General features: G+C 38.6%; 1 protein-coding gene across 1 annotated transcript; it reads left to right on the top strand.

Moving 5' to 3' along the window:
* The first annotated feature begins 16714 nt into the window (after positions 1-16714).
* On the top strand, positions 16715-39531 carry LOC131060988 (uncharacterized). The gene is made up of 3 exons (XM_057994523.2): positions 16715-17192; positions 31874-32352; positions 39337-39531. Exons 1-3 carry the CDS (start codon positions 16928-16930, stop codon positions 39514-39516), a joined length of 924 nt encoding a protein of 307 aa, XP_057850506.1. The 5' UTR covers positions 16715-16927; the 3' UTR covers positions 39517-39531.
* The last annotated feature ends 32558 nt before the right edge of the window (positions 39532-72089 follow it).

Genomic DNA, 72089 nt, shown 5'->3' with positions numbered 1-72089 from the left:
GGAGTTATCATTGGATTCCTCTGTCCGGATAGGGAGACACGAGGGTTGGTTGTGGGATGGGGGAGGATGAGCTACTATCCTTGAGAGAGATCTGCCAAGGACAAGCAGATGAGATTCAGGATCTACAACGGGATACGACTAGGCTCAAGAGACAGCTGAGGGACATTGAGCGAGAGAGGGATCAGGCTATTCAACACTATACGGAGGTTGAGACAACACTAAGGGTAGGGAGACAGGCAGCAGGGGACACAGGGGCTAGATATGCCTATGTTCTGCAGGCAGGGGAGGAGATAGCTTACTAGCGAGACCTGTACTATGGAGTGGTGCCACCAGATCAACGGGCTAGGAGCTTCCAGAGACCATCGCGGATGACAATGACCACTGGAGGGAGAGACAGGAGACATGCATCTAGCAGTGGAGTTATGGGTCCTCCAACACCACCAGATAGAGGGGGCAGGAGAGATGATCCTAGAACGGGTCCTTCCAGGGCTCAGACTCCGTCGAGGCCAGCTGGCTTCGAGGGAGGGAGTTAATCATAGCCTTAGAGGGCTCCCTGTGTATCAGTTTTTGTACCCTTTTTTTATGATGATGTAGACACCTTCGGGTGATTGTAGCCATATGATTTTGACATCATTGTATCATGACACTTATGATTTTGATATATATATATATATATATATATATATATATATCTGAGATGATTCATCCTTGCGGTAGCTATATGCATGTGTACCTATGTGATGTTTATGATATGAATGCAAATATATATATGATGAAATGCAGATGAATATGATAATGCAAATAACTATTTACATGATGAGAATGTAACATGTGCTAACATGTGTTGTGTGCAGGACGTGATGCAATTGTGATATCTATATGTATGTATGAAATGCTAACATGTGATAATGCAGGTGCAGACTACATGAAATGGAAACATTTTTGGCGTGTCATTATACTCAGTCATGTGATAGCGAGCTATACGGACTCAAGAAGGACGATGGAAGTCAATCAAGAAAGGGGGATGAAAGATATCTGATATGGAAGTGAAAGAACTTCTTGTGCTATTATCATCATTGAGCTTTATTATGGCAAGTAGGTTATGACAATCCAGATAAATGTTCGACCCGGAAAGTCATTGTACCCGTTTGCATGGAGATTAGACAGTTGCAAACAAAGAATGCCCCAATTCATACTAGACTCACAGTGTCCTCATAGCCTTGGACAAGTCATAGCATTACTAAGAGACAATCCACAGACAACAAATAAAAATAGGTGACGATACCCCATCCTCACCTTTCTAGTCAAAGACATCCTGGAGATAAAATCTCTAGTCAGAGACATCCCAAAAAAGCTAAAATACATGTCACCAAAAGATAAAATCAAAAGAAAACCAAGACTCAACACCAACATCCACTGTAGTCCTCAAGTTTAGTGTCTCTTGTCACTTCTATAAGTCTTATTTGATTGTGGTCACAATGTTTACTTTCACAAAAGGATAGATAGCACTGAACCATAATGTTGTCTGAAAATGTTGAAAGATTTGATTTGTTGAAGCCCATTGCTGTTGTGTCTCATCTGAAACTAAGTGAATCCATGAAATTGATACTTTATTATGGAGAAGACAAAACTTTATTGCGGATTGGCGATGCAAGTGTTGCTTTATTGTGGATATGTGCGCGGATAGACTGAAGAAAACTAGAAGAAACTGTACTCCTCGGAACGTGTGATGCTCTCAGTTCCACACCCATCACTAGACGTAGGATTTGCCTTAGCCACAAATAGGAACTGATTTATTATGGATGGAAAGGGGTGAAAAGGGGGGATTATTATGAATGGCTAACCAATCTTGGGTAGATCAATAACAAGCCATGATGGGAATGTGTAAAGTTTATTATGGATGAAGAGGTTGTGAGTGTGTGCAAGGTGAAAGGATGAAATCGAATCCTGAAGGAGGGAGGAGCAATGTCTCTACACATGGCGCCGGTAACCCGGTTTTCACCATGGTACTTGCCCAGGGCGCCACCGAAGTGGTTTTCACTATTGGATGAAATGTTTTTCTATTTTCCAATATTTTTTTTGATTTAAAAAAAAATAAAATTGTGTCACAAGGCGCCTGTTTGCCAGGTTTTCACCAAGTAATGATTTTTTATTTTTTATGATTTTTTTTTGTATTTTTGAATTTTTTGAAATTTTGATTTTTTTGTATTTTTTGAATTAGGATATTCTGAAGAGATATGTGTAAAACCTGCAAAGGTGCATGCTGTTGATTAGATCCTCCAAAGGTTCTCCATCTAGTGTCAAAAGCTGATATGCACATGATCCATAGACTACTGTGATGACATAAAGACCAAGCCAATTTGGTTTGAACTTGCCCTTCTTCTCTCTGTCTTTCTAATTTTTAGGATTATCCTCGAGAACTAATTCACCCACCTCAAATGTACGAGGCTTCACTTTATGATTGTAGTTGTGTCATTCCTTGACTGAATGATGTGTATCTTGAGTGACTGTCTTCCTTGATGAAGGAACTGAGATAGAATTACTAGTGTGTGGACTACACAATCACATATGCATGTCACCTACAGAAGTTTGGGCATCCCTGACAACAAAGTCTCGTGAGGAAGCTCCATTAAAGGTCCATGATGTATCATCAGAAGGGAAAGAATGTGCAAAACAAGTGGATGAGTGATGAAGGATTGTGATTGGGAAAAGAAGTGAAAGTAGGATAGCATGATGGAGACTTAGGATCAACAAGTATGCTTTTTGACTTAAAATTGAATAAATTTTGCCCCCAATTATTTTGATATAAGGGGAGATCAACTCTTGTTCTTTTTTATTCATAGGATTTTTATCCTTGACTTTTATTTTTGTAGAGTCCAATAGATTTTGATTTTGATTTGGACTAAAGGCCTTTTCTTTATTTTTGGATTTTAGATTTTTCTTTTCAAAGCTTAACTTTTTATCCCCAATGAGTAAGGGCTTTTGTGATTCTTGTTGATCCAAGTCTATGAGAGGACTGGAAATGGAATGAGTGGATGAAATGGTAAAGCTATGCAAGTTCTCAAGAGGGTTGGTGATACGCTCAATAGATTCTTCGTTGGAACCACTCTTAGGACTATTGATATCAAGAGTTGCTTGCACCACTAGAGGAGATTTGCATTCAGACTTAGTAGCCACAACACTAGGTGGTTCACACCCGATTCCTTGGCATTGAAAATTGCTTGTAGATTGTTCTTGTTGATTGAATACCTTAGGAGATAGTGTGAGTTGATCAACATGAAAGATATACTCACCACATCCTAGGTCTTTAACCTTGAATTTTTCTTTGAGCTCTGTTTGTTTTGATGTAGAAGCTTTCAATGATTCTGGATCAACATATGTTGACGAAGGAACAACCTCTCGATTGACTAGGATTGTTATTTCTGATCTAGGTCGCAAATTGTTGCAATATATGAACAGATTTGGATCACCTTTGATGGTCACTTCAACTTCATTGTGTGGAAACTTGATACATCGATGATATGTTGATGAAACAACTCTCATTTCATGAATCCATGGACGTCCCAAAAGTATGTTGTATGTGAGATCTAGATCAAGGACTTGACAAACCACATCCTTCGTAATTGGCCCAACTCTGAGAGGTAAGCTGACTGTGCCCTTGGATGAGTGCTCTTCATCATCATATGCTTTAATGGTAATAGCATGTGTAGAATTCACAGCATTTTCAGAATATCCCAATTTTTTAATAGTGCTTAATGTACAAATGTTCAGGCCTGCTCCTCCATCTATCAGGACTCATTTTATTTGATGTTTGTGTAGGAAGGCTTCAATTTGTAAAGGTGCATTGTGTGGTTGGCTCACGGAGGCATCGTCAACTTCTATTAATGTAAGAGAATGTGGAATGGAAAGGTATCCCACCATGGCTTGAAAGTGGTCCACGTTCAAATCAGTGGGTACAGAAGTTTCTCTCAAAGTTTTATCAAGGATGGCTTTATGTGCAGGGGATATGCATAAAAGCTTAAGGACAAAGATGAGCGCGGGTGTCTTCCCTAATTGTTCTACTAGATCATACTCAGGTTCGGCTGATGAGGAAGCGGTGTTTTTAGCTGGAGCACCTTGCAAAGTGACCTTTCCTCGATGAGTTGTAACATTACATTCAGAGCTAGGTTTGGAAGAAGATCCGATTCCTTTTAGGACAACTTTAGGTCTTTGGGTAGAATTTTCAGGTGTTTTGTCCTTGATGATAATGATAGAGACATGATTATCTATCGAAATGTGATTAACAGTTGAATCATAGTTATAGGATGCTTTGGTATAGTTGGTCTGCTCATCTATGGCTTTGGTTTTTCCCTTGTCATGTTTAGAGAATGGTTCCTTAAACATCTCATTTTCTTGATTGGATGAATGTCCTTCAATCTCAATGTCACCTCTATCAATAAGATCTTGTATGATGTTCTTCAGCCGATGATAATTTCCTATTTTACGTCTTTTACTCTTGTGAAATTCACAGTACTCATCATCATTCCACCAATTCGGTTTGATCTTTGGTTCGTATGAAGGATTGTCAGGAATTGTTATTATCTTGTTTGCCACTAGATTCTTGAAAGTTGACTCAAGTGGTTCTCCCAATGGGGTATATTTCCTTTGTGGTTTGGAAGTTGTTTGATTATTCACTTGGTTGTTTGTAGAACTTGATCCAAAAAGAATGATTTTGGGTCTCACCGTGTTAGCATCGATAACACCATCATTTACTGTGTTCTTGTTCTTGTTCCAAAATCATGGCTTGTCTTTTCCTTTAAAGTCCTCTTTGTTTTCTTTGAATATCGTAATGACTCCTTGCTCAATTAAGACCTTCTATGTTGCTAAGCCTTTCTCAATGATGTCCTTGAAAGTGAACAAACAAAATTTTCTTAAGTCATAACCAATTTCTCTATGGACATTCTGTGTGAACATCTCTACCATTTGTTTTTGTGGAATTTCACAAGAGCATCTTCTGGCTAAATTCCTCCATCTTTGTAAGAATGATGAAACAAACTCCCCATCCTTTTGCTTGGTGTTTCACAAAGTGGTGACTGATATATCTGTCTCTATGTTGTATGAGAAATGTTGGATAAAAGCCTCTGCTAGATCACCCCGAGACTTAATTCCCAGTGGGAGTTGGGAGAACCATTCCATAGCTTGATCACCTAAGCTTTGCGGAAATAATCTCATCAAATATGTCTCTTCTACTGCTACCTCAATGCAAGCTGTGAAAAACTATCTTATATGTGCCTTAGGATCTCCTTTGCCTTTGTACTTATCGAACTTAGGTGTCACAAAGTGTGTAGGAAATGGAGGCATTGGAATGCTTTTGTCAAATGGATAGGGACATATGTCTCTCATTGTGTAAGCTAACTTTGTTGTATTTATATCCTCCATTTTATTTTGTAAATCCTTTACTTGTTGTTCCAAATTGTTCTTAGGTGGAGACTGACTTCTTGGACCATATCCCATACCTGAGCCACCGGGTGGGGGCGGAGCATACTGCATATATGGATGATATTGATCATACACATGTTCATATGGAGGAGGTCTATAATGATGTTGCTTATATGGACCACTTGGTATAGAGTCATGATGAGGAATGGAATATTTGTTTTGTCCATGTATACCATACTCTACAAGCATGTCATGAGTTTGTTCTAGTGTGTTGCCCCCAAATTTGACATGGGGTTTCCTTGTGTCCAAATTTTGAGCATGCCTTGGGATATCCAATTGCTTTTGTGGTTGATCCTTAGCATTGGTATGTGATTGAGTATATTTTTCTGCAAAAGACTTCCATAAAGGTCTGCGAAGGTGAGCATCATATGCTTGACCATGTGTATGGGGGACCTCAGATTTTTGAAACAAAGATGATGGTGATTCAGGAACAATATGTGGTCCTCTATTGCCTCCACTATTAGGCCTTCTTTGATCCATGTTGAGTTGAGGTTGTTGCAAAGGTTGATTTTCCATTATTTGAGACATGTCAAAATCATGAGGGATCTTAGCTCCACTTTGTGCCATCACTTGTAAGAAATATTGTCTATCTCTCCTCATTATTTCCTCAACCAATCGATTAAAACATGGATCCATAATGGAGTCTTCCACTTTTGCTGAATGTACGAAAAAGTTGTCCATATTGTCATTGTGTGTATCATTGTTGTTTGTAGTGTTCATGTTCTCAACATTTGGAATGTTTCTATAGGCATCCATGTCAGGTAATGTAGTATGATCAAAATTGAAAGACATCATTGTCATACTCATAGCCACTCATGTTTGTGGACTCCTGAGCCTCTTTAGCTTCTCTCCTAGATTTTTGGGAATGGGTTTCAACCATGAACTAGGTATTGATAGGGATGCAGGAGACTAGATGAAAATGGAAAAGTATGGAAGACCAAGAGTTGGATTGAATGTAAATGAATCTGAGGTGTACTTGCAATGTCCAAAGAGTAAGACCAAGTATGTATGTAGTAGAGTAGGTGTGGCTTCCAAAGAGATGATAGTTTCTCTTGATGAGGTAAGTTGACCTTGACTCTAAGTAAGACCAAATGAGACCCAAAGGTGATAGACCTTGATGAGGGACCACTTAGCAAAATGTTGTATGTAGTGTGTTGACAAAATAAGATGAGGACAAGCAAGTGACCTTTTGACTCAAGTTTAGACAAATATGAATGTAATGCAAGATGTAAAGCAATGATGAACTTTGTGAGACCCAGAAATAGGCTGAATGCTAGATGAAAACCCGGAGAAATAACCTAGGAAGCTCAATAATTCCGAAACTGATTGCTCTTGTTTGCTGGACTGTAAATTTTTCCAATTCTAAACACAAACGTGCCTGTATACTTCACAGACGTGGTTAAATGACATAGACGTGTTTCTGTTAGACAGAGACACGTTTCTGAGATTTTGTGAATGCAATTTTCTTTAGGATGACACAAACGTGTTTTTGTACTTCACAGATGCGGTTAAATGACACAGACGTGTTTCTGTTAGACACAGACGCGTTTCCGAAAACTAAGTGCAATTTTTCCAATTTGTAAAGTTGTTTGTTGTGACCAAATCTGAATTTTTTGACTATTTTTTCATGACAAGAGGACACAATGTTGATGAAGACTCAATGTTTGTAAGTGTTTAGACTCCAAATGACTCAAAAGAAAGTGTGTTGTTTGATGTAAAAATGTTTTGCATACACTTGAAGACACAAAAGACACAATGTTTTGATGTTTGATCTTGAATGTTTGATTGTTCAAAATAAGACAAGCACAATTCTTATGGTTGGCCAAGACAATAGTTGTTGATCCCACATGGGGTTTCCCCCGAGGTTACGCTATTCAGAGTGGATACTTAGATGCTTGACCCCACTGGCTCCACCCTCGACACTCACTTCTTTGGGGCAGCCAAGCATGAGTCCCCACAAAAACTCCCAGTGGCAAACTTTGTATCTCTACTAAGAACCATATGTGTGTGGGCCGCTCCAGAGGTCCGACCTCCTGCCCCGAACAACTAGAAGGATTTTGGCTTTCTAAAACAAAAAGGTGCTAGTAAGGGCATCCACTCATGTGGCCATACATGCGACACTTTCAGCTCTGTAAATATAGAAGGCTCCCAGCCGGTAGGGGTTACACCCTACCACTGATCAAATAAATTTGATCAAACGGGTTTATAGGGAGACATAGTGTTGGTATGAATTAATCAACACATGGTATCCATGTCTTTCACCATGGATACAATTATTTATAGTGGTTTAAAAGAGGTGGGTTTTCCTCGCCACCACTTGGGTCGTTCTCTCCTCACTAGTAGTCCTAATGACCACACGGGGAGACAAGCCCTCTAGAGATTAAATAAAAAGAGCCTATTGCTCAAGACACAAAAGACACTGGTTCAATTTTAGTGCACCAATTGAAGTGTTTGCTAGTCTATGAAAACAAGGCACACAATAAATATCAAAAACCCTTGCCAAAATTCTGCATAAAAGTTTTGTTAGTAGTTTTTCAATAAGACCCCTCCTGCAAGCACACAAGTTAGATAAATTTTAGATCCAAAAGACTTTGTGAAATAGGGGGCCTTCAACAATGCGTTTTTTGACAAATTCAAAGATCCAATTTTCCATGAGTTCTTTTGCATCATAAAAAAATAGAGAATCTGTAAAATTTCAAGACATTTTCAAAAATGTAAGAAAATCCAAAAAATTTGCTAATTTGCTTCAAAAATTATTTTTTTATGAAAAATCATAAACAATTCTTATAAAGTACACAATTGATCCAAAAAATCTAAAAATTTTACTGAGCATTTCTGATAGCCTTCCAAACTTGCATAAAAAAATTCGTGCAAAAATTCCAAGCAGTTTGTGCGATATGATCAAAATAATGCAAAACCCTAACTTTTAAAGATCCGATTTTTTAGGAATTAAAATGCTTCAAAATTAAAATCACAAAGAACAGATCCTGTTTATAATTTTGAGATATTTCAAAAAATGTAAGAAAATTTGAAAAATTCGCTCATTTTCTCTCAATTTTTTTTTTTTAATGAAAATGTATAAACAATTCATAGAAAATTCACATATGCTCCAAAAACCAAAAAAATTGAAATTTGTACTAAGCACCTCTCATAATGTTCTTGACCTGAAAAACAAATTTTATGCCAAAATTCAAAGTCATTTGTGACATCTGATCAAAATAATAAAAAACCCTAATTTTTAAAGATCCAATTTTTTAGGAATTATTTTGCATCAAAATTAAAATCACAATGAACTGATCTTGTGTATAATTATGAGAAATTTCCAAAAATGTAAGAAAATCCGAAAAATCCTCTCATTTGCTCTCAAAATTAATTTTTTATGAAAAATGAAAAAAAATTCATAGAAAATTCAAATATGCCCCAAAAAATCTGAATTTTGGATTGCGAGCTCTTAATACTGTCTTCAACCTGCCAACAAATTTTGGTGCAAAAATTTCAATTTGTTTGTGAAATTGAATCAAATCTCTTCAATATCTTAATTTTGTATCCAAAATCCTAGTTGCACAAGGTTATTCTCCAAATTGTTTTACAAAACCGTAATATAGGGTTAGAAAAATCTACAAAAAAACATAGATCTAACAAAAATCCATGTCCCATAGGGCGTGCCAAAATGTTTATGGTGAAAAGTGGATAACAATATTGAAAGACTAAAATGGATTCAACCATGAAACCCTAGCCTAACAATAACAAAGATCCACCATAACATATGAAAATTACCTAAGACAATGCAAATCAAATGAAATCACAAAGATTATACCATCACATGTCCAATAGGGTTTTGAATCTCCATTCTTCCTATCTCCATTGATCTTGCTTGATATATTTGCTCTCATATTTTATGTGTGCACAAGAGCTCAACAAAGAACGGAAATGTGGTTGCAAGTAGGTTTGATCACATATGAAAGTTCGAAAACATAGTTGGGGAGTCAGCTGATTAGTTGAATAGAATGAATCATCTCCTTATATAGAAGACACTGTAAGAAATGGAGGAATAAGATTGAGAGGTGTAAAAGATAAATGGTCGGCTAGGATTAGAGGGTAGGTAAAAGAAATAAGAAAATAATGAGAGGGTAGATAGTGTAGGAATTAAGAGATGAATGACACGTGTCATAGGTGGAAAAGGCTAATGAATTGATTAAATAAATAAAGATTTAATTAATTAATAAAGGAAGTGAGATCAATTAAATAAATAAAATATTTATTTAATTTAGGAAAATGATAATTTAAATAAATAAATGTATTTATTTAAATGAGAAATAAGGCTAGAAGAGGATAAATGAATTAATTAAATAAATAAAGATTCATTCAATTAACAGAAGAATTAAGCTTAAAATAATTAAATAATATTATTTAATTAGACAAGACAATTTTAGGTGTCTACACTTCCTGCTTTATGCGTTAAGTATATTCACAAGTATGCTTCATGATTTAAGTATTCATTGTATGCTTCATAATTCAAGTGTATTCGTTTGTATGCTTCATGGTTTAAGTGCTCATTGTATGCTTCATGCTTCAAGGTGTTCATTTGTATGCCTTATGGCTCATGTGTATTCATTTGTATTCCTCATGTTTCGAGTGTATTATTCATGCTCCATGCACAACATGTTTGCTTAAGTGAATTCATGGACACTCTACGTGTTACAATGAACATCCCATGCTTTATAAGATATATATATTCACATGTATGATCCTTATTCAAATCATGCCTCAAATATATTCATGTATTTATATGTACTTCTTTATTGGTATGATCCAAGATTTACGTTTGATCGATATCTTATGTGTATTCATGTGTCTTGCACACTATATGTGTCAAAGGTATATTTCATACTTTATGTAAATACTTCATCCTTTATGGGGTTGACTCATGTTGTTGTGTTTTCAACATGATTACTTCAAGGATGTATGGTCCTCCCTAATGCATACTCATGTTGCTGTGCAATTATTTGAGTTTTCATGTGTATGCTAGGTATCATGTCACCTTGATTTTTTCAAGATCAACTTGAATGGGAGAGTGGTTGATAATGTAACTAAATTTGCATGGTGCCAAAATTTCATTTGTTGAGGTTGGTTTGCAGCTTGTGTTGGCATAGCTCCCCAACTCACTTAAAATATTGAATCCTTTAATTGGACAACAACATGTATAGTTGACTGTCTGCACTTTTGGAAGCTGAAGGGTCTTATTCAACTTTGTAATGCAATAAACTCTAAAATTGGAGCTTGTGTAAAGTAATGCCTTATTCAATTGGAAGGTCTTATTCAATTCTGTAAACCAATCAACTCTGGTGTTCAAATTTTAGAGTAACATCCCATACAACGACAACACTTCAACATTAGATGAGTTGCCAATTACAATACTACTAGCTCGAGTACTGGAATGGCTTGCAGTGAAATTATATTTTCTGAGTTTGTTTTTCGTTGTATTTCATTATTAATTGGATTGATTACTTGTTATATGTTTGCAGAATGTTGTGCTAACAAATTTGATTGATAAAGAGGGAGAAGTCAGCCCAGTGGAAAGTCAAAGAAATGAGTCTGAAATTGCTAGACTTGAGCAACTCTTGAAAAATAAAACACTCTCGAGGTGGGCAATTATTTTTAATACAATGTTTACTATTTTAAGTTTATTTTATTGTAGTAGATCTTTGTACGGTTCATTCTTTTCCATCTTCCATTATCATGCTTATTTGTCATATTAGTTCTTTTCACTCATTGTTTTTTCTTCTTGCAACTTTTATCAATGTAGTTATAATGGAAAGGAGGCGAATCACTATAATACAATCTTAGTGTCAATTGTATGTCTAAATATGTTTAAATCTAAAATGAAAAATAAACATTCTATCTATGATACACTTCTCTTGTCTATGTTAACTTCATAGTGATTCACAGTGTTACATTTCTATGGAAATTAACATTACACTATAGGATGGATTTCTGGATCCAACTACATAATAACTTTTTCCCAATGTTTTGAGCTTCACTAATACACTCGTCATTAGGTAAGAACTAAGAAGTTATTGTCATTCGTGTTACATGGGATTAGTTCTAAATTTCTAATCATTTTGCAAATGTTGTATTTTTTGCAAGTCTTACGAATGGTATCTGAATGACTAGATATCAACCTTTTTGTTTGCTGCTAATACCTTTACGATTCTCATGTGAGACTAAAACTGATTAAAATTTGGATGAAATCAACTTAGTCTCTTCAACATCCACCTTCACCTTCTTCCAATCTTTAATTCAATCTTCTTTCATGGTATTGGCAATGGTCTGGGAGTCACTTTCTCAAGCAATGTTTTTCCAATCCTTAATCACAATTTGGAGAACTTTGATCAAAACCAGCTGTCAATTAGCTTATTGGTTAAATTTCTAGGTCTGCAGAGATTTAAGATTGTTTGCCCATTTGAATCCTGAAACTCCTCTCCTCTTCCAACTTAAGCCAAGGATTAGTCTTAGCTAATTTATCAATTTTTTTTTTTAATGCCTTAGGAGGGAGGTTGCTGAACTACTTCAGGCTTATTGAGCGTAACAAATGTTGGCTCATCATTGGAGGAGGAATACTACATATATTAACAACTAGGCTTTTTGTTATGTTCCATGGATGTTTTTGAAAATGTTATTGACAAGGACTTGATTTTGTAATAGTCAAGGAGAAGTTCAATCGCTTGATAGGTTTATTACAGTCACGAGTTGTAGATAATTCTCCCGGCATGGAAAACTATGATGTAAAAATGAGAGAAGACCTTAATGGTAGAAATGAACCAAATAGAGTGCAAGTTGCATAGACTCAGAGATGGCAAGATGAGAGGAAGAAGGCAAGGGAAGAGAAAGATGACCTTTCTTGTGGCAATGCCTTGTTTTCTGATGCATTGTCTCCCTTTGTTATCGGAAATGTAAGTCGACACATTTTGCTTGTGTTATATATTGTATAGTTTAATGTGTATTTCATTTTCTTCCAACCCCCATTCAAGAATGATAAATCATCCTATTGAAAGTATTTATTTATTCATTTTTTGGTATATTGGATATAATGGCACATGTTGCAGGTTTGTGATGATGCTCGTTCGACTCTAGTAGATATAGCAAAAGCTTTTATGGGTATGCGGTCTCATAGGACACCACCATCCACTTCACATTTGCAGTATATACCTTTTGGAGATGAGAGTACACCATGTTGGTTATTTAGAGATGCATAAACGCCAGATAGACCCAATGCTTATCAACTTGTACCAAGAACAACAAAAGGTGAGTTGTTTGGGAATGGGCAGGTTGAAGATAGGTTGAAGAGGCTTAATAACCTCTAATACTCGAGGTCTCAAAACCGAGGTCAAGGCCTGAATCATACCCCACATGCTTAAAGGGAACCAACAAGCACCATTGTAATTGGCATGCGTATTCTTTGAAAAAAATAAAATAAATCACCATCAGAATTCCGACATCAACCCAACTTTGCACCAACGGCCAAACTGTCGGACCAACAACATCCTCGTCGGTGCATAGTTCCTGGCAGGCGTCAGAATTTCGATGCCAATTGAAGAAACATCCGACGAGGATGTTGTATGTCCGAGGACACTTTATTTTCGGGCGCTTGTCGTAGTCGTCATCGTTGCAAATTCTTGGTAAGCATCGGAATTCCGACGTCCATTTGTCGACATTCTTTGGCTGGATGAGTGATCATGGCTGCCATCGAAAGAGTTCAGGATGTCGTCGAAATTCTGACGCTTACCCGAATGCCCGACGATGAGTTTTTGATGACTTCATTTGTCGGCAGTCCGGCGAAAAGTAGTTGAAATTCTGATGATAGGCAGTCGAAAATCACCCCAAATGTACTAGTGACTCTTGGTTGTGAGCTGAAGATCTCTTTGATACTACGAGCAAATTCTCTCATTATATTTCAATCCTTAAATTATCTCATTATATTTCAATATTTTTTTTACTACAAATACATAAGAGTTGTGTTATTGGTTGCTATGTTTTTTTCCAAAAGAGTTTCCTAAGGTAAATCTTGTGTTGTGCATTCATTTCTTAGCTGGAATACTTCGATTCTATTTTATCTTGCATACATTCTTTTATTAGATCAAATACGATTTCCTACAATTAATATCAATATTAATTTGTTGAGAGTTTGATACTTGTTCTGAATTTCTTATGAGATATATATATATATATATATGCAGGATTGATATCACATTTGCATAAATGATTTAAAGTGATGGAACAATAAATTTTGTTTAAGATGATGTTGGCCCACTTGTGGTCCGCCCCATTGAAAATTTTTAATTCGGCCCCCTCTAGTTGTGTATCATGTCTCCATAGACTTTTTCCCTTTAAAGTTCTGTGTTAAATTCCAGTTAAGTGAAAAAGAATGTCTTTAAAACTTTCTGAACCATTGAACCCCCTTGAACTAGTTCAATCAGGTTCATCCAGTTCAATCAGGTTCATTCAGTTCAAGCAGGTTCATTCAGTTCAGTCGGGTTCATTCAGTTCAAGCAGGTTCATTCAGTTCAGTCGGGTTCATTCAGTTCAGGCAGGTTCATTCAGTTCAGTCAGGTTCATTCAGTTCAAGCAGGTTCAAAATGGTTCACAATAGTTCAACAGGTTCCAAAAGTTCAAGCAGTTCTTGAGTAGTTTCTAAAGTGTAAAAGTTCAGAGCACAAGGTTTACCATATACCACCAGCCCCGTCATTTGTAAATATTATCAAGGAACTCGAGTTTTAACAAGAAAGAGACTTTCATTTGGATGAATAGAAAGACACTCAGTTGCAAATAAAGCCACCCCACTTAATATCAAGAAAGAGAACAACTATGGCTCGCATAGATGTTTAACATTTTATCATGCCTTCTTCTTCATAGCTGTCATATTTTTCAATTATGGGATGTGGTGATATTATAATGAATTCAGATTAGGCCCGTATTGTTATGTTGCTGATCATACCAATAGTTTTCTTTTTCCAATTTGCTTGTACAGATCAATGAAATCATGGAGTTGCCAAGACACACATAGCTCTTGCACTGCAAACAATATCAAGTTCTGATTTTTGTGATAGAAAAACCGTCATGTTGCAGGGAGCATATCTTTTTATTCCACCGTTGGATTTTTTTCATTTTTGGATATGTTGTGCAGAGACAAGTTGCACACGTTTCCACCGGAGAGATTAACAAAATTGTGTCTCCTTCAAAAGATATGATGGACTGAGCGCGGGTCTGTCCAAAGTGACCAACAACAACCAAGTTTACTGTTTTCAAATATTAACTAGGTACGACTTATATTTGTAACGATGGAGCCCATAGTTAATCCATAAATATTATGTATTTTAAGTTATAATGTTTTCAGATTAAAATATTATGATTAAATATTACACTGAAGCCAAGAAAGTGTTGAAGGAATGAAGACAGTTATTTATATCCAGCTATCAACATATCATATGCCAGGATTCAGTTTTTGGAACTGAAAGTGTCTCATCGAGAGGAAAAGAAGGATAAATATGCAAAAGAAAGGGGAAAAGAGGGTTCTTTTTCTAGCAATCTGGTTTTTGGAACTGAAAGTGTCTCATCGAGAGGAAAAGAAGGATAAATATGCAAAAGAAAGGGGAAAAGAGGGTTCTTTTTCTAGCAATCTGTGTGCTACAGGAAAGGGCAATAATTTTTGAGTTTTTAATTATAGCAGGGGGCATGTTTTCTTTTCCTACAATTGTAATGTACAGAACTTGAGTCTTAGAACTCATTTTTGATATTGAAGGAATGAAGAAGGCATTCAGGAATCTTTGAATTCTTTATTGTTGTCTTCAGATTTTATTGAGCTTTGTCTCATTAATATTATTTTTCAGTACCATTCTTGTCATGACAAGCTGTAGATATGATTAATTCTGGAATTTTGTTTTCAGATTAAGTTACCTCTTGGGAAGGATATGTGCTCCTACCTCTTTAGTTATTTTCTATGGGTGTTGGGAATATGAACTGTGTTTTCTTTTTCCTACATTCACTTTATTTAGTATTCAGTCATCTTCACATTTACTTCATGGTTATGAGTAGGTGTTAGTGCCTTTAGTTGCTTTCCAGTTAAAAGCAAATGTGTGGTTTAAAACCAATTAATTTATTGAATATTTGACCGGGGAGCTGTACCCTATAAAATTCAGAGGAAGATTATCAATCTCATGATAATCGTTCCAACTGTTAGTTCTTTTTGTTTTTCATTCTGGGCATTGGGAGTTAATTTGCATATTCAGTTTTGAAGGACAAATCTGTTCACTAACAGATGATTACTTAATCTTAATAAAAACAATAAATACAATCTATATGAAAAAAATGATCATATGAATAAAGATAGAATATATATAAAATAGATGACTAGCTAAGAAGACAAATCTAGCTTGAAACAAAATCACATCATTTTTACGTCGAAAGGTGTATTAATACTCACATAATGGATTGATAGATATGCAAAGTTAAAAACCCCATGCAATTAAAATTGACAGCCGTCATATTGTATGACACCTGTCATAATTACAATTAGTTTTACTATTACTTAAATAAAACAATTTAAATAACTTTAAATAACCTAAAGTAAAATAAATGCATGAAAAATCATATTGTATGACACCCGTCATAATTACAATTAGTTTTATTATTACTTGAATAAAAATAATTTAAATAATTTTAAATAACTTAAATTAAAATAAATGCATGAAAAACTAAAAAATATATTTTATTTATTTTCTCCTCTCAACTACCACTCACTTTGAGTTTGACTATTAATCAATTCTATTTATCTCCATTATACTAATAGTTAACTTCGTCAAAATAATATTATAATAATAATATAAAGATATGATAATATAATAATAATAATTAGTCTTCATAGATTTTTTTGCTTTGGTGAAGAGTTTAATAGAAATATAAAAAAATATTAAACTATAGTAATATCTTAATAATAATAAATATTGATTACAATGTCATAATATAATAATAAATTAATATTAATTATAATATAATGATATAATTATTTTTTAAGTGGAATAATAAACAAATATGATATCTTTGGACATACTTTACCTATATTTTTCTAAAGATAGGTATACTAGTTAAATATATAATTGAATAAAATAAAATTACTATCATTTATAATAAATATATAATTGAATTCAAACATATTTATAAGTCAATTCAAACATTCTCTTGGCCATTACAATTTCGTGATGGACTTAAGTTATGCAAGAAGATAACATTATCGACCATGCTCCGTCCACTCTGTCGTTTACATATGAAATCCCGTCTTCCATAGCTTGCGACACTTCCAGACAATAGTAGCACCCGAAAATTAAAAAACCCATTTGAATTCAGGGCTACGAATTTCCAATCAAAGGAGCTCACTTTTTTCAAAATACTTACAATGGCATTGCTTTCACCTGTAACATTTGATATCAGTTTCCTGCGTTTTAACGGAGGTTCCCCCGTCCAATGTGTTAAATTTCCTTCCATGCAAGCAAAATTCAGAACCCGGGCTCAACAGGAAGATCAATTTCCACCGCAAAATAATGATCAAATGTCTCCCGCTGTAAAGCGCGCCTTTGAGAAAGCACAATTGTATAAAAAGAAGAGGGAGGGGGCTCAGCAGTCTGCTCAAAATGACGCACCTCAATTGCCTTCCTCTCAAGGTATGTTTATCTATGTAACGGCACATTTTGCAGGTTTTTTCTGCTTCAATTGGAAAATTAACAAATTTTCCGGATTGTTTTCATGCACATTTGAAATGAAATGATTTTATTAATGACCATTTCGCCAAAATACTGTGTGGGACCGTAATGTAACACGTACACACTGATGAAAAGTTCCTATTTTAAGGAGAGCTAACAGATTTGAATTCAAACATATAGGATAGAAGATCATTGAGCACCTGGCGACTTTCTAGCTTAGAATTCTGAAAAACGGTACTGCTGACCAACGCTTTGCAATTATGAAAGTTTCGGAGTGATATTATCCGGGAAGACAACTAATGCTACGTTTTGTAACATATCGAGAACATTTCGCTCAGAGTAGTTCAAATCGATCAAACTATTTTGGACACCTGACATGCTCATTTACTAGACTTTCAAAGAACAGATATCCCCTTCAAAACAGAAATAGTTGCAGCTTGTTGTGCACAGGAGATATAGCAACTAAATCGACTTTGAGCCGAGCTTAGAGGTCGAATGCTAACCTATCCTCATTCGTACAAACACGTTCAAGCACCACCACATAGAAAATTTTCAGCTTGGATATCCACTAATAATTCAAATTGCTATCTTTTGTTCTAAAGATTAACAATTGTAAATATCTTTAATGCAGACAAGTATTACTTTGTAGAGCAACTATGATTTATCATAAAATTTCAACAATGGTTTGACACAATAATTTAAATTGATCAGTCATTTTGGAAAATAGCTGCATATAATTGACAAGTAGGTGGTATTTTCGCAGTATTCAAATTACGATGCTTTATGAAGATTCAACTTTATAGTTTTTGAGTCAAACTTATTGCCCCATATTTCATGAGATGTGTGTCACACAAACCCATCTCTCATGAGCAGGAGTGGTCCACTTAGCACTCATTGTATCTAGGTGATGCTCATAGGGGTGATGCATCAAGAATTCCTAGGAGTTTATCCATCCCAATACTATTTTGGTGCCAATGTGCTTAACCATGAACTTTTCCCTAATATCCATTTCTCATGAGCATGAATGGTCTAGTTAGATTCTAAGAAGTGCTAATACTTCACCCTTTTGAACATCATCTAGATGCAACTGCTTCAAGGTTTGAGGAAGTCTAAATAGTGGTTGTCGAGTAGTTGCACTAGGGTATGCACTCTAACCAAGCTTTCCATAAGGCCTTAAATTTGGCTAGGCAAAAAGACATTTGCAAAATACAAGTCGATTATGAAGGTATAAAGCTCCATCAATTTCTAGCACCTTCGATATGCCTTCATATGACACTTGCATTTTGCAAATGCCTTTTAACCTAGGCAAATGAAGGTCCTTATGAAGATCTTGGTTGGAGTACCTACCCTAGCACAACTACTCAAAAACTACTAACTAGGCTCCCTTTAACCTCAAAGTATCATTTATTTATTTTTTAAACAAGTGAAAGGTTATGAAATTTTCATGGGGAATAGACGTTTCTTGTGATCCACATCTACCAGTGATCACTAACTTCTTGTTATCAAGAACCGCGAAGAGTTAGGACATGTTTTGAACTACATTTTATCCCACCAATTCAATGATACCACTCTACAAGGACACTTGTATCTTCTTAGATTATATGGTTTCAAACTAACATTAAACCACCCAAGGCAAGTTCTTATACTTTAGTTCTTTGATTCCATACTAGGTCATTGGACTTGTCAAGTTGTGTTACATTTTTGTATGAAGTTTTTCTCTACTAAAGTCTTTACCCATGAACTCCACAACCTTCATTTAAGTCCTTTTGATTGGGTATATCTTGAGAGAATGCTTATCATAGATGGTCACTTAGATGCTTATAGCCAAATGCAAATAGATGGTCACTTAAATCGTTGTCTACGCTGAATCAGTTCTTGTTCCGACTTTTAGCCCTAATATGGCTTTTTATGTTAATTAGTTTTTAGAGATGTTGATTGCATCAATGCTTGTCTCAATCATAGCAGCAAAAATATATTTGGGAAAAAAATGGCAAACCAAAACTATAAACTTTTAAAAAAAATCAGGAAAAAATTGGATATTCAAAAAATTTAGAAAAATGCAAAAAATAAGATAGAACCTACTATTTTCTAAATTTGAAGGCCATTAATTGCTTAGAGATATGGAGAGCAAATAAAAATCAGAGTTTAGTCTATGAATTGTGGAATATAGATTTTTTTATTGATGTTCGCATCTTTGATTATATTGCATTGCACATTGCATATTGCATATTGCATGGTGCATAAATGAGTTGAACACATCCGAATGTTTAGAGTGGGGGGAAGGGGAGGGGCAGTGAATCAGCATATATTAAAACTTAACCAATTCAACCGCTCAATTATCATTCATTCCATTTACCACATGTGCAGGAGTAAAGAACCAAAAAACACAAAAGCAATCACACATGAATACCAAGATTTTACATGGAAAACCCAATGAGAGAAAAACCACAGTGAGAACTATCCCACTATATGAAAATTAGGTTACAATGTTTATGCTCAAGGCCAAGGAGCTCACTGCCCTTGATTTGGACTTGCAAGACTGAGGTGCACAACCTCAGGGCAAGATACAAAAGACTTGCGGACATTGAAGATCGCTTTTTTAGGGCAAGATACATTACATATGAAAGAGATACATCAATATGATTAAACTATAGGCAACCCCATCCGCTGATATGCTGATTACAGTTCATTGTTAAAACACATCTAAAACTGCCTTCATTATTGCTCTATTGTACTTGCGAACCTTTGCACAACTTCACATTCACTTTGCACAACACACACACCTCATCCATACATCTACAAAATGAATTCATCCATTTTATATCATTCCCAGCCAAAATAACATCAATTAGGTCAGCCTAATGAGATGTAACGTGTAGGATCAAAACAATCGGCCCAAAATAAATCTTCAAGGCAATGTGGAAGGCAATATGAAACATGTGAGGTATCACACCATGTTGACACACCTTCCAAATCATTCCAAAATAGCTCTTGTAATTCCGCATGCTACCGGACCAAAACATCATAGGTCGGCTCCAAATGATAAAATAGTTAATGTTGAGACATGGACCAGCTAGGACTCGAACCTAGGACTTTCCATATGCTGCTGGAGTGCTCTACCACTGAGCTACTGGCCCCTCTTGGACCAGTCCATCGTCGGTCCGGGTGTGGCTTATTTTCAACACCAACACCCCCCCTTAAGCCACACCTCTCATGTGCTTGGGGCTCCTAGCCTGGACTTGGCTCTGATACCATGTTGAGACATGGACCAGCTAGGACTCGAACCTAGGACCTTCCATATGCTGCTGGAGTGCTCTACCACTGAGCTACTGGCCCCTCTTGGACCAGTCCATCGTCGGTCCGGTTGTGGCTTATTTCCAACACCAACAGTTAAGGCACACCAACTCAACTTACAATGCAAACCACCAAAACACTTGCAAATGCTCAACATAACATCACCTAATATCAATAAGTCCAAATCATCGAGCTGCATCACCTAAATACCTAAAGGTAGAGGAATGCAACACATTCCTGTACACTGTCACTCTATCACTGTATAGACTACTCAGATCAATATAACACCCACTATAGGTCAATTGAGAATCTGAAAATTGGAATATATCATGCATTTACATCCACCAATATCATATTCCAACCACAAAAACTGATGAAACATATGCACCATAATGCATACCAAAATTTGATGAATTCTAACAGACTGTTCACTAGAATAGTCATATTGAACCAACACCAATTGCAGATCACTAAGGTCATCTCTAGAGCTCCGAAAAAGCTATATTACAACTTGATATACCATCTGAAGTGACTACAATCAATTTCCAACCATCCACATGACCACACAACTATTCCACTGTTACTGCACTACTTGTAATGTCCCCATTCCCTTGATTCGCCATCCAAGAGCTTAGATTCACTTGTTAGCCACCTCCGCAGGTGAATTCAGTGATTAGGAGGTGATGGAGAGTGCAAGAGGGGGTCGACACTCAGCCAATTCTGGCCTTAGTCACTCTATTTAGAGTGTACGTTATAATAAAGTATTATAAGTTACTTTTTTCTAAAAATAGAAAATGATTTATTAAAAAGGTAACTTTATAATATCATTTTACCTTGCACGCCTCCCTAGGCATATTATAACTTAAAATTATAAATGGCCCCTTGGATGATCACTTAACCCTCAAACCCAAGCGCTCGATTGAGGGAAAAAAAATGCTTTTGGAATCTTTTAATGATGCCTTTTGAGGATCGAATTAGGGCTTTGAGGCATAAAACGTGGAGATTATTCATTCTTGTTATTCATATTTTGGAGCTCTTAGCTAATTTTCAGATCTGCACGGCAAAAGTAGCTTTGGAGAAGTATTGGGGACGAAAACCTCCAGTATTGTGGTGTCAGGACGTAATCCCTCTCACCAAATTTGCAAATTGGACATATAGGAGACTACTTTTCAGGTCATAAAGGACCAAATTCAATAGTTTTAAGGGTCTAATCAGCAGCAGGTTGCATATACAGTGAATTGGAGAAGATTCGGTGGTCAACTACAACAAACATTCATCATATATGCCAGCTGTACCTTCCTCAGCATAGGCCGTACCATTCCCATTTGGTCTAGAATTTGGTAGAAATAAATAGAAGGGTTTCAAGGCTGCAAATTACATTGATTCTCATTGTTGGTAATAAAGAACAATATTGTAGCAGTTATTTTGGAGAAATAAGGTCATTTGTGATCAACATATTCAATAATACAGGGAAGTTCTTCATTCCTGGAAGGGTTTACCTGGCAAGAAATCAGAATTCCATCTGGGTTTTCTTAGTTCTTCTCCAATTGTTTTTGGTAATTCATTCTAGAGTCAATACAGTCATTTGGAGTTGATTCCACACTCAGCAAGCTATTACATCAACATATATTGAATTTTAGTCAAATAAGGAGGCTCAACCAGGCAAGCTCAGGACTCCTGGTATGCAAATTTGCACCTTGGGCAAAACAAATTGTCATTCTTTGTCAAATTGCATTGCTGTAATAAAAATCAGAGTTCTGATTTCCAATTTTTTAGAATTAGTTTAGTTTTCTATTTGCAATTGTTTCTATGGTGCATCATTCAAAAACCCTAAAAAACACCTAAAAATAATAAAACCATAAAAAACTGCATAAAAAAACTAAAATTCCAACAGCTAGTCAAAGAAATCAAATTCAGAAAAATATATCAGATTGTGCGAAATTCCAGTCGGCATCTTTTAGTGGTATCAGAGCATAGTCCTACCAGCTTATAAGGTTTATGCATTTGGGCAGAAGAGAGATATACAGGTTCTACACCCGTAGGAGAGCACAGGGCCATCTGGATTTTGATATGGGTGGCATTCCTGAGGGTAACAGGAGCCCTCCCAGGCAGGAAAGACAAAATCCTCCCAATCCTGATGAGATTATGAGGAACTTGGCTGACACACAGCTGAGAATTGTGCAGGCTTTAGACAGATTACATGATACATTGGACAAGATGGATTTGGGACACCATAGGGATAGGTGTAGAAGGCAAAGCAGATCAGTTTCAGCTGCAGGGAGTCGTGGCAGTAGTAGGACTCCATCTTCTTTGGGAAGTGCATCTATTTCACCACGGCGAGATAGAACTCATACTAGGACAGCTGACAGACCCATGCTTCCTCGGTTCACTCCTAGAGATGAAGCACCATTAGTTGATCCACAAAATGGAATAACTTTTCAAGATATAGTTATGGCCGCTAGTGATGAATGGGCTCGACTTTCGGCACACGTCAGGGATGCTTTCCCTTTGCACCAATATTGTATGCAGCACGAAGATTCTATGAGGGGACAGAATGATAGATGGCCCAGACAATAGTGGAACAATGATTTGAAGAAAGCCATAGACAAACTTATCTTATCCCCATTTGATGGCAGTGGTTCCATTAGTGCACGAGCATGGGTCCATAAGTTGGACATATACTTATCTTTGAAACCAATGGCTAAAGATAAAGCCATTCAATTTGCTGTCCTACACTTAGAGGGTGTTGCGTATGATTGGTGGCACCATGGATTAGTCACTTAGAACCATGCTCTTATTCACTCATACACAGAGTTCATAGAGAGACTGATTGCCAGGTTCGACAGGAAGGATGTGGAATTATATTAGGGTGAACTCACAATGCTGGTTCCCACTTTTTCGTACATCTTGATTTTTGCTGAAATCATACATTTTTTAGAAAATATAATTATTTAAGATCTAAGAGGTCCCATTTGAACTAATTAATTGAAGAGAGTTAGATCAAAGGCTCTTAGATCAAAATTTCTTCAATAGAACCTCTCTACTTCTAAATCATACTTGCAATGGAGTCTCCTTTGTATCTATCAAATGCCGATAAAAAATCAATCTTACATTAGCTTTTGGGGGGTCAAATGAATTCATTTAGAAGTTTTGTTTTTTTAGGTATTTAGCCTTTATTATAAGCTTTCCAAATAGTATAATTTTTAATATATTTTTATTTTATTTCTTATGAATGTAGGGTTTTCATGGAACATGAACTTCATTGTTCAATGCTTATGGAAAAATAGTAAACGTCACCCAAAAAATTCTGAAAAATATTTACGCACTAGGTATTGAAGTCCTTGTTCCAACAAAAAAAAATTGATTTTCGTTACATATACAACAAGTTATGTAATATCAAATGGACATATGTCAAAATTACAGTTAACTCGACTTCAAATCTTAATAAAATATGAAATATTGAAGATAATGTTACAAAACCAATTGCAAACACTAGATATGGATGTTACAAAACCAAATTCAAAAGAATCACATTTATATCTATTATAGAAAAAAAGTTATGCTATACAGAGTGAGTATCACTCTTTAAAAATGTTGTTTTTGGGAAAAAACTAGTTTTCGAGGGAGATAGAAAAATGGAAGAAAATTGATTCCAAAAATTATCAAAAAAATATTTTTAGAATCTACATACAAAATGACACAAATCACTAGTTCACATCATCTACAAATTCCTTATGGTTTAGAAGTAATAGGTGTCTGAATCTAAAGTTTTTTTGAAAATGAATATTGCAGTGTCAAAGTTGGCAGAAAAGTGTAACCCACTATTGTGGGTTCACCCTTTATAGGGACTTAGCTCTTCTGAAGCAGTTAGGACATGTGGAGTCTTACATTAATGAGTTTTAGCGTATAGCAGTTATGCTTTTCATCGAGGGTTTACATGAGAGACTCCATGGTTTAGTCAAGGCTTTAAAGCTTAAGAATCTACAAGAGGCCATACAGATTACATTGGATTTGGATACCTCACCTCCACCCTCCACTTTTCAGCAAAACAAAAACTTTTCCAGGAACTTCAAACCCTTCCAAAAGTCATCCACACAGCAAAAGGGAAACACATCTTCTCCTAAGATTGATCAGGATTGTAGGAATGAATTGAGAAGAAAGAAGTTGTGTTTTACTTGCAAGGAGCCCTGGGAACTGAGTCACAGATGCCTTGGCAAAGGCAAAGCCCATCTCAATGAGGTGAGCTCAGACGTGGAGGATGAGCACATACATGATACTGATGAGGAGGGGGTACATGATGAGCCGCCACAGATAGAGCTTGATCCTACGGATGCACTGGCTACGACCAGTGTTACTATGGCCACACTTTCGAACTATCCTAGGTTCCACGACTTCAAACTGAAGGGTATTGTACAGGGGAAGCGTGTAGTGTGTTTGGTGGATACTGGAGCAACCCATAATTTTATTGATCAGCACCTGGCAGAGAAACGTGGGTTACAGTTAGAGGAATTTTCAGGATTTGGAGTGAAGGTTGCAGATGGTGTAGTGTTGGGATGTACTAGGAGAATCCCTCAGCTCAGTATTCAGATGGGAGACTACACATTGGCAGATGATTTTTCTGTCCTACCATTAGAGGATTATGATGTAGCTCTTGGAATGCAGTGGTTATAGGGAATTGGCAGATATATCATAGACCACCGCAGGATGCAGTTGGAGTTCATTGCTGATGGTAAGAAAAGAGTGTTGAGGGCATTGTTAGATGGTGGTCCTAAGGAAGTATCATCTTGCAGGATGGAGACTATTATTAGACATAATGACATCCTTTGGGCTACTTAGTGCTTCATTACATCCAAAACACCTACTTCTCAGGACGAGAGATCATTTCACATTGACATTCAGAGGGTTTTGGATAAGCATGGGGTGGTTTTTGGTGACATTCCTCCTGGAGTACCTCTTGATAGAGGCTTTGAGCATGTGATTGAGCTGGAGGAGGGTGTGACGCCAGTTATGACTAATCCTTACCGCCACCCTAAGGTTTACAGAGATGAGATAGAGAAGACCATTAGAGAACTTCTGGACATGGGATTCATTAAACTGAGCTCTAGTCCTTTTGCTTCTTTAGTAGTTTTGGTGAAGAAGAAGGATGGGACCCTTCGCATGTGCATAGATTACCGTGCACTTAACAAGAAAACAATTCATTGATGAGCTACTGGATGAGTTACATGGTGCAATTTACTTCTTGAAGATTGATCTTCGATCGGGGTATCATCAAATTAAGGTGCGAGGGTCAGATATCCATAAAACAACATTCAGGTGCCACTATGGTCATTACGAGTTCCTCGTGATGCCTTTTGGCCTCACTAATGCCCTAGCTACATTTCAGTCTTGCATGAACCACATATGCAATAAGCATCTGCGTAAATTTGTTTTAGTATTCTTTGATGATATCTTAATTTACAACAAAACATGGGAGGAACATTTGAGACACTTAGATGAAGTATTGAGTATTATGGAATCACAATCTTTGTATGCTAAGATGTCCAAATGTGAATTTGGACTAACAGAGATTCTATACTTGGGTCATTTGATTGGTGTAGATGGAGTCAAAGTACATCAGGAAAAGATCCAAGCTATACTTGATTGGCCACCTCCCCGGAATATCTTAGAGTTACGTGGGTTCCTTGGGCTTTGTGCTTATTATAGAAGGTTTGTTAGAGGATATTCTCAGCTTGCAGCACCACTGACAGACCTTACCAGAAAGGGGGCATTCCGTTGGACAGAGGAAGCACAAGGGGTATTTGATAAGCTTAAGCAGGTAATGAGTACTTGTCATGTGTTGGCACTTCCAGATTTCACCCAGCCTTTTGTGCTTGAGTGTGATGCTTCAGGTGAAGGTGTGGGAGCGATTCTCATGCAAAATCATCGTCCCATTGCATATGAGAGTAGGGAATGAATGAAAATGAAAAATTATACTCTACATATGACAAAGAAATGTTGGCTATCATGCATGCATTAACAAAATTCAGACAATACTTGGTTGGAGGGAAATTCGTTGTTAGAATTGATCATAACAGTCTTAAATACTTTCTAGAGCAAAAGGAACTCAATGAGAGGCAGCAAAAGTGGGTCAATAACATCCAAGCATATGATTTTGACATAGAATATGTCAAGGGAAAAAGGAATATTGCTGCTGATGCATTATCTAGAAAGCTCTCCATTGCTGCTCTATGTTCATTGAGTGAGATTTCAGCTGATTGGAAATTTCAACTCTTGGTAGAATATTCCAAAGATAAGCATGCATGTGAAATCATGGATGGGATCATTCAGGATGATAGATACACGGTTATGGATGATGTGATTTACTATAAGGGGATAATTTATTTGGTTCCGGAATCTAAATTGAAAAATCAGATCTTACATGCTTATCATGACACACCTGTAGCAGGACATCAGGGGTTTGGCAAGACCTACAAACATATTAGAGAGAGTTTCTCTTGGAAGGGCCTCAAAGTTGATGTTTTGCAGCATGTAAGGGAGTGTATGACTTGCCAACAAAATAAAACTGAAAATACATACTCCGTCGGTTTGCTGCAACCATTACCCATTCCAGAACAAAAAATGGATGGGAATCTCCATGGACTTCATCACAGGACTTTCGAGGGTGCAAGGGAAGGACTGTATGTATGTTGTTGTAGACAGATTGACAAAATATGCACATTTTTTTGCCATAGCAGCAAATTATTCAGCTTCACAGGTAGTTGATTTATTTTTCAGAGAGGTGTTTCGTTTACATGGACTCCCTAAAACCATTGTCAATGACCAGGACAATAGGTCCACGAGTTTTTTTTGGCAAGAGTTGTTTCGGCTCACTGGTATATATTTGACTCCCAGCACTAGCTACCATCCCCAAACATATGGACAAACATAAGTGGTTAATAAATGGATTAAGGGGTACTTGCACAATTATGTTTCAGGATAGCAACTTGCTTGGGTGCAATGGTTGCACTTGGGAGAGTTTTGCTACAACACTACACATATTTTGTCTATTGATATGTCTCCCTTTCATGCCTTGTATGGTTATGATGCAATGTCATTTGTGGATTTGGCATTAGGTGATAGTAGAGCACCTTTGGCACAAGATTGGCTCCAGAAGAATCAGGATATCCTTAAGTCTCTTAAGGATAATATTCAGAGAGCTCATAATCAACAAAAGACATATGCTGATCTCCACAGGACTGAGAGATCATTTGAGGTTGGTGATATGGTGTTCTTGCGTCTCCAACCTTACCGACAGAGTATCTTGAAGAAGAATGGAGTGGAAAAGCTTAAGCCCCGCTATTATGGACCATACCATGTGCTGAGGAGGATTGGGGAAGTTGCCTATTTAGTTGCCGCCTAGCAACAAGATTCATAATGTCTTCCACGTATCCTACCTTAAGAAGGCCATTGGATAGAGTGTAATGACTTCACGTAAGTTGCCTCCCTTGGATGAGGAAGGGAAACTGACTATTGAACCAGCAGAGATACTTGACAGACGTGAGAGGCGGTTGAGGAATAGAGTAATCCGGGAGTACTTAATTCGTTGGAGAGATTTACCCATTGAGGATGCTACATGGGAAGGTAAAGAGATCTTACAACATCCTGCCTTATGTTTGCTTGAGCGCAAGCAATCCTGGGAAGGGAGGACTGTAATGTCTCCATTCCCTTGATTCACCATCCAGGAGCTTAGATTCACCTGTTAGCCACCTCCACAAGTGAATTCAATGATTAGGAGGTGATGGAGAGTGCAAGAGGGGGTCAACACTTTGCCAATTTTGGCCTTAGTCACTCTATTTAGAGTGTACTTTATAATAAATATTATAAGTTACTTTTTTCTAAAAATAGAAATGATTTATTAAAAAGGTAACTTTATAATATCATTTTACCTTGCATGCCTCCCTAGGTATATTATAACTTAAAATTATAAAAAGCTCCTTGGATGATCACTTAACCCTCAAACCCAAGTGCTCAATTGAGGGAAAGATGCTTTTGGAATCTTTTAATGATACCTTTTGAGGATCGAATTAGGGCTTGGAGGCATAAAGTCACATTTGGCGTGGAGATTATTCATTCTTATTATTCATATTTTGGAGCTCTCAGCTAATTTTCAGATCTGCACGACAAAAGAAGCTTTGGAGAAGTATTGGGGACGAAAACCTCCAGTATTGTGGTGTTAGGACGTAATCCCTCTCACCAAATTTGTAAATTGGACATACACGAGACTACTTTTCAGGTCATTAAGGACCAAATTCAGTAGTTTTAAGGGTCTAATCAGCAGCAGGTTGCATATACAGTGAATTGGAGAAGGTTCGGTGGTCAACTACAACAAAACATTCATCATATATGCCATTTGTACCTTCCTCAGCATAGGCTATAGCATAGGCTATACCATTCCCATTTGGTCTGGAAGTTGGTAGAAATAAATACAAGTGTTTTAGGGCTGCAAATTACATTGATTCTCATTGTTGGTAATAAAGAACAATATTGTAGCAGTTATTTTGGAGAAATAAGGTCATTTGTGATCAGCATATTCAATAATACAGGGAAATTCTTCATTCTTGGAAGGGTTTACCTGGGAAGAAATCGGAATTCCATTTGGGTCTGCTTAGTTCTTCTCCAATTGTTTTTGCCATTTGGTAATTCATTCTAGAGTCAATAAAGTCATTTGGAGCTGATTCCACACTCAACAAGCTATTACATCAACATATATTGAATTTCAGTTAAATAAGGAGGCTCAACCAGGAAAGCTCAGGACTCCTGGTATGCGAATTTGCACCTTGAGCAAAATAAATTGTCATTCTTTGTCAAATTGCATTGCTGTAATAAAAATCAGAGTTCTGATTTCCACTATTCAGAATTAGTTTAGTTTTCTATTTGCAATTGTTTCTATGGTGCATCATTAAAAAACCCTCAAAAACACCTAAAAAGCATAAAACCATAAAAAACCGCATCAAAAAACCAAAATTTCAACTGCTGGTCAAAGAAATTAAATTCAGAAAAATATCAACTCCACAATTGGGGATTTTTATACAATATCAAATCCCAAGGGCATATCAAATGAGTCTCCTCAACCTCCTTTTATATTTAAAAATCACTTTTTAAATAATAATCCTTTTGTTTCATAAAAGTGACTTTATGTTCCAATTAAATAATGAATATGAGTTCTCTTTTAAGTTTTTCTTTTTCGACAACTTAACATATTTCTATTTCATTATAAAATTATTTTCTGCACATCCAATCAAAGTTATGGAAAATATTAGAATGGACTGAAAATGAATTCCAACCATGCTAAAATATTCTTAAGCACTCAAAAAATCAAACCTTATAAAATTGGTGCTTTCCATAAATAGCAAGTTTCTCCAAGAAGTGTGGAGAGTCCTAGAGAGTCGAAAGTTGAAAGTTGAAACTATACCTGAAAAGTACCATGGAACTTGCTTTAGATTCTTCAATTCACCGCCATTATTGGAATTCTGTCCCAAAACGTCTGGTACTCTCCAAGAGAGTTGGAGTTCTCAAAGATAATTAGAAAGGCCACAAAAAGAGGATTATAGGAAATGCTTGACTTGATTGTAGATAAGATGCTAGTCACTTGTTTTCCTTGAGATTTTGAAGTACTTCTGTGGGAAAGTTTGTCTTGTAGTCCCTAGAAAGAACCAATTGTTGGTACCCCCTCCAAAAATTTGTTACCAATCGAGTTTATAGTTAATGAAACATGTCACTCTTGTCATGTCCACCAAGTTTTTGTCCTATCAGTGTGTCAAGTTGTCAAGTGACTATAGATGGATCATGATTGGCAAACAAAGATGAATCAAGTTTTTAAAGGTTGATATTTCCATCATGAAATTGAATGAAGAAGGCTAGAATCTGATGACAAGGTTGGGAAATGACTAATGAATCTTCTAGTACTCCATTTGGATGGCATGAGTCTAAAATGGTGAAGATGGGAAGACAGCATGCCATGTTTGGAGTATCTTAAAATGGTTATGGGAAATTGCAACTTTCGAGTGGTAAGGCCAGTCTAAAATGGTGATCAAGGTGGTAGAGAGAGAAGTAAACTGTGACAAAGAGGGCAGTTGCATTTTATTGTTGGAAAGGCCAATCTAAATTTTTTCCCAAAGTGGCAAATGTCTAATGAAATTGCATTAGCTTCAAGAAAGAATATGACAAGTGAAAGTCATTCAATGTCATTAAATTTCCACAATCCATGAGATTACTGCTGTTTTTTTCTTTTGGATTTGATTGTGTAAGTTTTTTGAGCATCAACATTTCAGATCACACTTCTAGATTTTTCAGCTTCTTAAGCTCTCTAACATCTAGATGATGGATCAGGGAGTGTGATCTGAAACATTGATGTTCAAAAAACTTACACAATCAAATCCAGAAGAAAAAAACAGTAGTAAGTGAAAGACATGATTTTGAAGTGGCTTTTCCATGAGAAAACTATGAGAATAAAGTGGTGAATGGGTGGAGAAAATGTGACAAGTGTGTTTAGAGAAAAGAATTACTTTTTACGTGGGGAAGCCATAGTAAAAGCGTGACAAAGATATGAAATTTATGAAACTGTGACCAACTTCAAGAAAAACATACAAGTAAAAATTACAATTTTCAGTTGGCTTTGCTATTAGAACATCGTGTCAAGGAAGTGCCATATGGTTTAAGTGAGAATGCAGCAGCAAGGGGTTTTTTAAGTCGTAAAATCTCACTTTGGAGTGGCATAAAACTCTTCCTCAAAGAAAAAATGTAAGACTTAGCGCCATTTGGAGTGGTGTTGCCCCCCAAAAGTTCATACGATTGCACTTTCCAGCTAGCATTGCCATCCTACAATCACATTTTCTAGCTGGAATTTCCATGACAAAATTGCTCCAAGCATAGGAAAATTCAAATTCAAGTCTTGAGCATAATCTCATGGTTAAAATTTTAGTGTTTAGTAGAAATCCATCCAATATTTAAAACAACTCTATTTTTAGAAATTTTTATTTTAGCAGTTATGCTTTTTCAAGGAATGGTGAGAGGAGCTTAAAAAACCTTCATGACTCTTTCCTTCATTATAAAATAAAATCCTTGATTTTAGGTCTTGTTGTGTATTATAATCATTAATACGCATGGGAATTTATCATCTGGTCTCATATGATTTGAACTTTGTTTCTTTAATTCAATTAAATAGTTTTGTTTATGAAACCTATTGTGCTATTTTGATCTTTACTATTTAGTGAATTCATTTGTTTTTCTTTTTTTGTAAGGTTTCATATTCTTATTTTGAATTCTTTACTTTATGGAATGATTTGCCTCAATTTTCTCTCAAACTTCAGGTGACACAGTGTCTGACACATTTGATCAGTCAAAGGCATATGGATGGAAGCAAGGTGAAAAGAGTCGCACAAAGGAAGACAATGCAGCAGACAAGGAGAGTGAAACGGATAATGCTAAGGAAGATAATATAGTGGAGGTGGAAATAATCACCAGAGATGGTGTTATCAAAAGGAAATATACACCAACTAGCCAGGCTTCTTCCAATATGAAAGATTACAGAAGGAAGGGAATTTCCAGCATAGATTTTGTTGGATTGGATTTTGCTGACAAGAAGTCAAAACGAGAGCTGCCTGCTGGTCTGAAAGCTGTTCCTCAATCTCCTCCTTCTGGGTCAATGCCTGAAGCTGAACTTATTGTAGGAGATGTTTCAAAATTTGGAGTTACAACACCAGAAAAAGATAATGAAATATCTGATTTATACAAGCCCAAGGTTTCCACTTGGGGAGTCTTTCCAAGGCCCAAAAACATATCGAAAGCGGTATTAAATCTAGTACTTGCCCTCATGCAGTTTTTTTGGCTCTAGTATCTCAACTGGTCTTTTCTTTAGAAATATAAACTGGAGCTATTTTACAAGAATGCAAATATAGAAGTGTCCATGATCTTTTCATTTCAGTGATACCATTTTCGTGAAGCTTTGTTCTATAAGGATACCATTCAACAATGCATGTTCTGTTTTGTATGAACAGATAATTACATTGTAATTGTAATCTATTGACCATACCAATGATCCTTATAACTATATCAAATACATAAGAAACTGTTAAGTAATCAGATTAATCAATTTATCATATGAAAGACTACCATTTTCTCTTCGTTTTTGTATTATATGTCGGTGCTTTTAGACTAAGTTGCTGGTTTGGGTTCAGTTACAGGTTTGTCTTTAGGTATGGGTATGGTGGTTTTATATAATATATATAGGATGGCCATACCCAACTATACTCAATCTAGGTAAAAATAATGACTAACCACCAGTCATAAATATATATGAAATATTAAAAATATAAAAAATTGCCATAATTTGTCTAAAGCAAGCAATGGAACACCTTGATATAAAAGTAATCACAAAACACCCGAGGATGAGTAGAGATTCAACAAAATAGAGGATAGGGGATATTAGAGATGTGAAGGTAAGAGTCACATTAAGGGTTCCAGTGACTAAGAGTGTTAAGGATGGGAACACAGCAATACATATGGGATTGCCGATTTGCATATAAAATAATGGTGGTGACAAAGTTCAATTTTTTGAGGTTCTTGGTGAAGGAAATAGAAATGACAAGATCCATGGGAAAAAGTTAATGGACTTCAAGTATAGTTATTTTGCATTCTAGTTATGATAACAAAGTTTGTCTTACCAACATTGAAGGCCAACAAACATGGAAGTTTGAAACTTGTGATTCAAATGGTCATAAATATGGCAAGAAGGCTGAACCAATTATTGGAGTGAGAGAAAGCATATAAGGCTCTTTTAATTGAAATGTGTGAATATAGGATCAAGTCCAATATGGTCAAGGACTACTTTGCTGTTCTCTTCTTTCAGGTGGGCCAGCATTGTGTCCACTCAATGGTGAATTGGCAGGGGGGGTGCAACAAGTTCAATCAAACTTTTTTATTTGATGAATGAGAAAGATATTATGTCATTTTTCTATTTGGGTGAAGAGGTGGTAACAAGTTGTGACATTATGTGATTGCCAATCACAAAAGGAAATCTTGTATACTTGAAGGCCTCATGGAATTGGAAGAGAGATTGGCAAAATAAAAATGGAGGATCAATTAACAAATGAGACCTTGAAGAAACTAGAGAAGAAATTTAATGAAGAATGGTTAATGTACTTGAGGAAAGAAAGAGCAAGAATGACAGTAGTTGTGTCGACCATCATGTGGATGTAGTGTTTGCACAAGGAGATTGAACGAAGGTGATGAGGATGGAAACTATTCTCAAGTTAAGTGGTGGCGCAATTACCACTCGTATTTTCTTGTTCAATATTCCTTGGGTCAATTTTGCATTACTTGTACTATTGAAGTAGGAGATATAAGAATGGGAGATTTGGGAACATAGGAATTATCTCTAGCCGAATAGGAGTTGGAGCTAGGAGAGTGACTGTTCCTATTTGAAAAATTAGAGAATTGCTTATGTTGATGAGTAGAGAAGACATTATCTCCTTTTATGTAATTAGTTTCAACCATATTAGCAAAACTATTTTGTGGAAAAAATTGGCAAGCCAAAAGTATAAACTTTCTTCAAAAAATAAAAAAAAAACCAAGAAAGAATCAAATCATCAAAAAACATGGAAAAACACAAAAAAAGAAAAATCTACTGTTTTTTAAATTAAAGGAATTTTAATAGCATAGAGATATAGAGAAAAAATAAAAAGGGGCTTAGGTTCTAAGTGGCAGCCCCTAGCATGTTCGAGGGGCAATACCCCTCACAGGAGTTTGGGGGTAGTGCGCATAATTGGTTGAGGGGCAATGGCCAAATTAAGCTTTTGAGACCATATAAACCTTCATGGTGTATGCTATTTTTCATAATTTTATTTCTTTTAACTGAGTTCCAAGACTCCTCCAAACTATTTATAAAATGCTTTGCTTTCACACTTTTAAGATTTGATTTTTGCTATGGTCCATAACATTTTGGGGAAGGGGATGAGAGGTGGCAGTTTGAGGGCCAGTTTTTGTGGATGGCATGGGGACGACGATATATAAATTTTTCAATATATATATATATATATATACATAAAGAGAGAGAGATATGCCAATAATTGATAACAACGATATCAATATGTGAATAAATCATGACAGCAGTAGTATAGCAGCAGTATAAACTTCAATAAAATAGTATAACAGCAGTATAAAAATAGTATAACAGAAGTATAAACAGAATTAAATTAATCATGAGATTCATGAGAACAATATTAAAGCATTTTGTTATTCAAATTTTGAAAGTGAAGTTAAACTCGAAGCCTCAAACTTCAAAATACAACAATCTAGCCTCATCTAGGCTATCAATATCAAAAGAACTACTTTTGTTACAGTCACTCTTTGCCTGAAGCGGAACATCCAATGGAAGCCTGATCATTCTTGGTTGCATCTCCTCCTCGTCTATCTGCTTCACATCTTGAAGATCAACATCACAATGTGTTGCTTGAGTTTGTTGATACTTAGTATTCTGTTGATCTTGAAGTCTCAAGGCACTATGAATTGCAACCAGTTTTTCAGATGGTTTCGAGGTAAGCCAGTTCCTCTTGATTGAGTCGGTGAAGCCAAAGGTGGACCAATTCCTTTTTGCAACAGAGAAACTAGCAATTTGTGAGAGTAAACGAATAGCAAGTTGTTCCAACTTTGGTGTGTCCTTCCCATGAAATTTCCATCATCTGACGGGGTTTCTTTACGCAATAGTGGTCCTATTCATCCTAGACTTTGGTTTTCTAAATGTAGGACTCTGAAGATTGGGAAACTGAATCCACTGCTCTCAAAGTATAGTTGCCTCCTAAGTGCTATACGTATTACGAAGGGCTATCATAGGCCCCACCATTGCCTCATCATCCTTAGAAGGAATCATTTAGCCATTTCTAGGTGCATACCACTTTAGATTAAGAGCAAAGGAAGCCATATGAAGAGGGGTGTTCATTGTGTTTGTTGGTTGAAAATTTTGTACACTTGGGGAAATATACAAAATTGTGGTTTCAACCACAGCGTGTGAGTAAAACTCTCCTAATTAAGGGAAGGCTCCCCCTATCTAACTATAACTTTGAAAATAAAATAGGATGGGACAACAATCTTTTTTCTTCTTTCAAGAAAGACAATATCCTTTTCTCTTCACAGAACCGGATAACCAAATAGAGGAAGGAGAGATTCCATCTACTCAGGGGATTGAAGTACATGAACCCACCCAACAGAGCCGCTATGAATTGCTGCTCCATAATGCTACCAAAGATGATTCCACTGTTGAAGGAGAGCAAAAGATGAATGATACCCGCGGGCCAGAAAAGACTGAAGAACAACCATCACACGAAGGCACCAGACAATTGTTCAGTGAAGTGGGAGAAAACTTGGCTGCAAGCAAGGAATTTGACACCTCTACCCCTCTTGTAACGGAACAGCTGCAAATTTGTGATGAGACGGCTGAAAACATCAAAGAGCAGAGTGCAAATTTGACCATAGCATTAACCTAGATTGTACCTCAAGAATGGTTAATTGCCCGAGCCTAGCGCAAGGCCGCCACCAAGCCACCCATCGATTTGGAGGACATCTTCTCACGCATAGACCAAGCTAAAGCCAAGGGGAAGAAAAAGCCCAAGGCATATTCTAGAATAACTGAGGATGAACAAAGGAACCGTACTCTTCACATCGCCACCCCGCCTGTAGACAAGCCAGCAGATCAGATTACACTGGCAGATTATAGCATCACGACTGTCCCCATTGGACGAGCCACTAAGGAACAGGAAAAGGAAGAATTCAGGGATTCAGTGTAGAACATACTCAGGCAACTTGAAGAAATAACAGCTGAAAAGAACATGTATCAAGCTCGTGCTGAGCAGGCCGAGGGGTACATTGATCAACTCCTGAGACCATTACACAATGCTTCCGAATCCCACATTCCCCCGACAATATTGGCACAAAGAACCACGATGGAATTTGAAGGAGTACGAGATACTGCAAGGGCCGTCAGGGAATGGATACAAGGCATCAAAGGGAGGGGAGAACGAATCCTTGAAGAAGTAAAAGAAATGGCCCACCATCGAGAGACCACCCTGGTCAGGCTACTAGAGGTAAAAAGGGAATCCCTCAGAATGCATGAAGTGGCTGCCACAACTCTTCCCCTCGTAAGAGCTCTCTTTTGGACCCAAGCACAAATCCCTACACTCTCCGACACCCTGCACCCCCATGATATCGACATTTTCAAAGAGTGGTACTGGACTATCACCATGAAGAATGACACAAGAGAAATCATTGATAAAGAACACGATGCATGCGAGGCAATTCTGAAAGGCATGCAAGAACTCGGCAAGATGATCCTCCGATCAATGGTCTCGGGATGGCGAAATGACCTGTCCGATGATGTAATACAGCCGGACTGGGAGGAAAGACTGGGGACAGATAGAATCACCTATTCAGCTAGGGACCTGAGTTTTGCTGGTCAATTCCATTCAAACATGTTGTGCTTCGAGTGTAATCGTTCCAGCTGGAAAGACGGTTTGCAGCACGTAGACCAATACCTTGAAGGCATGCAGTATAGAATTCGTCATCCTCCTATGCCTCCATTCAGTTTGCTATTCCAAGTGTGCCTCAGGTATGTTCGTAAAGAACGTGCAGCAGGTCGGGACCTTTGGCAAGAATATTTGCATCACGAGGATGAATTCCTGGAAAAAGGATGTGAAGCTGGAAAAGAGAAAGTGCTTTCCTAAAAGTGCTTTTTCCTTTTGAATTTTGAAAAGTGCACTTTTTGGCCAAAGGGTCATATTTGACTTCCAAGTCAACTATAAGTGTAAACTTTAATGTGTGTGCACCCTTTTGATTTATTTTGGATAAGTTTTAATTACCTTTTTGGATAGTTATTGCTCCCTTTGGGGTAGTTGCTGATATTTACCATCCATTTATGGGTATGGGTACTCTTTTGTAAAGGATGAATCTAGGCCACTTGTTTAGATTAGATCTTGGCCATTCATCCATTTTTGAGGCCTATTTAAGGGGACTGGTTTTCCCTCATTTTGGAAGAAGTTCATGGATTGTTGCTGAAGCTTTGGCGAAATTTACTAGATTTAATGCAAAGTTAAGGCTGTTTCAAGTTTCCTTGTGAGTGCATGGTCTCCTTCTTCATTAATTTAGAATTTTCAGTTATGTTTCTTTCATTTCTCTATAGTATTTTCTAGATAAACATCTGATATGATCCTCGCTGTTCATACCATTAGGGAATGGCTGATTGTCTTTTCTTTTGTATGGTTAATTTGAACCTTTCATATGCTTAGTTCGGTTATTGAATGCTCACTGAATAAATGTTAAAATTCTGATGTTGTATTTAGTAGCATGAAAACTCAATTTTCCCTTGAAGATCGCACTAGATTGATGCAAGTATTGTGCTTAAATAGCTGGTAATGCTTAGTCTAGTTATTTGGAGGTGTCTGTCTGTTTTCTGAATATGCTATCCTAGTTAAATAATTTAGACTTTCTGTACCTCTCTTTCCCTATCCCTTTTTCCTTTTTTTTATCAAGAAGAATCCGCAGTCCTGCTGAAACAGTATCATGCTACTGAAACCATTCGATAAACGAGACTGTTGAAGTTTTAGGGAACTCATCCAACAATTGCCTATTTTATCGTAAGTCCCCTTGTGTTTCCAGTATGAACACATCAAACCACTGAGTAATCCCACAGTCAAGACCTGACAATCGAAACCTTGAGGTCCTCCCCTTTGATCAAACGTGAGAAACAACATTAGGGATTTCCTTATCTCAAGAGAGGATAGGGTACTCAACGAGTACATTCTATTCTGCGTTGGCCGGATGAAGTCGGAAGTTCAGCGATTTTAGACACGTCAACAGTCCCCTAACCATATCCACTTAGCCTACGGGAACCCTAGAATAGGCTAATGGAAAACTCATGCTGAGCTAGGAGCAAGGAGACATGACAAACATCAATTGTTCGTATAGTTTGGCACAATGCATGAAGTTGTATAACTATTGGCATATACATTCACAATACCTTGCACAAGATCCTAGGTATAATCAAGAGTGCAAACAATAAGTTTCCTTTTTTATTTCTAACTGAAGAAAGAATTGCAGATTTAAAGCTGGCTGAGCAGGAAAATCAACTTCACAAAGGAGTCAATAATTTCTTTGTTGTGGAGCTTTTGGGTTTTTCTAATGCTGTTATGGTTGCAAAACTTAAACCCAACAAGTGGCAGGGACATCTTCTTTGAAAGTCCAAATGTGTGGATAACTGCTCTGGATAAAGTAAGTTGATATGTGTTTTTTGTTGTTGGTTTGGAATTTTAATTGTCTTTGAGTGGGATAATGTAGTTAGCATGACTAGAATTTATTATACTTTGTTAGTTCTTGTGTAGCCAAGTATTTTTGTGAGTTCACTGTGGTTTTGGTTAGTTTTGTTAATAAATAGTTGTAAGTGGTTACCAATGGTCATGGTCTAACTGACAACCACTGGGTCCCCTAAATAGAACTATTGGAGAGAATGTGTCTGATTCATGGGTGTTCCACCCCAATCTGTATTCATTGTAATTAAACACTACCCTCAATAAAACGTTTACTGTGTTATTCTTATACAGTAATCTGGTAAATACTATCGTTTTTTTTATATTGTAGCAATTGGTAGTGTAACTAGATGGTAGTAAAAAACTATTTGATATTATATCCAAGTGTCAATTGTTTGTTGCTTCATGATTTCATTTTTGTATAATTGTATACATTAAACACTAGGGATTATCTGATACTTATGACAGTTCTAACCATGCAGTATGGTGGTGGAAAGGTGATTCGTCCTGGGGGTGTACTTGAAAGTAAAGAAGAGAAGGAAGCTCGTGAAGCTCGAACAAAGAAACTTACTGATGCTTATAAGGAGAAGATGGGTGAAAATGTAGATCCAAAGGTCAAGGCAAAGTGTGAAAAGGTAAAGGGAGAAAATGCCATAATTTGACAAGAAGATTGTCTAGATGGTCAACTATTACTTATTTTGTTTGGTAAATTTATGCACTTAATTCCCCAAGAATGATTGTTGTTAGTGTCTACTTCCATTTTACCCTTTATTATAGACCTCCAAAAACTTTAGATAGGAAGTTTGGTATGGTTGAGAAATTTTCATGAGGTTGAAATTTCAACAAGCATGGTATTATGGATGCCTATGCTGTTGTGGTTGATTGTCATGCCACATGGATTCAATAGTTAACATTTATTATTTAAATATTTGTTCAAAAAATACTAATATTTACATTTTAAGCAGTATGATGCATCTTAAGTATTACCCACCATGTAAGAAGTTTAACTATGGATCTTTCGTATTACTCACATGAGAAGTTTATTTTCATTGTGTTGCTATTCATGCTTTCACACAACATTACGAAAATTAAGGATATAAGACCCAACTCTTAGCAATAAATTCATTTCCATAATGGGAAAATAATGAGCTCAAGGTTACATGCTGATGTAAATTGAAGCAATGAGCTTTCTGCTAAAGAAATAGTAAAAGGAGTCTGTCACCAGTTATCCAAAGCTTGTTGTAGTACAAGAAATCTCTGAACTATTCTAAACAATAGTAATACAAACTATGAGAGAACAACATCATAGTCGTATTCAAGCCAATAGAACATAATCATCACTGAGACACAAGATGTCTAAAACTAGGATCGTCTTCATTATGAGCATTTGTGAAGTCTGGTATAACTGAAATACTTGGGAAATGTAATTCATGAAGAATCAGAGGGAACTTACTCAACAAGTAAAACATAATGTACATATTCTGGTTGGCCACAATAGGTGTATGGCAGCAAGTGGCCGTACAACTTTTAGACAACCACCAATAATAAATGAAAAGTAACATTAACATACATACATTACTTGGCCAGTAATTACTCCAGTGAACATAATACCATATTGTTGTTTTATTTTCTTATAATATTATTGAAGATATCTGATCTCTTGTCTAGATGTATTCTGCCTCTAAAATTAGTCTACATCCTTGCCAAAAATGCTCAAGAAATAGGATGATCAGATCTGTTAATTGGCATGGAGGTTGGAATTCTCACAATATTGGAGGGAGCCTCAAAGACTATGGATATAACCAACACTGGAGTAGATGATATTCTGGTGGTGGGTGGTATTGCTGATTTGGAACCAGTGTTTTTCTGAGTTTCTGGGATGGGTTTTCACGAGTGGCAAATATTTCTTAAATTTTGCAAACAGTGGGGGAATGGCTACACACAAAATCATCAGTCTTTTAGCTCCATTCCCATTGATTAAAAAAGTCCAGGAGAATGTATTTGAGATTATTATTCAGACTAAAGTCTGTTAAATAAGCATTTGAAGTTTTGCAAACAGACATTTCTAGAATCTTGGACTCCAAGCAAATATACACAGATAAACTCAGGTCAATTGATGTGTGACAGTGATTCAATGTTTCCACAAACAGGATATTCTCAGTGCATGCGAAAAATTAGCTACAGGACAGGTTTCAACTGCCCAATCTTTTGGCAGTAAAATTAAACACTCTAGACCATAAATCGATATTGATTTCTGCTCATAGGAAATTATAAAGGATTGCTTAAAAATAACTATTTTGTTTGACATGTACTACAGAAGCCTAGGGCTATTGGATGCTGATGTTAGTTTGTAGTCAGAGTTCCAAATAAAGATTCAACTGTATGGTTACAAAATTGTAGCTGCTGTTTTTTCTGTTTCATTTTCTTGTTGTTCCTCAGTTTTCTCTTTATTCTCGATATCTGGGAATAACAGAGGAATGGACTACTCTTACTGAACAAATCTGCAGGTAGAAACTGCACATTCAATGGAGGAGTTGCGTGCTCTTGCAACTGATCTCTTTGGTGCACAGAGCCGATGACATGAAACAAGAAAGATTTTGTCCAAAGATCCCCTCTCCAATTAATGTCTAAGTCAATGCTAAAGGCTGGCAAAGGCCTGGGCCCTGCATATTTATACACCATTCCCATCAATGTTTTACAATTGTCTGAAAGAGTTGGGATAAATTTGACATTCAAGGTGGATGTCATGACCTCATTGAGGACACATATTGGGGATGCTCCCAAAACTTGCAAGAATGGCATGGGGAGGGGGCTTTCTGCTCCCATCAGCCTATCCTAAGATATCTCATGAAACTATAAAAACCCTAGGGATGCATTCCTAGGGAGCACTTTTTAGAACCCACTAAGTCTAACAGGAGGAATATTTCCCTCTGATTTGTGATGCAAGTGCAACGATTGCATTTAGTTGTTTGCTTCCTTGTAATGAACTTTCAATACAAAGAAAATAGTACACATAGAGATACATAGAAATGAGAGAAACATGATGCTTTTATGATCTTCACAGTGCCCTTCAAGGGGGCAACCTCCAAATAGATCATATACTCCAGTTACAAATATCCAAGATGCCTTCCACATGTGAAGTCATTACAATATATATTTTATAGAATATAAAGTCTTCTTTAATAGATACTTTATTCTAACTAATCAGTAGGATGAATCACAAAGCATATGCCTTCAAACCTTTATTTAATATTACCCATGAGTGATTTACAAAGTATATACACCCAACTAATACTAGGTACTATATAGTAGAATGGGGTTCATTACATTTGCCTCCCCTTTGAAAGATTGTCATCAAAGTTTGAGATAGGAAAGTTGGAGAGAATGCCAATGGGTCGGTTTCCATGTAGCATCTTTAGGTTGCAGGTCCTATTGGACGAGAATCTCCTCAATAGAATGATTATAAAGGGGCTTGGTGCACTTTTCCAGTATAACCTCAAATTCTGTAATGTCCCCTTCTCAACATGAAAGATGCCAACCATTGATTTTGATAGCTGATTTGTTTGTTTGATTTAATTCTTTTGCCAGCGTATAATTATTTTGGTTTTTGAAGAGATTTTAGGATAACTTGTGTGTTATTGACTTTTTGAAAGTTGCACAGTAGAGACAATACAAATAGGAAACTAAACTAATTCTGAAAATAGAAAATCGGAACTTTGATTCTATTGCAGCAAATTACAAAATTCAAGAAAGTGATTATTCAAGACATCTAGAGCCAAATTTGGCCTACCAGAGGTCCAACACCCTACCTGAATGAGCTTATTTTGATGCCGGAGGTGGTGCACAAAGCAATATAGGAGCCTCCAGGTGCTGCAAGTTGCTCCATGGTATTTTATTCTCCTAGAATATAATTACCAAAAACAATTTGAGAAGTTCTAAGGAGACCCAAATGGAATTCCGATTTCTTGCTAGGTAAAACCCTCTAGGAATGTAGTTTTTCCCCACTAATTTGCTGACACAACTCTAGAATGATATAATTCCTCCAAAATAACCATTGACTTCTTATTAGATGCCAACAATAAAATTTGTACAATAAAACTGCTACAAATACTCTTATTTTATTTTATTTTATTGAAAACTCTAGGAATGATACGGTGGTAGGGCTAGCCTAGGAAAGGTACAGCTTGCTGATTGGGAGTATATGCTTGCTGGAAATTGTGACTTTACTACTCAGATCAGAATTTCGGACCCTAATGTTGCTGTAATCCACCAAAATGCTTTTGAATTTGGTCCCAAAGACCTGAAAAGAGCTTCCAATGAAGATCAATATGCTGATAGATGTTAGAGTATTCGGGTATTTACGTGATTAATTAATTATTTAAGTTCCCTTTATCTCTTTTACACTTAAGCTAACTTTAGGTGCATAATAATTAATTCTTTTATTAATTATTATGTGCAAACCTAAGTTTTCCCTTTTAGGGTTTCTTGACCTATTAAAGATTGAGTTCTTTCTTTTCATTGTATGAAGAAGGATTATTATTGACAATACATTTTGGAGATTATTGAGCTCTCTCTTTTGGAGCATATGTTTCCTGTGTTTTTGTTCCTTCTGTGATTTGCTTCCTTGCTTCTCCTTGTAAAAGTTTTTTCAGCTTGCAAAGATCATTTGGGCTCCTGTGGTGTTGTATTTTCTCAACTCCTATATGGTATCAGAGCTTCGAATCTGCAACTACCTGTTCTTGTTTTGAGAATTTTTGCATTGGAAGCAGATCTGGGGTTTCAGAAAGTTTTTTTATGCACCTAGGTATAGGCTTTTTTTTCTGAACACTTTGGGCCTAAACGGACCTCACCATCGTGCTCAGAAGGCCCGAAAACCCCTATGGTCATATAAAATTTGACCTATTTTGGTTCCCGAGCCTCTAGGAGTATTTTTTCTCAGATCTAGGCCGTACGTCCCTGGCACGCGAATTGAGAAATTTTTTTTTGAAAAAAAATAAAATATTTTGCCTTTTTACGGCATGCAGGCCGAATTTTGATTTGTTCGAAAAAAAAATAAAAAAAAAAGTTTTTTTTGCTTTTTTGCATAGGGTTTCGGACTGATAGTCCGGCCGCCGTACGGCTGACTGGACATGTCAGTCCAGCCCCCCATCCTGCCCTGCCTCCGGCCCCCGCCGCCGGCTCTTTCCGGCCCCCACCGGCGCCAGCCTCTGGCTCCCCAGCCTCCAGCTTCCCCGGTCCCCGGCCTCCGCCTCCTTGCGGCCTCCGTGCGGCTTCCGCTAGGTCCGGCTCCCTGCAGCTTCGCCGCTTGGCTCCCCGCAGCTCCGCCCAGCGGCTCCTTGGTCCCCGCCGCCGTGCTCCGCTGCCTGCAGTGCCTCCTGGCCTTGCCGCCACCATTGCAGCCCTCGGGCCCCGCCACTGCTGGCCCAGCCAGCGCCTTCGCCGGCCCTTTGCCTCTCTGCTCCTCCCGACCTCCTCTGCTGCCCAGCCGCCCTCTGCACTGCCGGCCAGCTCCACCACCAGGCCCGCTCCGCTCCGCCTGGCCACCCCGGCCATTGGAAACAGCACCCCGCCACCAGAGAACCGTCAAGCCGCCACCGGAGCGCCACCCATTGGCCACCGGAGCACCACCCAGCCACCAGACTCTCTTTTTTGCCTCTTTCAGGGGGGGTTTGGTTTTTTGGCTCTATCTTGGGCATACTGAGTCATTTTTTCGAAAACGAATAGGCATCGGAAAGATGGTTCCGAGCCCGACCTCATGGTGTTGGTAATTTTTTCCAATTTTGCTGTTTGATTGTGTTTTTTTCTAGTCAAAGTGAGGTCTTGTTTTTGCACTCCGGGAGCCATAGAATGAGCATCCGACCTCCGTTTTTCGAAAAGTTTATATTTTTGGAAAGCGTGTGCTGTGTACTTTCCAGATATGAGTTTTATTTCCAGATTCTGCTCCATGTATATTTTATTCAGTTTTTTGCTTTTCAGCACTCTGGTGGATATCTTGGTTGTTTCAGATCCTGGGATCTCTTCTTTGGTTAGGATGTCTCTATTTTGGTTCTCGTTTCTATTTCCAGTCTTCTTATCATTGTAGCATTGTAATTATGCAAACGCATTGAGATAAAGTGCCATCATGCATTGTTTACTTGGAATCTTGCACATCTTGTGCCTTGTTGTACATGCACTATTGATAAAGTGCCATGAGGGGGTCGATGTTTGCCTTTCGTTTGCCATCTTCCTTTGTCAAGTGAGTGTTTCTTCCACAATATTCGCCTCATGCTATGTGTCAAGTGAGTGTTCCTTCCACGACACCATGTACTTTTCTCAGCACCTTTGATGTTCCTGGTTCTTCGTCATGCAGTTTTTGTTGGTTGTTCTTTTCAGTGTACCTGTCCCTCTCCCTCTTCAGCATTATGGGGAGGTTTATCCTGCTGGTTCTAATGCTTCCGTGGTTGATTGATCAGCTCTTCAAGCTTTGGTTTCTCATGCCATCTGTATCTTCGAGTTCAGTGTTTGCCTTGTTTGCCATCTGATTCGAGTAGTGTCATTTGAGGGCACTCATACAGATTATAGTCTTCTCTACCTGGTCATGTTCTATTTCAGTGGAGGTTCTTCATATCAGTAGTTATTCTTCGAATGCTTCAGCGGTGTTCTTTTCCATCTCTTTTTGGAGTAGAGTTTTGTTCCCACGTGGTTTTCTCTATTTCTCCAGTTCATAGAGATTTCATTGTATATGGGTACCTGATCAAGTCTTGTTGCCGGGACCCATCTTTATTGCTTTCAGTAGCTGTTCTAGGTTTTAGTTTCTCCCTATGTTTAGCTTAAGGGGGGGTGTTAGAGTATTCGGGTATTTACTTGATTAATTAAACAATATTTGTTTAATTATTTAAGTTCCCTTTATCTCTTTTTCACTTAAGCTAACTTTAGGTGCATAATAATTAATTCTTTTATTAATTATTATGTGCAAACCTAGGTTTTCCCTTTTAGGGTTTCTTGACCTATTAAAGGTTGAGTTCTTTCTTTTCATTGTATGAAGAAGGATTATTATTGACAATACATTTTGGAGATTATTGAGCTCTCTCTTTTGGAGCATATTTTTCCTGTGTTTTTGTTCCTTCTGTGATTTGCTTCCTTGCTTCTCCTTGTAACAGGTTTTTCAGCGTGCAGAGATCATTTGGGCTCCTGTGGTGTTGTATTTTCTCAAATCCTATAATAAATGTGAGGGTTTTCGTCCTACACCTGCAATTTGAAGGTTTTCGTCCCCAAATTTGTTCCAGAACTCTGCCAATATGCTGCAAACCTACTGAAGGTAAATAATTCTTCAAAAATCATCAAAACATAATGCACAAATGAACTCCCAATTGCTCTTTTAACATTCCTCAAACCCTAATTCGAATTTGGGGTTAGGGTTGGACTTTCGGCATCATAAACCATGTTAAAATGTTTATTTTTATTACAAAAAAACTTCCCCTAAGTGGTTTGACCCATTGAAGGTCTAATTCCTCATTAAAAGTGGCCATATATTTAAGTTATAACCTTTAAGGTATAACTTCTACGAAAATGTGCCAAGGGGCCACTTTATTAATATAAAGTGATTATATTATTTCACTTTATTATTATTTATTTAATCCAACTTAGGAAATATTTTAATATTTCCTAATTTATTCATAAATTGAAATCTGCAACTTAGATCTGAATTCCGTCTAAAGCACTGTGATCACTGATGTTACTTGAGTCCTGCAGACCAATAGACAGTTCCTCCTAAAAAGTAGGGATTGCCCTAAAAATAGGAACCTCTCTCCAAACACCTGTAACTGCTCAAAAGGATCCTGCTCTGCTCCTTGGTCCCTTGGGTGGTCATCCAGTCAACTGCCAGTTCTCCCTAAAAAATAGGAGACCCCTAAAAAGTAGGAACTGTTGTATGAAGGTTCAAAACGACTCATAGAGCCCTTGCAAAGCTCCATGACCCTCAGAATGAGTCCCCTATCCATACCGTTGACCTATGGGAACTCGAATGATAGGTCAACCCCTACTCATCTCATGTCACCTAGAAAAGGGGACAATACACAACAATAATCAGCTTAGTTGACCGTTAGCTTATCTCGGAGACCCGTAGGCTAGTCGGAAGCAGAAATTATGGTTTCCTACCTCTGGGAGGATGTTTCAACATTTTCAATGGCTTGCATGTTGGAGTTTGTCAGTTTTGGTTTTGGATTCCTTTTGGGTTTTCAGAAAGCTTTGCAATGATGGTACATGCATAACAAGAAGCAAAGTTTGACAAACTTACCATTTTTAGCAAGTGGAGGTGACGACAGCATATTTCTCTGGGTTTTCTGAGAGCTTCGCAATGGTATAACATGCAAATCAATTTGAAGACTTTTTCCTGACTTACTATTTTTACTAAGTTGCAACGGCTGCTCAGAATGTGGTTAAAATAACTTTGGAAACACTTACTATTTTTAGCAATATGCTATTTATAGTAATTACTATTTATGGCAGTTCTATTATTGGCAGGGGTTCTGTAGCTCAATTCAGTGGCTATTTATGGCAGTTTTATTTTTGGCAGTTCCTGTGTTCGAGCTTAGATGATTATTTTTGCATTGCAGTTGAGTACCTTGGCCTTAGTTCAAATGTGGCTGTTGTCAGTAATTGAAGAAGGTATATTTTATTGATTAAGGCTTACATGTATTTTATCTAGACTTGGACGACCTAGAAAGGGGAAATATTATTTTTTTATCCTAAGTCTATTTGGGTGATATAATTGACCCTCATATTGGGACGCCAAAATGCAATTTTATCAATATTATTTTATAAGCCTTATGTTTATCAAAAAAGTGCGACTAAGGATGGATAGGAGTTGGGCGCCATATGCCAGGGATGTGAAATGAAGAGCAATGTGAATTTGGGTGCCATTTATAAATAAAGGCGTTAGGCTTTCATTTTTGGTATCCATGAATATTATAACGAAGTGTTGACAAAATGTTGTTTGAATGCTTCGAGGAATGCTTACCTCCTAGATTGAATGCTTAGCTTCTCGCTTGAAAGTTAGCGACTATTTGAGACTGTGGGACTGTTCTTCACTCAGGAGAATAGATGGAATTCATTGCAAAGTTTGTATTTGAATTTTTCTGATTTTGGAGTGCTGGGTGTGAGTTCCAGGTTGTTGGTTTTTAGTGTGATGTAGGTGTGTTTTGCTCATAAGTCTCTGCGTGGTCATCCGCTAGTTCTGGGTATTGGCTCGTTATTTTTCTATGTTATAGGTGATCATTCCTGTAAGTTTTTATTGTTTATCTTGGAGTCATTAATTTTATAATGCAAATTGAATTTTTGCCCTAGCCGTATCATGCTGAAGCTGCCTTGGGATGTGTGCAAAATAGTTTTGGTTGTGTTTGTTGTGTTTTGTCAGTTCTGGCTTAATCGCCTATCTCCTAGCTTTCATTTGCATTTGATTTGGGGTCATTTCGTTGAGTGTGGGCAAAGTTGTGAGCATTTTGTGAGTTTTGTAGTTGCTAGTCTGTGTATTTCCAATAGACTGTTTGCATATTAGATTCTGAAGATTGATAGTGAGAAGTGTGTTTTTTTGGAGTGATTAGTCTTTGGTGATTTTGGAGTGCATATCTTATTATTTGCAGCAATGGACGGTGATGTTCTTATTCTGAAATCTCATGCTATATATTGTAAAGCTGATTAGTAGTACTAACAGCTATTTCTTTCTGGTTTGTAACACTTGATACATTGAATAAGTGGAAGAGGTTGGCATTTTCCGCCTATCTTATCTCATTGTAATACTTTCCTCCCGCTAAATAAGCGGTTGAGTAGATTGTAATTTTCATTTTCAGTCCACTCACTAAACAAGTGGTCGAGCCATTGTTGCTTATTTCAGTTTCTTGGATTTTGTAATTGGCTGGTCATACCACCACTACTATTGAAATCTCTATCACCCGCTCGATAAGCGGAAGGGGTTGGCTTGCCGCACAACATTGTAATTTCCAGTTGATTATTGAAGCTAACGATCCCCTTGTCATCGTATGCTCTCACCTTTCCACACTGGGCTCTTGGTGATCAGAAAGTGGAAGGGTTACTTTCAAGAGTGTTTTGATTATCATTTTCTAACCATAACGGGTGCTTGTACTGTTTGAAAATTGCAAAATTTGAAAAAAAAAGTAAGGGGATATTGTTAGGGTTTCAAGCAGATCCGAAGCAAATATGAACTAACAATTATATGCAGATTTAAATACGAAAGATAAAGAAATAAAACAGGACACAGATAACACAGAGATTTAACGTGGTTCACCCAGAATGGGTTACGTCCACCATACACAGCCGTCCAATCTTTCTTATTATCCAACAAAAACAGTACATCAACCTTACAATGCCTTAAGCATCCCAGCTGCTTATAACATGCATTTTTAGGGCAACAAACAAAGTCGGCCTTTTTAGGGTTTTATTACAATGTTGGTTTTCATCAACGAAAAACGGCAAAATTTTTTTTTCTTGGGGGCTGCCGCCCCCGAACCCCTGCCCGGGGCCCAGCCCGGCCTCGGACCCCGGTGAGGATACGTGCTGAGTGTACAGTACTTTGCTGATCAGTCGCCACATCTCAACAATCTCCCACTTGGAGACTGATCAGGCTCCACACCGAACAATCTCCCACTTGGAGACTGATACTACATGACACCACTGTACATGCAACATCCGCTGGATAAAACACTAGGACTTGACTGGTATAAATTCCACAATTATCAATCAAGAAGACCAACAGAAACTGATGAAGAAATCAGCTTCTCCTGTGGAACTGCCTTTGTGAACATATCGGCAAGATTCTCACTTGTGTGGATCTTCTCAAGCCGTAACTGACCTTCCTCCAAAACAGTCCGGATGAAGTGGTACCTGAGCTGAATGTGCTTTGTCCTTGAATGAAAAGCAGAGTTCTTTGCAAGATGAATGGCACTCTGGCTATCAGTATACAATGGGCTATCCTCGTGTCTGACCCAATTCCTTCAGAAAACATTGCAACCAAATCATCTCCTTGCTGGCTTCTGTAGCAGCAACATACTCAGCTTCAATGGTTGAAAGTGCAACAACCTTTTGCAGCCTAGAAATCCAACTGACTGCAGTTCCCCCTATAGTAAAAACATACCTTGTAGTACTCCTCCGTGAATCAATATCACCCGCCAGATCAGAGTCAACAAATCCACTCAGAGCAGCATTAGATCCTTTGAAACATAATGCCTTCGTAGTAGTTCCTTTCAAATATTGAAGAATCCATTTCACAGCATTCCAATGTTCCATACCCGGATTACTCATAAACCTGCTCACAACTCTCACTGCATGTGCAATATCTGGCCTTTTGCATACCATTGCATACATCAGACTGCCAACAGCTGATGAATACGGGATGTTAGACATTTTATTAACCTCTTCCTGTACCTTTGGGCACATCTCCTTAGTCAATTTGAAATGACTAGCCAAAGGTGTACTAACTGCTTTTGCATCCTGCATGTTAAATCTTTTCAACACCTTCTTTATATACTCACTTTGGGACAAATTCAAGGTTCTATTTTTCCTGTCCCGTGTAATCCTCATACCAAGAATTTGCTTAGCTGTACCCAAATCCTTCATAGCAAATGACCTGGCTAATTTCTGTTTAAGATCATTTATATGTTGCATGTTAGACCCAGCAACAAGCATGTCATCAACATAAAGCAACAGGATAATATAACTGCCATTATCAAATCTCTTAAAATATACACAATGATCAGAATGACATCTATGATAACCATGTTCAGCCATGAAACTATCAAATTTTAAATACCATTGTCGGGGTGCTTGCTTTAGGCCATACAGACTTTTCTTCAACCTGCACACCAAGTTCTCCTTACCTTTGACCTCATATCCCTGTGGTTGCAACATGTAAATTTCCTCCTCCAAATCTCCATGGAGAAAAGCTGTTTTGACATCTAATTGTTCAAGATGTAAATCATCTGCAGCCACAAGACTAAGTACAGTTCTAATTGAAGTCATTTTTACAACTAGAGAAAATATTTCATCATAATCTATACCCTTTTTCTGTGCAAAACCTTTTACCACAAGTCTGGCCTTATATCTTTTCTGACCTCCTTCCTCCTCCTTCAGCCGATAAACTCATTTGTTAGGCAAGGCTCTTTTTTCTGCAGGTAAAGGGACTAAGTCCCAAGTCTTATTTTTCATCAAGGAGTCCATCTCCTCTTTCATGCCTAGCTCCCACTGTTGTTTGGCATCTACCTGCATTGCTTCTTCATATTCTTCTGGTTCACCAGAATCCGTTAATAAAATAGAATACAAAGAAGGAGAAAATCTTTCAGGGGGTCTACTTGTCCTCGTAGAACGTCTAACACTTGCAGGAGTTTGTGGGACAATCTGTTGTTGCTGAGCATCAGGTACCTGTGGCATTTCATTTTCAGGAATCTCATCCAACACCACATATTCTTGTTTGTCCTGTTCATGCTTCTTTTCCTGCATCTGTTCTTTATACATAACCTTCTCATTGAATATAACATCTCTACTTCTAATTATTTTCTTATTTTCAAAATCCCATAACCGATAGCCATATTCATCTATCCCATATCCAATGAAGGTACATTTCTGAGATTTAGCATCAAGCTTGGTTCTGTTTTCTTTATCAACATGGACAAAAGCTTCACAACCAAAAGTTTTTAGAAAAGAATAATTTACCTTTTTACTAGTCCATGCCTCCTCTGGAATACCACCATCCAAAGGGGTTGAAGGTCCTCTATTTATCAAATAGACAGCAGTATGTACAGCATCTGCCCAAAAATGTAAGGGCAATCCAGCATGCAATCTCATGCTCCTCGCACGTTCCATGATGGTCCTATTCATTCTCTCTGACACACCATTTTCCTGTGGAGTTCCTAGAACTGTCTTCTGCTTTCGAATCCCATTTAAGGAACAGTAATCTTCAAATGCTTTGCTGCAATACTCACCTCCATTATCCGATCTGAGACACTTCAACTTTTTTTCTGTCTCATTCTCAACCAAAGCTTTCCATTTCTTAAAAGTTTCAAAACCATCTGATTTTTGTTTTAGGAAATATACCTATGTTTTTCTGGTTGAGTCATCAATAAAAATAACATAATAACAAGAGCCACCAAGAGATGATACCTGAGCCGGTCCCCATACATCTGAATGTACAAGCTCTAACTTCTCACTCTTCTTCTCTTTCCCAACCTTGAGAAATCTGACTCTTTTCTGTTTACCATAAACACAATTTTCACAGAACTCTAAATCAATCTTCTTTAGTCCTGGCAATAGATTTTTGGAGTGAAGGATTTTCATCCCTTTCTCACTCATGTGCCCAAGCCTATGGTGCCACATTATCGAATCTGTTCTTGCAACATTTATTGTTGTTGTCCCTGCAGTAACTTTATCTGTAGCAGCTAAGGTAGAGTAAGTGTTACCAGTACACAGATATAATGTGCCTACCTTCGCACCTCTAGCTACTACTAATGATCCTTTAGTGACCTTTCGCATACTATCTGAGAAGGTAACTATGCAACCTTCACTACCTAGTTGCCCTGTAGAAATTAAATTTCTTCTTAAATTAGGAACATGTCTTACCTCCTGCAGAAACCAGTCATTACCATTCTGCAACTTGATCTTTATCTTTCCTTTTCCAACAATTTGACAGGGCTCATCATCACCCAAATATATCTGTCCAAAATCACCTTGAACATAATCTAGAAAATATTTTCTATGGGGTGTAGCATAAAATGAAGCCCCAGAATCTATTACCCAGGAATCATTAACATTATCCAAACATAAAATTAAAGCATCTTGTAAAGTATTACTTGCAATATTAGCTTCCTTACTGTCATTTTCATTTTTGTCTCCTTCTTTGTTTTTCCGAGACCAACAGTCTTTCTTTAGATGACCAGGCTTTCCGCAGTACCAGCTATCTTTCTTTCCTCTAGATTGAGAGTGTCCTTTTTTTGACTTCCCTCGTGACTTCTCATTCCCAGGGCCTTTTCCTCTTTCCTTTGATCTTCCTCTATTCTCCACATTCAAAACACTACCCGATGATGTTGGAGTCTCACCTGTGCTTTTCCTTCGCATTTCCTCGCTCAGGATAACACCAACAATATCATCAAATACCAAAGTATTTTTACCAGAGACAGAGTTACTTACAGCCATAACCAAGCTATTCCAGCTTTCTGGCAAAGAACATAAAATCAAGAGAGCCCTAACCTCTTCTGCAAAGGTAATTTTTACCGAAGACAATTGACTGGTAATTGTATTAAATTCATTTAAGTGCTCTGCTACAGATCCTCCCTCACTCATTTTCAAATTAAACAAACGCTTCATAAGAAATACCTTATTCGAAGCCGAGGGTTTCTCATACAACTTAGCCAATGTTGCCATCAAATCTACAGTCGTTTTTGCTTCTGTTATATTGAATGCTACAGACGACGCAAGGCACAATCAAATGGATCCCAGTGCCTTTCTATCTAAAATATTCCACTCTTCATCTGATATTGTGGTCGGTTTCTTTGCCTTTCCTTCTAATGGCCACCACAAATCCTTTTGATATAGGTAATCCTCCATCTGCATTTTCCATAACTGATAATTCTGGCCATTAAACTTTTCGACCTTGAATTTGGAATCCTCCATTGCTCCCACTCAAATATGAAAGCCCTGCCAATTTACAGAAAGCCTCGCTCTAATACCAATTGTTAGGGTTTCAAGCAGATCCGAAGCAAATATGAACTAACAATTATATGCAGATTTAAATACGAAAGATAAAGAAATAAAACAGGACACAGATAACACAGAGATTTAACGTGGTTCACCCAGAATGGGTTACGTCCACCATACACAGCCGTCCAATCTTTTTTATTATCTAGCAAAAACAGTACATCAACCTTACAATGCCTTAAGCATCCCAACCGCTTATAACATGCATTTTTAGGGCAACAAACAAAGTCGGCCTTTTTACGGTTTTATTACAATGTCGGTTTTCATCAACGAAAAACGGCAAAAAAATTTCAACAGATATTTCAAATTCTAAAAATATAGAGCCCTTGTCATCCAATGCTGGTAGCTATATTGCAATTTGAGCAGCAGTCCCAATCACTTTCTTGAGGCAAGAGACATGAAAAAATGGGTGGAGCTTAGAAGAAGGTGGGAATTCCAACTTCTATGTCACCTCTCCAATGTATTGAAGCACCTAGTAAGGGCCATAAAATTTGGGACCCAACTTATAACCTTTCTTGTCATGCAATGAAAGCTACTTGTAGGGTAGGAGACATAAAAAACTCAATCATCAATGTCAAAAGAACGCTTTGTTTGATACTAATTCACCTGTTGTTTCATTCAATTTTTTTGGTAGGCCAGATTGGCCTTAAGGAGCTAGGGAATTTCCTCATGCTTGGCCAAAGTATTGTCAAATGCTGTGACCTTGAAGAACTTGGAATATAAGTACCCAAGGAAGGTAGGGGTATAATAGAGGGCCTTTGAAATGTCCCTAGTTAAATTAATTTAATAATTTAATTAAATTTGCAGAAAAGGACATCTAGTAAGGAATTAATTTCTCATTCCAAACCCTTGAATATTCAGATTTGAAAACTTTCAGGGACTTCTCAATAAAATTCAACAATTTGCCAATTGGATAAACAAAGATATTCATCAAACTTCACAAAAATAGCACTGAAACCTCATGCAACTTATATTAAATGTTTTAACAGTTCTCGTCATGAAATATATCATATTTTCTATTTAATATTGCAACAAACATCTGCAAAAAATTATCTCATAAACAAAGATCCAAACTGAAGCCAAAATCACTTTGCAACAACTACAAACTCAAGGAAATTTACACAAACTCCAGTATAAAGATTTATTTATCAAGTAACAGAAAAATACATCTAAAATGCAGCAAACCCATAGCCTATAAGCTTCCATGAACTTCTACAACACATGCAAACTCATAATTGAAGAAAACCTCAACTATTCAACACAGTGATAATCTTTGAGATGAGATTATTTAATGGTAATTCTTGAACCCCATCTTATTAGATCATTCGGTAATCCTTTGAATCCCATCCTTAGATCACTTGGAAACCTTCAAATTCCTGTTTTACAATCTCCTCCACTAGTTTATGGCCACTAAAGAAACAAGCCAACACTTAATAAAAATCTAAAACCTGAATGATGAAACTTGGACCCAAAATCAAGCACATATGAAACCAATTTCAAATCTCAAATTGCGTACCCAAATCCCACTTGAAATGGAGGAAACTTGTATGAAATGGAAATAATTATTTCACGGCAACTACCATAAAGCCACTAGATGCCAAAGATGCCCAAAGTCGCTAAGGAAAAATTCCTAAAACCAATATCCACCATAAGAGGAATTTAGTTTAATATTTATATTCTTGAGGAATATGAATTTGCATCAAAACAAATGAACTATTAAATTAATATTATTTTACCAAACTGATGTATGGCATCAACTTACTATTTCTAGATAGGACTTACTATTTTTAGTAAGTTTCTATTTTTGGAAAAAGGGTATATGACAAGTCCTCCCTTCCCAAAATTGTGTGTCCTTAAGCAATTAAACATATAGCTCCATGGTCCTAATGCCAAAATAACTTGTCATGATAAATTGTATACCAGACCTTAATCTTGTTCTTGTGTGGTGTAGCCTCTTTTGCCAAGGAACATAATGCAAATCTAGAAACTTATATTCTTGTGTGGAAATGCCATGAGTCCATCAATAATATTCATTAAATCTTTGGTGCATCCATGCCAATACTTAAATTGATTTGTCAACTTATTGAATGTAGTTTTCACCATTCTCCTTCCTAGCAATCTGAGAACTCTTAGAGTAGTGGACTTGCGCTAAATGAATTTAATGTAATTATCTCCAAGGCTTAACCAACTTACCCATGCCATTAGTTGGTGTGTGGTACCCTCCATTTCTTCCCATTCAACATTCTTCCTTTCATAGCCTTCTATCCCAAATGTATACATGTACTAGCACTTGACAATTTGTAATTTTATACCATAAACACTTGCAACTTGTAATTGTGCAACAAATCTGGTTTTCACACTCAATTAAACTATTATATCCATCAATAAATCCTTCACGACAACAATTACACAAATTAAAAACAATTACCTCCTTTACCTTTGAGTTGTTGAAATACACCCCGTTGGAAACAATACCAATTGTTTCAAACTTTACCTCAACTTGAACGATGTTAAATACAAGTTTGTTTACTCCCTACGGTGTTAGTTTAGAATATAGAGCAAACAGAGGGGATATACACAGATATTGTGCATGAAGCAATTCACAGAACATAAACATAATTCACATTATGGCTAGAATGATATTCTTTATTGCATCAGGTAAATGGATATACAATAATCACTCCCCTCGGGGTTCCCTTACAACACAACATAAATACTACTCGGCGGCTGTTGGCGGAGATACCAACCGTTGCAAACTACCAACTAACCCCTACGGGAACCCCACATGGCCAATTAACTAACATAAACAAAATAATATTCCTATGTCGACATTTTAAGACCAACATCAACCCCCCCAAAAAGTAGTCTTCCAGACGATGAAAACAAAATGGGAGCTCATCTAACCTACTAAACTACTACTGCTCAAAAGGATGAGAAGGCGTTCCTGGCAAAACTAAAGATTGGGGAGTGCTCGATCGCTGTTGGAGATGCTGAATGCGTTGGGTGGCTACCAATTCCTGTTCCTCTACAGTTTTGACTATGTAAGCATCTTCAATAACCTTGTTACGTGCTTTCTATAGCTCTTCACCCTGTCTCTTCAATTGCTCCTCCTGACATGCCAAGTTTGCCTCCAATTCCGCCACCTTGGCCTCTAGCTGGGCCTTCTGATCGTCTTTGGCAGCTAACTCCTGAGTGTACTTCGCCACCATTTCCTCCAAAGATGTCACCCGAGAATGCTCCTGGGCCAGCTGTTCTTGGCTCTTTTGAATATGATGAGCCAGTGTCCTCCTTGCGGCCTTTGCCTCACGTACTGCCTGATCTCGCTTTGCAGTGACTGCTTCCATTCGGACTACCACTATTCTTCGGTATTTCAGGACTAGATCCCGAAAGGCAATCTCCATCCTACGTAGGGATCCACAAATGTTGTGCCCATCATCTACCACCAAGGTGGCTGTCCTTGCATCCAACATCTCCCGAGTTTCAGATTTCAGCCATCCCCTAGCTGTAAAGCATCGGAAAAACTCCGCTTCATACCCCTCACGAATGACAGGAATCGCTCCACCACCCTAGCAATGCAAGGATCATGCCCAACATCAATATTCTTTACTATGTGGCCCACATCGCCCAGAAACTTGGCCATTCCTTCCAATTGCGACACACATTGTTGCATAGTGTTGCAGGGATCCTCTGGGTTGGGTCTAGGCAAATGGAGCACCAATTCCTTTGTCTCCAGAGAGAGAGATTCCTCCCCTCCTACCTGCTCACCAACCTCTTGCGAGTCTAGCCGTGCCTGCAATGCTCTTCTTGGATCCTACCCACCTGATGGAATTTCCATTCCTCCATGGGGCTCCGTATCGCCTGACGATGGCAGTTCTACTCCGCCAGGTCCGCCAGATGGCAGTTCCATTCCGCCAAGTCCGCCAGGTTGCGTCCCGCTAGGTGATGGTAACTCTAGAAGTTTCTCCACCTGTCGTGGGGCTGAATTGTGTCAACGTCGCTCCTGCCATGGGTGCCATCCTGGATGGCGGTGATGCCTCCACGTCAACTACATCCATAATCACTCATTTTGAATCATCCTGCATCCCCTCTTCCCTCGACTATGGCACCTCCTCCATCTGACCAACATGGCTCTCGTGACTGTGAGGAATTCGCGAGGGTCTGGAATCCTTACTTCCACCTAAGAATGGAGCAATGTCAGGCATATTCTAAGGAACTGTCTGGGGAACTTTGCTTTCCCCTACACCTTCTTCCACCCGTGTTTTGCCGACCACTTCCACTTCATCTTCCCCTTGGTGTGCCGCTGCCACCACCCTGAAGGTATGTTCTTATGCGCTGTCTCCCTTTGATTGTGAGGCTTCGAGGGTGTCCTCCTCACTGGCATCACTTCCCATACTATCCGACTGTGCCACATCTTGCCACTATTTTTTCCTCTGAGGTTGGTCGCCACCAACTGCCATGGTATCCAGGTACATCCAATAGAAAATCGGTGGATTGTAGGGTTCTACTCTTGGTAGCGGCTGTAAATGCCCCAGTTTGTCTATGATGTCCCCTTCTTGTTGACATCAGTTCTTTAGTGAGGATTAGCCTATCATCCTGGCCCTCGTAGGCTAATGAGGTTGGTTAGAGGGTCTCCTGAGGATTTGTATCATCTCCAGTGTGCAGAGTACTTTAGTATGATCTTCGCTTGGTATCATTCGGACATCGTTTGCTCTACTTACTATTTTTAGTAAGTCTTGAGATGTTAGAGATGGACCCCTGCTATTTTTAGTAAAGGGGGTGTGGTCATATGCAATTTCCTCATGTTAGCTCCCTGCTTAGACGACGTGCAAAAATGCTGAGTAATTAAGGAGATATTAATGTTTATTTGGTTATGAGCTTATATTATAAAGCTATAATATAATTTTATATTATAACTTAAGTGACTTAAGTTGAGGGTCTAGGCATCATAAAAGGAGGCCACATTATTAATTAAATTGTGTGCACATTTTCCAAAGTTTTATTTTTATTAATGATGCCAACGTAAAATAATAACATTAAATGTTATTTAAGTGCTTTATGGGGAAATTCGAACTTCTCAGGGAGAATATAAGAGCTTTCAATGAAAAGTTCGACATTATTGTTTTGGCATTCTTCTTTCACGACTTTGGAGAGCAGAGACTAAGGGTTTCAGTTTTCTTCGCCATTGGAGAACATGAAAATCTTTAGTGTTGCAGCCATTTGAATTGGTGCAATATCCAGTGAATTTGGCTACTAGCGGGGACTTCAATGAGAGGTTCCATTTGTGCTTAATCAGTGAAGTTTTAGGGTTTGAATCTAATCAGTTGGAAGGGCTAATAAATGCAGATTGAAGTAATAAGATAGACATTATTTTCCCAGCAATCATTCATCATATTCAAGCTGCAAATCACACCAGTTATCTCTGCATATCAGCTGCAAGTAGAGGAATCAGTAAGGGGGGGATTTTGCTAAAGAGGGTGTAATAAATTCATCAAAATTACCAAAGGGTGGCGGCTTAGCACAAAGAGTCTTGCACAGGAATCTTGGAGCAAAATCAGTAGATATGGCAGCGATCTGATCACTATTACCAGGTTCTTTAATGCTGTAGCCATTGCTTTTTGTAATAAATTCCCAATAAAGACTTCAAATTTCACATGCAAGGAAATAGTCTTGTGATCTTAGCATGATAGATGTAATTAGATTAATTTTCAGTTTTGAAAGAATTTCTCTTGTTGTAAGCTTTGTTACAAGTTCTTCATTTGTCCAAACCCCTTTGAAAAAAGCACAAAAAATCAGAAAACCAAAACACAAAAAAATTGCACTTGAATCCAATACTTGGGAAATCTCCGGCATTGAGGACAAAGAGGTTCTCTACATTGTCAGCAGGCATTCCTATTCGTATGGCTTCCAGGAATAACACAATCGCATGATGTGACATGTAAAATGCCTTATGTTGCAATCCCATGAATTCTCTAATTCGATCGAAGATAAAGGACACCCAATTGTACATTGTGTCGTTCTGCAGCCCATTAATTAAGTAGAGCATCCAAACATAAATGTCTGAACCCCTACTCGCGCTTGTGAGCTTGTTTTTGTTCATGTCCATTCTGCACCTCCATTCTGAGTTGGCTAGGAACATTCTTTTCACACCTCGGCTGCTTCCATGCTAGATACTGTCCAACTCTTCATTCGTTAAATCCCCTCAACAGACCAAGCTGACTAATTTCTTCCTCTGCTCAAGTGACATTTTCCTCTTTGCCACTGCGTTCCCCTGGGAGGGAATTCCAAAGAGCTTGGCGAATTCCATGGCAAAGAAAGAAATGGCAATGTTGCATCCTCCATACTTCACCGTGGTTCTATGGGTGTGCTTGTCGTAACCTGCCACCATTGCCTTCAACACAGGCTCAAATTCCTTGATATTAAAGACAGGAATCTGTATAATCTTGTCTACTCCAGCACGCTTCAGATTTATCTTTATGACACTGGAGTCATCAGTTTCATTCCACCATGTTTGATAGTCGGCTCCATTCAACCTTTCCCATGTTAAGGTATGCATAGTTACTGGGTCGTCCTGTACTCACGCTCTAACTTTCTTACCTTTGCTGCTGCTGGGTGTGGCCATGGCTCCTGGATGTATTGTCTTCACCTTGGTTCTGTCCTAGGGGTTTCCAAAACTCACTTTTGGCATTCTTATATTCGATAGAAGTTTTCCTCTGCAGTTGTGCGATTCTCTTGCCAGATGTACACTTTCCTGTGCAAAACGGTTAGCACAACCGTTTCCCTGCCCGTACAAATTCCTTCAGTTGTCCTCTACATACGGGAATCCCTCCTCCTTGTGCATACAGATTCACTTAGTCTTGCTAGTTCTCCATCCAAACTAGTCCGTACGGAATCTCTTCTCTGTTGTGGCTGTACGGATTTCTCTGCTCGCATAGATTTTGAATGCCTATGCTCCTTGTATGGATTTCTCTCCCTCCCATACGGATTCCTCTGGTCATACGGATTTCTGTTATGCTCATATGGACTTCCCCCTCTTCCATATGGATGTTGGTCTCGTCAATCTCTTGCAATGCCTCAGGATTCCGTAGGAATTCGTACGACAACTCCGCCTTGTCTCAGATATGTTCCTTCCGTACGGGTTCGTATGACTTTGCCTTTGCTATGCTCTGCTTCCTTCGTACGGATTTGTACGGCAACCCCCTCCGATCAATGGTTTTCTCCTTCCGTATGAAAACTTTCTCTTCTCTTCGTTGGGCTTCCATCGTACGGATTCATACGACAACTCCCTCCTACCATTGCCCTACTCCTTCCGTACGGATTTGTACCGTATTCCTTTGTGCTCCAGTCGCAGTATGGATCCGTACAATCTCCCTCTGTACGGTATATCTTCGTCACTTCCCTTCACCAACACTTCTCTTCCACGCTGAGTTCTTCCAACTCGATTCACTTCTGTTGTTGGTTGTTTCATGCGTAAATGACTTTGGCCCACAGAGCGGAGGACTTTATAGTATCTTTCTTTTAGGGTTAGGGTTACAATAGCATACTTTATTAATTTTTTATAAAATATCTTCTTTCTTGCCTCAATTAATTTTTCTTTTCTCAACTTTCTTTTAGGGTTAGGGTTACAATGGCATACTTTATTAATTTTTTATAGAACATCTTCTTTCTTGCCTCAATTAATTTTTCTTTTCTCAACTTTACTATTTCTCCCATTTCTTTTAATTCCTTGGTAACCTCTAACCTCCTTTTAATCATTACATCTTGCCTCGCCTTTTCGAATTTTAATATTCTTCTTTGAAAATATTCTTTCAATATTTTAACTTGGCAAGAAATCTTAAATTTAATCCTTCTTACCTTTAATGTGCGTTGGTACTTGCAAACTTGTAATTCCCTGTGGGTTCTTTTTTTGTTGCTTTTCTATGCTCCCGAGTGTACCACCTCTTCCGTACGGGCTTTTACTATTTTCTTTAGTCTACACAACTTAGCCTTTCATGCAAGTCGTTTCGCTACCTTCCTCACTTTTACTGGATTGCCAGCTTCCTTCTTTTGTTTTTTACTAGGCCTTTCCGCATCATCATTCTCAGTACCCTCCATTCTCCGTTTTACCCCTACAGGATCTCCCCTAGGTCGCATTCTAATCTCAGAGTCGTGTAACCATACGCAAATGTATGGCGTCCATCTATAACATTCCTCCGGGCAACAAGTACCTACATATTCCAGATAAAAAAAATTGTCTAGTAGGGGTGTTGGTCCCACTCCCTTATATCCTTTGTCTATGTACCTTCCGCTGTATTGCTGGTACCATTTCACCCTCTCCCCTTCGTGTCCACAGGATTGGGAACTACTTGATAGAGTGAGCTGGGGGCCGCCTCCTTCTCGTCGAGATATATTGCTGCCATGAAGTAATCCTCCCCCTTCATTACCATCTTCAGGCATGGCCCGAGAGTTGCACCATATTCTTCTAGGTCGATTTTTTCCTCCGAGTCGAAGGGTTATTCCTCTTTCCCAGCGAGCTTCTCCTTTCAATGTGCCTTAGCCTCCTTGTTAATATCGTAGGCTATATATCCTTCATGGAGTCCTTCATACGAAGCCTTTTTCATCTAGTGTCCACCGAGTTTTACATACGGCTGGGTCACCAAAGAATATGTTGGTAAGGTGCTTATGGATTCGAGGCACTGCAATGCCTTCGACCTGCTTCGGCACCAATCTTTCCTCTAGGAATATGATTGGTTCGGCCAAATTTTCATCGGGTCTGTAAGGTTCTGCTGCGACCATAGGATCGTCTGCTATTTCCTTGCTTCGACCGATTGTCTAGTCTCCTTTGATTGCATAACCCAACATATTGATTGCGAATACCGGCTTGTCGCATTCGCGGTAAATCTTCAACTTAGAGCCATTTATAGGGTCACAAATGGGGTTGTTATCCAAAGTAGAGAGTTTTACTACATTTTTCCCTACCTCCCTAATATTATAGGGTCCCAACCAACGAACTTTGAACTTCCTAGGTTGAAGTTCGTTACAACCATTATACTTCAAAACTAATTGGCCAAGATGAAAGTTCATCCGCTGAAGGTGTTTGTCATGCCAAAACTTTCATCGTCGTTGGGCAACCTCTGTCGCCCATTGTGCCATCATCTGTCATTCATCCAACCATGTGAGGTTTATGAGACGTTCATTTTGGCTCTCCTCGTCTCCAAGTCTATTCTCCATTGCAATTCGTAGGCTTGGTACGGTCTACTTGGTTGGCACTACAGCCTCTTGGCTGTACATGAGCTGGAACGGAGTGTGACCCGTCATCACCTTGTATGTAGTACGGTACGCCCATAGTACCACCGGAAGCTATTCCTCCTAATTCTCCTGCTCCACTCCACATGACTTGTAGATGATCGATACCAGAACTGTATTAGTCGATTCTGCTTGACCATTTGCTCGAGGGTAATACGAACTTGACAGATTGTGGAAAATTTTGAACTCCACCGTCATTGTCTCAATAACTTGATTGACAAAATTGACCCCCTGATCACTTGTAATTTGGATGGGGATTCCAAACCTCATTACAATTTGCTCGTATAGGAACCTTGCCGTACTCACGGCAGTATTGTCCAGAAGGGCTCTGGCCCTCGCCCACTTCGGCAAGTACTCCGTGGCTACAATAATGTACTGACATCTGTGTATATTACTTACCTTCAATGGTCCCACAAAATCTAGCCCCCACCTCTTGAACAATTCCTGCGGCTGAGAGGGAAACAGAGGCATAAAATCTCTTTTTAGTGGTTTCCTCGTCCATTGGCATGTATCACACCCAACGACCCACTCACAAGCATCAGTGTGCAGGGTCGGCCACCATAGTCCTGCCAAGAGTACTTTTCGTGCGGTGGCGTCAGGTCCCATTTGGCCTTTGGCAACTCCGTTGTGTGCTTCCTTCAGTACGCTGGGAATCTTTTCCTTGCATCAGACATCTCTGAAAATTTTGGTCGGGTCCCATTTTGTACAACATGCCATTGATTAGCTGAAATGTCTTTCTCTTCAATGCCAACTTTCGTCGTTCTCGTGGTGGCATATCCCTTGGAAACGTTGAGGTGGACAAGTATTCGCCAATCTTCTCATACCAGGGAGGTAATGCTGCTATTTGGAATAGGTGTGCATCTGGAAAGTCTCATTCACCCCCTTTGGAGGCTCTCTAGAATTAATCTCTAACAACTGGTTTGAAATCACATGGCTCTTCCCTAGCCATACTATGATTGTGAAGGTAAACTCCTTCAGGAGCAACAACCATTCACTTACTCGGCCCTGAATTATTGGCTTGTTTACCAGGTACATAAGGGCCTAGTGGTCTACATAAAACGTGAACGGTGTTGCCAAGAGGTAATGCCAAAATTTTTGTATGGAATAGACCATTCTGAGTGCCTCCCTTTTTGTCGTGCTGTAATTCCGTTCGCCTTTGGAAAGTAGCCGGCTGACAAAGAAGATGGGGTGGTCCAGTCCCTCTACGCCTACCTGCGCTCGAGTGCACCGATGGCATAGTTGGAAGCATCTACATGGACGTGGAACTCCTTGTCCCAGTTTGGGTATGTCAAGATCGATGCAATCACCAATCAAGATTTCAACTCTTTGAATGCCTCTTCCTGCTCCGTTCACTACACGAACGGTTCGCCCTTCCTTGTTAACCCATCCAAAGGGCAAGAGACTTGTGCGAAGCTTTTGATAAACCTTCGATAATAACCGACATGTTCGAGGAAGGATTTTACTCTTGTCACGTCTACTGGACTTTCCATGTTCACGATGACCCCTACCTTATCTGGATCCGTTTTCAACCCTTCCTTACACACAATGTGGCCCAGCAATTTGCCTTGTGGTACCATAAACGGACACTTCTTCAGATTGAGAGCTAGTTGGGCCTGCCGGCACCTCTCCATGCACTCTCCCAGTGCCTTCAGGTGGGTTTCTTGCTTGCTGTAAATAGACCGGTCATCGAGGAAGGCTTTAAAATTTCCCACAAACATCCTATCAAAATTGTGCAGTATTATCCGGTGGAAGGTGGTTGAAGCGTTGCATAGACCGAAGGGCATCTGGTTGTACGCATACACTTTGTCTTCTACGATGAAGGTGGTATTCAACTTGTCCTCCTTTGCGATGCTGATTTGATTGTAATCGTAAAACCCACCCAGGAATGAATATATTTCATGGCTCGCCACCTCCTCCAGGATACTGTCTGTGAACGGAATTGGAAAGGGGTCCTTGATGGTTACTGCATTTAAACATTGGAAGTCTACACATATTCTGATATGATTCGCCTCCTTCTTCAGGGAAATGACGATGGGCCAGACCCAATCACTGGTCTCGACTTTTAAAATAATTCTAGCCTCTAGCATTTTTTCAATTTTTTCATTAACCTTGGCGGCATAGTTCTTATTCATTCGGTACAACCTTCTCCATATGGGCTAGGCACTGGGTACGAGGGGTATTCGATGTATGCACAACTCCGGAGGTATCTCGTTCAGGTCCTTGTACGTCCATGCAAAGACATCTTTGTACTCCAAAAATATTTTGAAGGTTGCCGCTTTTAGTATGGGGTTCCAATCATCCCCTACAAGGATCACCCTCGGGTTGTCGTCATCTCCCAGATTCCTCTTCTTCACATTGGATTCCTTGTACTTGATGGCCTTGTCTCGTTCAAACTGATGAGTTGGTGTATCATCCACCCGTGCTATGCCTTCTTGGTACTCCTCGTACTCTGGAGGAAATTTTGCATTCTTCGTACCTTCGCCTGGCTCCTCAATCTCACAGATCTACAACATGTGGCACTCGGAGTGAAACACCTCGTAGTCCTCCATTTGCAAATGGAATAGCCCGTTTAGAGAGCTAGTCTCATCCTCCGACCATCCTTCCAACTCCAATACGCCTTCGTCGTTGGGTTCCATCTTGCGAACCCCATTGAAAATCATGAGAGTCAGAATCAGATGATGCCAATTCCTAGCTCATTGCCTGGTTTGTCAAGTCAATCACATATTTACGTCCTTCACTCTCGATGGAGAGTGTATTCTTTTTCCAGTTATGATTTGTCTTCAACATGATTAGCCAACCTCTCCCGAGGAGAGTGTCATAGGCCTTCTTCTCCAGTGGGATGATGACAAAGTCAATGAAGAAATGTTGGGTGCCGAGAACAACTTTCTATGCCTTAAGTGTTCCCAAGGGCTTGATACCATGCTAGTCGGCACCGAGAAGGTGGAATGTTGGTGGCTAGAGAGTTGGTTTGCCCAGACCCTCCATGTCTCCTCGGGCAATACGTTCACTTTGGAGCCGCTGTCGATGATGGTGTTCGTAAGTTTCCGTCCCATGATCTCCATTTCTGCTACAGTTGGCTTTCAACCAATACTCATGGCAAGTAGCATGGGGTCTGTGGCAGATGTGCCAGGTGATTTTGCTGTCAGCTCGCGACATTTCTGGCCGATGCTGTTATCACCGACTACATTTGTGAGGGCCATTTTCAATTGTGGCATAGTCTGCACAAGGTTAGATACCCGTACGGGTACGATAGTTTGTGACATCTGTTTGATTATAGTTTTTTCGGACTCTAACCAAAGTGGGGTACTGGCAGCATTGTGTGAGGCCCTCCGTTCTTTCGCCATTGCCCATTCAACATTGGCCTTTGCTTCTCGAAGTCTTTTCTTCTCCATACGAGGATTGGGGTACATTGCCTTTTTTCTCTGCAACCTTGTAATTGCCAGTACCTCCTCGTTTGGCTCTTACCCCTTTCTACTTCGGGTAGTCAGTGCCCTCATGGTTCCCAGGCCTGCACCACTTGCACAAAAAACTTCCGTTATTGTTCCTGCTCTAACACTCACAAGCGAAGTGGCCCCACTCGTTACATTTGTGGCATTAGATCATGGGTCGCCCCTTCACATTGTATTGGATTTTACTTCTCGGTGTATTGTTATTGGACTGATTGTTCTCTCGTCGATTATTGCGGTATCCTCCTGGTGAAGCATTGAAGTTTGCTGGTGATTTGGGTGGTGTGGTTGGCGGACTAGCTTGTTCCCCTTGGGTGAAGAGCACTTGTGTGCTCCGTGTTTTTAGATTGTATGGGCATTCCTTAATGGAATGTCCTAGCACCTGACAGATGTCACAAAAGGATTTCCTTGGGCATGTTCCCTTAGTATGACCTTCTGCTTTGCAGATTTGCAGTCGGTGCACCAAAGTTCTTTACTGTCTTTGCCACTCTCCTTGTCAGCCTTAAACTCCATCATTTGCATCATGTCTCTACGGAGGACCTGTACGGTTTTGGACTCTTCGTCGCGACTTCCATACGTACTATCATCATCACTCGCCCTTCTCTTTCCTTTTGATGTTTTACTCATTCTCTCAATATCCATTGCTCTGTTATAAGCCTCATTATATGATGGTGGAGGGACCACCTTCATCTTCCTTCTGAAGGATGGTACGAGTCCCTCCACAAACCACCGTTTCTTTAGTCTATCGATTGGCTGGTTTTCCATCTTTTTCAGTAATTCTTTCAGCCTACAATTGTAAGCTCGAACACTTTCACTTTTGCCTTGCTTGGTATTGTAAATTTCCGCGACAATCTCGTTGTCATCACTTAGGAGTTTGAATTCCTCCTAGAAAGCCTTCTTCAGATCATTCCATCTTGTTTTGTGCTAGGCGTCGAGGTCTGTATACCAATCAATTGCGATTCCCCGAAGGGTGGCTGGAAACGCCTTCAACCTGTAATCTTGGTCGTCTTGGCCATTTGCCTCCCATATGGTTATACATGTTTTGCAGTGCCGTACAAAGTCCTCCGATCCGTCATCCATGAATCTCAAAAACTTTTGCCTCTTCGGGGTATTCGGATTCTACAACATTGTTCTCACCTGGAAGGTATCGTGTGTCGCCGGGACGATACTGTGTGCTGCCTGGAAGGTACTGTATATGTTCGACCAGATTGGACCGTTCCGCTCTATGCGTTCCGATGCCTCTTTTGTACTCTTGGCCACACGCGAGCTCTCTACGCGTCCACCTTCTACGTCTTCCGCACCTTGGTCACCTTTGTTTCTATAATCTCTCCTTCATGGAGTCTTCGGCTTCGACCCTCCTATTTTTGATTGCTTCGCCAGAGATAGATTCCCGATTCTATACAAGTTTGTTTCAAAAATTTTGGCAACCTTTCCCTCAAGGTCCCATACTACCTCTTCATCACGTTCGGAGTGCTCCGACGGGCTATTCTCAGACTCAGTTTTGGACTCTTCACTTGACGTCGAGTGAGTGGCTTGGTCGGCGAGATCTTCCTCCGCTACGTCTGGAAGTGATAAGTTCCTCGCAACCTCTACCACCTAGTTTTGTGTACACGGTTTTTGCCTCCCTCGACTACGGCTCTGACTCTTGCTTTTCCTTTTTGGACTCTCCGAGCCTTCATTAATCTCCCTTAGCCGTTGTCTCCAATCACTTTGTTCTCTGATACATAGGGATCTCCGTACCGATCCTTCCCCTACCTTTCGGTTGGTATTAGTATGCCGTCAGTCTTTGTTCGATCGTAGGGCCATTAATTGACAAGGCTACGACGCTGCTCATATCCCTCTCTTCCTCTTCCCTACGGTTCCGTTCTTCGTACCTTTGCAGTATTTGTTGCCGACGGCGTTCATGATTGGTTCCTTCCCTTTGGTCTTGTCATTCGATTAGGTTTCGTGCCAACAGCCTCGAAAGGCTCCCGAGAAGATCAAATACGGCCGGGTTGATTGTGAGTTCGCTACATATTGTGCCTTTATGGATAGCTCTCTCTTGAGCTTCCCTCTGCACGTACTGGGTGACCACAACCTTCCACAGGTCCACCAAATCTTCCGTCAATTGATCCTCCCGTTCTTCTGCCTATGTCGCTTCTTCGTGTGTATCACTTTCAGTAACAATCAATTGCTGATTGAATGGCCGACCCATTAGTGTTTACCGCCTGCCGCCATATTGATCTCCGGAATTTGTATCGGCAATAGTGCCAAAATGTTCTCCCTACGGTGTCAGTTTAGAATATAGAGAAAACAGAATGGAAATACATTGATATTATGCATGAAGCAATTCACAAAACATAAATAGAATTCACAATATGGCTAGAATGATATTCTTTATTGCATCAGGTAAATGGATATACAATAATCACTCCCCCCGAGGTTCCTGTTGATGTGTTTTTTATGCACATGCGAACACAGAATAAAATACCAAGGTATCTTATCCTCTCTTGAACAAAGTTATTCGAATGTTGAAGATTTGCCTAAGGATCAATCGAAATAACTCCAAGGTTCTTATATGTAGGGTCTCTACGTGTGGATAAGCTCTTGTGGTATGATGTGATTATGCTGGAATCACAAGGGGACTTACGTTTGATTGCCTGAGCGTTTAATCTGCTGGAACTTGAGTCCTATCTAATCATCGGGATAATAAAGAAATAGCAAAAGGTGAAGGGCTCAAAAAGTCTACTCTAAGACCTAGAATGTGAGAAGATAAATGAACAACTAGGTGGAGTCCTACTGGGTTGGGTCTCACCATCAGGTTGAACAATCCGACACCAACTTAGTGCGATCTTCTAAGGGATGTTTTGAATATATTCAAATCGTTAAACCATCAGACATTGATCAGCATTCAAGTTAATGCATGAACAATAGACGCATAACGAATCGAGATTAAGCTCATTCTATGCCAGTTGACCACGCAAGGCGCACTTACAGTCAGTAAGAGGCTAGTGGTTTGGACTAGGCGGATTCCACACAAGTGCATTCAGTAACTTCTTTCATTCAATCTAATTGTTTACCATCTAAAACGAAGATTCAACAAGAAACCATGCATATTGCAAAGAAACAACACACTTCACCATATCTTCAATGAAAATGGAGTTCATTTACAATAAAGGCAACAATTTCTTGCCTTCTCTTCCTACTCTATTCTAACTGCTATTCTATTTGCTATTCTATTTTACAGACTATTAGCTATTCTAACCTCTATTAACCCACTATTATTCTTTACAAATGAAGAGCCAGAGCTTTATATAGAGAGCTCTTTACATTTCAATGGCTCTGATTGATTTACAATCAATGGCTAGGATTACAAGATGGAAACCCTGATTAGGGTTTGTTATAACAAACTCCTTTAGCCAATGAGAAAATTACATTCCATGAGTGTGGACCAATAGATGTCAGGGGTAGTTGCTTCGAAGTTTGTGCCATCACTGGTGAGTCAGGGACATTGAATCTGGACATGCTGATGTGGGCCTATCTGATTAGAGGAATAGTGATTGGGATGCCACCTTGTCCTACAGTTGCCCGTATCTCTTTTGATACTCAATTGAGAAGCTAACTTTGATTAACTCTTCTGAAACTATCTTCTTCTTCAACGTACCCTTGCACTGACCTTGGTTGATCCTCCTTCGTCCTCGATGTGCTTAATGAATGATGTACCTTTCCTTGACTCCCCTGTGTTCGATGAGGCCGCCTTCTTGATTTTGCATTACGGTGATAGGAAGTCATGGTCAAGTCACCTTCTCTAGTAGCTCACTTCGCCTTGAAGTGTTTGTAAGATCCTTCTTTTGACATCCTGTGGTTTCTCCATGTGGTAGAATGAGGTCCTTGAGGATAGCTTGGTCTATTACGTGCAACTCTTTGAAAACCTAAAGTCCTCCAACTTGGAAGCACTTTGAGTCCTCCTCCATGCATTTGAGGTGTTCTTGATGATGATGAAACTGGAAGAGGTCGCCCTTATCCTAGCCTAATCTTCCTCCATCTTGATTCGATTGACCTGCAAAACAAACAAAAGATGATTAAGTATACATAATATATTCATTCTAACATAGCATTTCTTACCTTAAATCATCGACAAGAAGGCATTAGGATTAATTTCGCTCTGGACCCTCTCCAAGGACAGGACCTATAATGAAATTCGCTCTGGACCCTTTGGAAGGACAAGCCCTATAATAAATTCGCTCTGGACCCTCTCCAGGGACAGGACCTATAATGAGATTTTCGCTCTGGACCCTCTCTAGGGACATGCCCTATAATAAAATTCGCTCTGGATCCTTTCCAGGGACAGGACCTATAATGAAATTCGCTCTGGATCCTCTCTAGGGACAGGCCCTATAGTAAAATTCACTCTGGATCCTTTCCAGGGACAGGACCTATAATGAAATTCGCTTTGGACCCTCTGGAAGGGTCAAGAGCGAATTAGCTATTTTGCTCAATTTTCCTTCACTTTCTTATCATTTTCTTTACTTCAGTTGTGTCCAAAGCATGATGATGTCCTAGTTGAGGTTACAAGGAATGAAATTAGTCCATTTTTAAAGCAAAAGGGAGGGTCTTAGGAAAATTCGCTCTGGACCCTCTGGAAGGGTCAAGAGCGATTTTTGTCATTTAGCATCAATTCATCATTGCCTTCACTTCAATTCACTTTTTAAGACAAGTATACATCAATCCTCCCTCAACCATGCCCTAGGAACAAAAACTTTGATTTGAACAAGGAAGAAATATGTGTTTTTAGGAGAATTTGCTCTGGACCCTTTGGAAGGGTTAGGAGCGAAATTCTTCCTTAGGCTCAATTCACACTTCTTTTTCTCCTTTCTTTGCCTTGAATTTAACTTGTCAAACCTCCTTCTATCACATCCAAGTCAACTTGCCATCAATTTAGCTTAAAATAAGGTTCTTTTAGTGCATTAGGCAAAATAGAGAGTCTTTCTAGGAATTTCGCTCTGGACCCTTTGGAAGGGTCAGGAGCGAAAGTTGCATTTCTAGACTCTATCCATACTCAACTTGCCTAGGACTTGTCCTTTCCACCCTTATCTTATTATACTCAAGCCAACTTGCTCTCAAAGTGATGTCTACTCAATGCTTTTGGTGAGGAATTAAGTCTTTCCAAGGATTTCGCTTTGGACCTTTTGAAAGGGTCAGGAGCTTAAGTAAATTTTGCTCTGGACCCTTTGGAAGGGTCAGGAACAAATTTTGTGATTTTGCTCAAATTCATGACCTTTTCTCCAAAGATTTTGACTTGCATGAATCAACCTTGCCTCAATCACGCCAAAGATTTTGACCTAAACAAGAAGATCAAAGGAAATTCTCTCTGGACCCTTTGGAAGGGTCAGGAGCGAATTTTGTGATTTTGTTCAAATTCATGACCTTTTTTCCAAATTTCCATGTCTAAGTTTGTCCAAGGCGTCTCCAAGGGTGGATTCAAGCTAATTTCCCCTCAAGTCATGCCTTAAAGTGAAGTTTTGTTGAAAATAGGAGTCAAAAAGAGAGCTAAGGAAGATTTCGCTCCTGTCCCTTTGGAAGGGTCAGGAGCGAATTTGATAATCTAGCTCAAATTTCTCATTCAACTCTCAAGTTTTCAAGTCTAGGCTTGGTCGTTAGGCATTTCCTAAGGATAAATAGGTCAATTTTATACCAATCAATGACTAGAGTACAAGGACATCATTCACCAACTGGACCAATCTCAAACCCTGAAAGGGAAGAATCCTTGAGAACATCTGCTCACATAC

The sequence above is a fragment of the Cryptomeria japonica genome, chromosome 11 (genome assembly GCF_030272615.1).
Source record: "Cryptomeria japonica chromosome 11, Sugi_1.0, whole genome shotgun sequence".
NCBI classification, from domain to species: Eukaryota; Viridiplantae; Streptophyta; class Pinopsida; order Cupressales; family Cupressaceae; genus Cryptomeria; species Cryptomeria japonica.
This window is presented reverse-complemented; position numbering and strand designations above follow the sequence as displayed.

Excerpts from the sequence above, each read along its gene's own strand:
- LOC131060988 (XM_057994523.2), top strand. The coding sequence starts at position 16,928 with ATGGCATTGCTTTCACCTGTAACATTTGATATCAGTTTCCTGCGTTTT. Across the intron at positions 17,193-31,873 it reads TCAATTGCCTTCCTCTCAAG|GTGACACAGTGTCTGACACA; the intron begins GTATGTTTATCT and ends CTCAAACTTCAG. Across the intron at positions 32,353-39,336 it reads CCAAAAACATATCGAAAGCG|TATGGTGGTGGAAAGGTGAT; the intron begins GTATTAAATCTA and ends CTAACCATGCAG.